This window comes from Diceros bicornis (genome assembly GCF_020826845.1).
Source record: "Diceros bicornis minor isolate mBicDic1 chromosome 3 unlocalized genomic scaffold, mDicBic1.mat.cur SUPER_3_unloc_2, whole genome shotgun sequence".
Taxonomy (NCBI): domain Eukaryota; kingdom Metazoa; phylum Chordata; class Mammalia; order Perissodactyla; family Rhinocerotidae; genus Diceros; species Diceros bicornis.
Genome location: NW_026690898.1, coordinates 1,030,789 through 1,102,877, shown reverse-complemented (window position 1 = coordinate 1,102,877; position 72,089 = coordinate 1,030,789). Strand labels below are relative to the sequence as shown.

The window sequence follows — 72,089 nt, the reverse complement described above, 5'->3', positions numbered from 1 at the left end:
AGTCACAGTCATGACACTCTCTCAGACTTCTTGTGTGTGAGCTTCACATTCTCAATCTTAAGCTGTGATTCTCTGAGAATGCACACTCTGAAGATTCTAATGATTAATAATATTAATATATTATTATTATACATTGCATACATCATACATTATACACTGTACATTATAATTATAAATTAATGTATAATTATTATACATTAATATATTATGATATATTACATTATTATAATAATATGATAATGATTAATAATAGTTATCATTATTGACTTTAATTTCTGCTAAGCAACATGACTGGCAAGCTCTGCGTGTATTATCTCAGTTACAGTCACCATTTTTAGGGTTTTATTCCCATTTTAAGCTAAAGATATGGAGGCTCAGAAATATTAAGTAACTTGACAAAGAAGGAAAAAAATTACTCCAAAGCTAAATTAAACACCTATTCAAACTATGTGTCAAAGAAAGAAAGACGTTATTGGACCTACAAACAGACTCAAAGTTGACCTCCCACAGGCCTGCAGTGAAAGAACCAGTAAAGAATGTGCATCAGGAAGAAGAAATGTGAACCCAGGAAAACAAAACAGGAGTCACGAGGAAAGGAAAAAACAGTCTGTCTAATTTAGTATTAGTTTTAAAACAAGACATTAAAAACACATTCGAACCAAAATTCCAGATGATTACCACATGGAAGAATAGAGGAGAGAAGATTTAGCTAAAAAATAACTCATTTTTTAGGGAAGATATAAATACTAAGATACTCTATTATTGTTTAACACATTGCTCTCAGAAACTGATAAATCTGTGGGACAAAAGTAAGTAATGATAAAGAGGATTTGAAGAGTGCAACATATTCAACCAAGCAAATAGACAAATCCCAACACACTGGCTGATTTTGAGACTTGTGATGCTGAAAACAGTCATTCTCCTGACAGCATGATACGGCAATGGGACATCAATTTTCATGAATCAAATTTCCAACGCATACAAATCTAAAAGAAGGGAAAATCCAGTATTTCATTATATGCAACTGTGATTCAACATGCAACAAATACCAGAAAAATAGAGACCCAGAAGTAGGTGTCTTTTTTGAGAAGACAGATGTAACAGCTCTTTAGTGAAATATTATGTTGGAATCTATTGGAATATTGAACAAAAAGGACAATCCATTTGGACTAGGTAGGTTTTCTCTGTGACTGTGAGGGCAGAACTCTAAAGAATCCCCTGACTGTGATACCGCTCTGTTGATCTTAAAATACAAATGCATAACACTCAGGAAAGGAAAATGAGAGAACAAAATGAGAAGGAAAGATCTCCTTTCTCTCCTCACCTGAAATCCAATCTCTCACCTCAGAAGGATCACTGTCTGTATCTTCTCTGTCATGCAAAGGAATCAAAGAAAAGAAAACTATTGGTATATATTAAAGTTTCAAGAGCTCAAAGGAAGAAGACATCAGGACGCCTGCAGAGGCATTAATGTAGTGTGAGCTCCATGTCATCTGCCCCGTCTTGTCTTTTCTTCATCGTGTTTGTCGGGACGTCCTTCTTGGCCCCTCACTCTCCCTGCCTCGCTAGCGAGTCTGTCTGCATCACTGCTACCGCCAGTCTCTCTCTTGCCGTCTTCACTTCCCCTTTCTGTTTCCTGATATCCTCCTCAGTCACCAGAAGTTGTTTGCAAAGGAGCTGTGGGATGTACAGACCAGCTCCTGGGATCGTCTCTGCTGAATCTGAAGACCAGGCAGGGATGGGCATGGGACTGGAGTTCAGACCACCTGTGACCACACCTGGCAGGGATGCACCTGTGCAACTAGGTGCAAGATTCAGCAGGGCTTTGGCAAGGTCCAAAGGGCTTAACAGGTTTCCTTTACTCTGCTGGCCTGGAGACCTTGCAGTCTCTTCTGCCAGCAGAGTTGTTGGGGCTGCTCCAAGGTTTCCTCCCATAGATGGCATCTGATGTCATTGCCAGGATAGGATGTGATTCTAGTAACTGGCCTCTTGAATATGTAACTGGACATCCTCAAAGGGATGGAGATGCTCAAACCAGGCTTTGGTTTGTATTGGTTTCCACAATCATGTTGCTTCCTCTGTGATGATTTGACCATCATACTTCTTTTCCTCTTACCCTATAAAAATAAATTGTGAATGTGAATCAGAGTGATAAAATGAAGCCTGCCTTCCCAGGACAATTATGTCAGATGCCTTGTGCTTCTACCCTCCCACCCTCCCTGTGGGGATTAATCTGACCTGTGTCCTGTGACATCATCAAAGAGATTTGGGTCAAGAACAGAGAGCTCAAGGTCAAAACTCAGGACTACGGCAGGTCATTTCTTCTCCCCCATGTTGTTAGACACTTATGAGTATGACTTTATTCTCTTTTTGTCCTTGTCACTCTCAACAACAAAATCCCTGGTGCTCCCTGTCAGGACACACGGTCCCCAGTCTTTTTCTAAATCCCAAATCGTACCATTCTTCTGTACTATATGATTATTCATTTGATTAACCCATTGACCAGTTGGTGTTCATAGCTCCATTAGAGCTTAAATCAGTAGTGAAATTATCATCCACCCCACTCCTAGTGACTCTTATTTCACAACTGTGAACATTAAATCTCAGTACAGAGAATGTAGGTCTAAAAAAACTCAACTTATAAATGGAGATTGTACTGTAAGTGGGAAATACACACTGGATTTATGAAACACAGGAAAAAAATGTAAACTCTCTCATTATTAAGTTTTGTATAGACTGCACCCACATTGATGATCTCTTGGTTATAGTGGGTTAAATATACTATTAAAATTAGTTTCACCTGTTTGCTTTCATTTTTTAAAATGTGGCTACTAGAAAAAAGTTAAATTCTATAATATAGAATGCTTAATGTTACTATTGGACAGTGCTGAGGAAGCCATCAGTGAAAATAAAGTCCAGAGAAAGTGGTTAGGGAAATTTTTTCCCTAGAAAAGGAGTCTACACTGGCCCACACTGCAAGATGCAATAAAAACTGTCATACACACACACACACACACACACACACACACACACACACACACACACACTGACAGAATGAAACAAACCTCTTCCTAGCATCCCACCACTTCTCACATGGCATGAGGTTGCACTCCTACTTAGTCCTAAGTGGACTAATCTCAAGAAAGAAGGCAAAAGTCAAGGTAATTTACCAGTTAGGAAGATCCAAAACCAGAGATTAAAGCTCAAGATATGTGGTGAATTTCCTGTCGTGGCTTCTGTTATTAATCCAATATGTTAGGGAGACTTTTCCAAGGAGGGTTGTTTTAAAACTCACTTTTTCTTTACTATGTAAAAACAGACAGGCTATGTAAAGAATAATTACTCTAGCCAATCAATGAAAAGGAGATGATAGAACACGAATACCCTTATTATAAGTCACTACTGGATTAGAGAGACAGGGAACAGCTGACATTGGGTTAATTTGGCCTAAATTAGGCTGATTCTGATTTCATGACCGTCATATTGATTGTATTATGCTAGAACCTATGAAACTTCCCAGCCCCTCTACTATTTAACCACCAAGGCCCACCACCCTGACCAGTCCTTGCTGACACATCCCCTGCCTCCATCCCTTCTGACAACACCTGGAGGTTTTTCCCCGAATCCCACTATGTCCCTGCGCTCTTCTACCTGCCTCAGGGCCAGGGAATCATTTTCTCCAAGCCTCAGGCTCTGCGTGTGCCCAGCTCTGGGGATGTCACTTCTCCCTCGAGTGAAGACAAGGATCAGAGCGCAGACCCTGTGAGCTGAAGCACTTCGACAAAGACTGGGGTTGCTGACAGAAAAGAACCTTTAGTGGGCATGGTTACCAGGGTCCAAGAAGCCCCAGTGATTCCTCCAGGGAATGTGATGCAGGACAGAGCAGGAATGTCTGCGCGTGGTTCGGCTGGGGAATGCCTGTAGGGTGACATAGGTGACATTGGTAATGCATTCGCCAATGTTGTTCACTCATTTATTCATCGTATGTCATGGAGTGCTTTCTACATACATCCAGGCAACAGTCTCACCCTCTGGGGCTCACAGGCAGTGTCAGAAGAATTTCTAAATTTTATTTCTAATATATAGGTACAGCACTGGCAATACACTGGGTGTTCCAAGCATTTTTCAAACATGAACTCCTTTAATACTCTCCATAAACCTACAAAGTAGGTATGCTCATCATTATTGCCAACTGAGTGATGAAGAAACTGAGGGACCAATCAGGTAAATAACTCGGTCAATACAAATATCTAGGAAGGGATTGAGCTGGAATTTGGACGTGAGGAGTTAGCTCCATAGTCTGTGCTCTTAACCATGACATTTACTCTCTAAAGACTTCACATCATGAAAAAATTTGATCAGTTCTCCATTTTCTTGGTGCATTGAGTAGCCACACTATTTTATCTGTGTCTAAAATATAGAATACCTGCGTAGAAACTACTGCACATACACACTCAAATTACATCTACCAATGTCCCCAGTCCCTGAAAATTAATACAGAGAACATTTCAGAATGTTTCTTGCCCAAGTTGGGAGGACTCTGAGGAAATCTTAGTGTTACTGTAAGAAGCTGAGGACAGGCTGGGAGTGGGTCTCAGTGGAAAGGTGTCCTCAGGAATCACCATTGAATGACAACATTGATGGGAGAGTCTCAGCAGTGACTGAATTCAGGATCTGGTGGTATTTTAACCTGGTGCTTATGTTCTGGCTGTGGGTTTATGGTGATGCAGCACAGGGAGAGGGGATGGTTCACTGTGTTCTTGGGGAAACCAGACCCATGAAAGAGAGGGAATGTTGGTTTCCTTAAACAATGGACTCGTGGTGGGAAAAATTCGGCCTGGAAGAGACAGTCGTGTTCCTGGTATAAACAGAAGGAGTTGCCTCTGCTTCAGCCAGAGCAGACAGCCCTTCCTCATGCACTCATTTTATCTCAATGGGAGGAAGGAGGAGGAAAAAAATTCAATGGGGTGTGGCTGCCTCTCAAATTTTAACAAGTTTATAACAATTCACTTTGGGCAACTGGGAAAGAATCTGCTCTCCATCCCTCTCTACTCTGCTCTGTGCACTGGTAGGTTGTCCTGTATGGATTGTATTATCAGCCCACTCTTGTGCTCTTTCTTCCAAATGAGTTTGAAAATGGTAGCCGTGGAAGGAGAGAAGAGGGCTAGAGAAGAGAGAGATGAAGAAACTCCCCCTTCCCTGCAGAGACTGCACATTTGGGCAGTGGTTCAATTCTTCTGTCACAGGCTAAGCCCCTTTCCAGGTTCCTGTAACTGCTCCATCCCCTTGGATCAAAGGGTATCTCCTTTAATCCAAGGAATGATAAGCGATCCCTCATATTGCTACTCCCAGGGTGTCCCACCATCCTCTGTTGGTTTCTCTTAGCCCTGCTGTGATGTTGTGATTTATAATAAAAAATGTATATTTGGTCTTCATCCTGTTTCTGGCACAAAGATCCTAAGACCCTTGGAATTTCCTGAGCAATAGGAGCCATGGGAGCATCTTTTGTTGTATTTGGTCTCTCCTCCTCAGTTCCTGAGCCATAAAGGTGAAATGGGTGACCTGTTATTCATAACAAGCCCCATTCCAGCATAAGTGGGTTTATGCTAATGAGGTGACTTTTGGAGAGCACCTAAGGGGGGCTGGTTGCCAGTGGAGCCAGCCAAGAGATTAGAGATTTGGAATTTTCAGTCCCACCCCCTGATATCCAGGGAGGGGAGAGGGGATGGAGATTGAGTTCAATCACCAATGGCAAATAATTTAATCAATCCAATCAATCAATGCTTATGCAAGGAAGCCTCTAGAAAAATACAAAAAGGTGGGTTCGGAGAGCTTCCAGGTTGGTGAAGACCTGGAAATTTGGGAAGAGTGGCACACCTGGAGAGGGCATGGAAGCTCCAAGCCCCGTCTCTGTACCTTGCCCTATGCATCTCTTCCATCTGGCTATTCCTGAGTTACATCCTTTCATAATAAACCAGTACTCTAGTAAGTAAAATGTTTCTCTGAGTTCCATGAGCCACCCTAGCAAATCAATGGGACTTGAGGAGGGGGTCATGGGAACCTCCAATCTATAGCCGGTCAGTCAGAAGCACAAGTGACAATCTAGGCTTTCGACTGGCTTCTGAAGTAGGAGGGGAGGCAGTCTTGTGGGACTGAGCCATTAACCTATGGGATCTGACGCTATCTCTGGGTAGATGGTGTCACAATTGAGATGCATTGTAGAACACACAGATGGTGTCAGAGAATTGCTTGAATGTGTGGGGAAACCCCCCCACCTCATGCTGTGGCATTGGATTCAGAACCTGTTCTACCTGCTCACACTTATATAAATAGTATCTTCATTAAACCCTCTTCATTTAATCCGTTTGACTGGGCAGCTGCTTCTCGACAAGTTGCCAACTAACATACACCCTGGCACTATACGGGCTCTACACATTCTAACCAGAAGCCAAATCTTTCTTATTCACTGTCACAGAAGAGGAAGCCACATTTCAAGAAAAGAAAGAAACGTCACCCTTTGCCAATATATGAGCTTGAAGCACAAAACACAAAAGCCACTTCCTCCTTTGCCTATCGTTTGAACACAATTATTTCTCAGCAAACTTCCCACGCCTTGAAGCAGAGATATTTGGTTAGGAGGATTGGCTGGAAATAAGGTGAAGGTGTTCTGCCCTGCAAAGAACAGGACACAAGTATCAAGTAGAGCCCAGTATTTCTGCCCCATCAGAACGGCAGCCTAGACTTGATGCCAAAGTGGTCCTGGTTAGTGGCTCATACAAACGTTCTTTCTCACCCGGCTCACTGGAAATCAACTGAATCTTGCCCTTAGGATATACTGTCACTTTTGTTTCAAACAAACCTCTCATGCCAAGTGTGCTTGGTACCGGAGATGCTTTAAAACATGGCCCCACAGGGTGATGGTTGCACAACATTTTGTGTGTTCTAAAAGCCACTGGATATTAATTTAAAATGGCTAAAATGGTGAATTTTATGTTATGTGACTTTTATTAAAAAATAAATAAATTACTGGTCCCACACGGGTTTAAACAGGGAACCTAGTTAATCAGTTTGGGTTTTGGCAAAATCATATCCGTTACCCAGGGATTTTGATGAACATTATTTTTCATAAAATCCAGACAACATTGGCTTTTTTTTTTTTATCTCTGTGGTGATCATGCAAAATGCTAGTGGGGAGAGCACGACATGATGTAATTCATACAAAAAGTATGGATGTTAATTGTGCAAATGTCCTAACTGAAGCTTTCTAAATTTTCTTTTTATTCTATGTGGAAATAAAATCACAGGATAGGCTGAAGATGTTTAGGAACTGCATGTAATGCTATTGAGAAAATATCAGAATGGACAAGGATAAGAAATTGTAATTGATAAGATTTGGTGCACCACATCTTGGAGCTGTGGTCTTCATTCAAGGGACAGACAGCTCATGGTGACTCACAGGGAAGGAGCTAAGAGAATAAATACTCTGACCTCTCTCTCCTCCATTTTTCTGATATCCTGTTGGTGTTTCCCACTGGCCAAAACCAACTGAAAGGCAGAGGTCAAGAAAGTCCATTGTCATACTCCAAAGGTGTCAGCATTCCAGCATCCAACTGGATGGATTTGGAGGGGTCAGTGGAAGACATCCAGCTCACTTTAATATCTATTTACTTGTTTATTGGGTCTCCCCCCACCATTAGAATGTAAGTTCCATGAAAGGAAAGACGATGTATGTCTTGTTTAGTATCACAGCCCCAGTTTCTAGACAATAGATACTTCATAAATATTCACAGGATGAATAAATGACATCGGGACTATTCCTTAACATCTCCAAGCCTCCTGGGTTTCTCCTCTGTTTGTCACAGGGTGTTTGGGCTGGACAAGAGGTAGAATTTAGATGCTTCTGGTAAACGATTGAGATACACCCTTATAACGCCTCCAAAACACCTACCTGCATGAGTCGATATGCATGGAGGTTTTGAGAAGATTCCACTGGAAGGAAAAGAGAGAGAAGACAGAAGGGTGGAGAATGTCCATGTGTCCAGCAGACCTAAGTGGCTATTTGGTGGCCCCTTAAGTGAAGGGATAGAATGAGAGATGGTGCCATGGTGTTTATGAGTCAGAAGTGATTCCATGCCCAAGGGCAGCTGCTTTCAAGCTCGGGAGACAATGGCAGCCCCAAGCTGGGGAGAGAACCTGCTTCTTCCAGCACAGGTCAGGATGACTCTCGGCACTCTGGGCTTGACCTGGTCACAAGCAAATATCACTGTGCTGAGCTGGGCAGAAACTTGGGGAAGGCATATGAGGGACTTTGACAAGGATGTCAGAGAAGAGGAAGATGGGGAGCAGAGACCAGATGCTACTTCAGCAAAACCCACAAACTCCCAAAGAGGGATTTTTATGAGAAATAGGGAAGAGGAAGGAAGACAGTCTGAGATCCCATGGTCAAAAGCTAGCCAGGCAAATTGAGCCAGCCCATATCTGTAGCACTGGCAGACGCAGCTTGAGAGTTTCAAAATGCACATAAAGTGGATACTTTTATTAAAGCTGGGAATTACCCATGAAGTAGGGTCACAGAAGTGGGACGTACCAAAGATTAAATGTCGATAATAAAGCGATGTAATGTTCAGGGAGTAATGGCAAGTACTATTGGGTGTTGTACATTACAGGATTTCAAATAGAAGGTATGCCCCCTCCCAAGATAAGAATTAGAAATGTCACTTTCTGACACTTTTCATATTTTTTAAAGATGGAAGTACTTTATTAGAGGTATATTTGGAAATATAAAAACCATTGCATTCTAGACTCAATAAAGCCAAATGGTAACAGTAAATAATCTTTAAGATCTTTAGTAAGAGGAAGGTTTTACTGGAAGGCCTAAGATGTTTGCAGCATCACTTGAAACAAGTTGTTTTAATGCAGTTCGAAATCTCATTACAATGAGCTTCAAGCAAGTATCTGAATTATTGATACAACTGACTTTTTCATATTTGGTGGTCACAAGGATGGGGCAAAATAGTCAATATTGTTGGTGGCTCTCCCTAGTCCCCTTTTTGGGCCAGCTGTCCCCTTCTCCAGAAAATTGGCCTCAGCCAAAGGGGAGTTCTTATACATCTTCCCACCACCATGGGGGCAGCACGCAGCCAATAATTAACTGACACAGGGACAAAACAGGCTGGTCCCTGTGCCTCAAAATGGGACCAACGCTGAGGTACAATTCATGCTCCAGAGCTCACAGTGAGGTCAGGCTGCAAGTAGGTTCCAGCTGAGACCACAGCCTTGCTCCGCTCCTTCTTCTTCCCGTACTTTCTCTCTTCTCAGAGCACTCCCTCAATAAATCATGGACACCAAAATCCCTGTCTCAGGCTCTGCTTTTAGGGAAGCTGACCTAAGTTGGTTATTGTCGTTTTAGAAATAGCAGTGTTCATAATGGAATTAGCACAGACTTATTGTTATTGGAAACTTAAACAAAAGGGTCTTGGGCCGGCCCTGTGGCTTAGTGGTTAAGTGCTCGTGCTCTGCTGCTGGCGGCCAGGGTTCGGATCCCAGGCGCGCACCGCTTTCTCCAGCCATACTGAGGCCACGCCCCACATACAGCAACTAGAAGGATGTGAAGCTATGACATACAACTATCTGTTGGTGCTGTGGGGGAAAAATAAATAAATAGATAAAATTAAGGTATATTAAGAAAAAAGGGTCTTTGGGTGACTCTGCAAGAGCATGACATTATCTGTAAAATCAAGGGGTGTCCTTCAGGGGGCAGAATAGAGAACAGTGTCCTGTTGCTGTGTGGTAGATTGACACACTCTTTCCTTGATGCATTCATTAAATAAACATTATTGATCCGTGAACCTAAGCTTCTGTTGGGTCATAAGCGTGTAGAGATAAATGACAAGGAACTCATAGGATAGCGGGGCACAAAAACACATGAGCATCTGATTATAATCCAACATGCTGAGTATCACAAATAAAAGATTGATAACTTTAGGCACAACAGAACAGAAATGTTAAGGCAGGGAGGCAACCAGATGACTTAGAACTGAGGATGGAAAGATTTTCTATGAGTAGAGCTTAAGTAAACTTCAAATTACTATATTTCTAATGATTTACTTTTGGACAGTTTGTGAAAGTTTGATAGATTTGTGCAGTTACTAATGTTTTTCTTCAACCAGACATTAAGGAAGACATATAAGCTTCCTCTCATTGATAACCTACCACTAATTTTAAAAGCATTTAACTAGAAGAGTGCTTAAAATTTAGCTCAAAGATGTTCATTACGGTATAGTTTATAGTACTAAAAAGTTGGAAATGATGCAAAAACAGGCTAAATACATTATGACACATGTATACCGTGCAGCTCTCGAGAAAAAACTGAAGTTCTAAGAGGTTCGATGAGTTGAAAAGATGTTCACAATATGACAAGTGGGAAAAATAAAGGTTTTAAAATAACATGGGCATACTTGTTCTGTGTCACCCTGAGGATAACTTTCTGTGTAGCCATGAGATATCTGGCACTATGTTATGGTTTTCTCTTTCCATGTAGATGGGTGTGACTAATACAGCATTATTAATACTCAAGTGTTTTTAAGCAAGGGGTGCCAAGGATGTTGTCCCACTTCCTGAAAAACCAGTATGAATCTGCCCCCCAAAAATCATGACCAGGGCCTGCCCCAGTGGCCTAGTGGTTAAGTTTGGCGTGCTCTGTTTCGGTGGCCTTGGTTTGGTTCCCAGGTGCAGACCTACACCACTTGTCTGTCAGTGGTCATGCTGTGGTGGCAGCTCACATACAAAACAAGGAAGATTGGCAGCAGTTGCTAGCTCAGGGAGAATCTTCCTCAGTAAAGCAAAAGATCACGATCAGGGCCAGCACTGGGGGGAGGGGAGGGAAGCACTCGTCTCAGGCACAAAATTTAAGTATGCATCAAAAAAAATCAAGATAAATACCATGTAAATGCAATTTTTAAAAATATCAAAATCAATGCAGGAAAAATCCATGATAAGCAAAATATCCAAATCCAAGATCTGACAGTGCTATGCTGGGGTCATAATGGAACCTGATACAAAAGGAAAAATGTGAGCCCCTACATATACTTTTTCAATGTACTTTTAATGGTTAATTTTTTTCTAGAAATTGATTTTGAAAAATTATTGATGAGTTTTCTTCCATTAAAATCAACAAAGTCAAATTTTAATAAATTCTGGTTTGGGGAAAAATAAAATATTTAAATTTAAAATAATATTTTATGTTTTAATATCCTTGCTTTTCAATTTTTTAATTCTTTTTCAATGATGTTTAATGGTTTAGGAAGGAAAAGTACATTTTAGGTGGTCAATAAATATTTCTTGAATGAATGGATCTGTCTTTTTTTGGACACCATAAATTATTTGGATTATAAGAGGACAGAGTTATTTCACTTTATATTTATGGGATTTGAGAACCATGCAGTTTTTATTCTAAGTGTCTTTTCTGTCTCTAGTGGAGGCATATGAGGCCATGGGGGTAAAGGAACGTACCAAGCATAGCTTGATGTTTATATTAAGAAAGATCCTTATTTTGGAGGTTACAGCTTTCACTTACCTTAGAAACATAGAGTTCCTTAACACGATTGTATTTTAAACCAACATGTAACACTGTAATAGAGATAGACAATGCCTTGTGCAAGTCTTCTGTCAGAAAGAACTTTATTCAAGCATTATAGATTTATAGACCTTGGTAGCTAAGAGGAAATATAGATGCAAATCCTCCTCTTTGTATATTCCAAATTGTTGCAATCAAATGCAAAATGTTGACAGTCCATTGGCTGCTGTATCAGTTAGCAATTGCCACAAATAACACTTCATAACAAACCACTCCTGAAACTCAGTGCCCTAAAATAATGATACTTGATTGTTGCTCCTGAGTTGATGGGTTGGGTGGGCAGGTCTGCTGATCTTGACTTGGCTCACTGATGTGACTGCAGTCAGCTACAAGTTGGTTAGGTGGCTGATTAAGGACAGCCTCAGCTGGTGTAACGGGATGACTTAACTCTCCTCCATATGTTTCTCACATCCCTCCAGCGGGTTAGACTGGGCACGTTCTTATGGCGGAGGCAGGGGTGCAAGAGCGAGCAAGACAAATCATGCAAAGGGCAAGAAGGGATGCACACCCAATTTTGAAACCTCTGAGTCATGCTTGCTAACATTCCATTGGCCAAATAAACTCTCAAGGCCAAGCCAGAGTCAGAGAAGGAAGGGTTACAAAGTTACAGGGAAGGGATGTGGAGGCATGGAAACCATTCTTGAAGGCATTGATGCAATTAACCTACCACAATTGGCAATGGGTAAAAATCATGCCTTCAATATCCCTTAGAATTGTCACCTCTATATTGAACCCTCTGGACAAGCCAAACATTGAAGACCAACCTATCATAAATGAACTCTTGTTTGTAAACAGATGTCAGCCCCTCTCCCAAATTGTGGCTGCCACAAATAACAAAGACTGAGCCTCCATCAATCAAGTTTAATGTTGTGATCAAATTGTTCAACACAGGATCATTACCGAGCGAACTGAATCCTAAATGATAAGTTGACTCAAAGTAAATAGTTAGTCTTTTCTCTGTATCCCCAAACTAAGAATTCCTAGGGTCAAAGAAAGAGAAGGAGAAGGACTAGTGGCCTGGAAGAGGAGCTCTCTGGTCAAGAGTTCAAAGCCCAGCTCAGCCCGCTACAGCTGTGTAATGATGGGAAAGTTACTTAACCTCTCTGAGCCTCAGTTTCCTCATCTTCAAAATGGAGAGGAACCATTCATTCATGCTTTCATTCAAAATATTTATGAATAATCCACTGACTATACTTCCCTGCACTTAGGGAGCTCAGAATCTAATTGGAGACACTCAAGAAGAAAAGAAATTATAATACAGAGCTAGAAAGCATGAAGCCTCAGAGGACACGCAGAGGTGACATCTAATCCTACTTGAAGAGATCTAAAGAGTGCTTCCTGGTGGAAGTGATGACTAAGCTGAGACTCAAAGAGAGGGCAAAAATTAGCCCAATTTTGAGGAAAGGTGTCCTAGGAAGAGAGAATGGCAGATGCAAAGTCCTAAAGCCAAGAATATGTTTTCCTTTCTAGTTTTAAAAACAAGCTCTGGTATAAGCATGGAAAACAGAAGAATATTCTAGAGCATTCACTCACGCACAACACAAATCCCCTGGGGATCTCATTAAACCACAGGTTCTGGTTCAGCAGAACTGGAGTGGGGCCTGAGATCCTGTTTTTCTAACAAAGGGATGCTGATGCTTCTGGTCCACGGACCACACTTTGAGGAGGCAGGCTGGAGAGTGGCCATGGAAGGGAGGACATGTACATTTTAAATTTTCCTTCTTCTCTCCTTGGCACTCAACACTTTATGGGAGACGAAGAGCAAGGCAGGATGATGATAACTTTGTGAGCAGTGCGAATCCTAGCCAAGTCACAAAACAGTTCCTGGAAGGAAAGGAGACGTTGGTTCCCCGAAAGTTTACAGGAAACCAAAATATTTCCAAAGGCTTTGTCATCAAGTCCTTCAACTCTCTGTGAACCGCTGGAATTCTGCTCCATCGACCGCTCCTGCTTACCAACATAACTCTTTTAAGTGTTTGTGCCAAAGTAGCCTATCCGTCAGTGAGCTTTGTTTATCCCCTGGGGCTCTCGTTACAGTTTCACTGGCCATTTCTTTAAAGGCAGGAGGAGTCTTTGTTAAAGGGTAAGCCAGTCGGTCAGAAGACAAGCCATTTCCTGAAGCCGTTTCCATACTCTGTGACAGGTGCTGGAGAGGCAGGCTTGCAGCCACACGCCACCAAAGAACTTAGGAGAAAACAAAATGGTAGCCAGATGTTCTTGGTCATGCCATTGCACTAGGATCTATTATTTCCTCAAAACTCTGGAAATTCAAAGGGCTGCAGAACATAGAAGATAAAATCTTAATCTGGAACAGAAAGTCTTGTTTCTCACCAGTGCATGGAACGTGGGAAGAACGCCCCACCCATCAGTGCTCTGAATCACCCAGAGAGTCCTGGGGCTGGTGAGATCTGCAATTCCACATTAAGCCATGAAGAGAAGATTTCAGCGTCAGCTCCTGCCGGCACCTGCTGTCCTCAAATGTTGCTTCATAGCGTATTTGAAAGCAAGAAAGAGCTTTAACCCTGTGAGAGAGAAGTCAGAACTGGAATCAGTACCAAGATTAGTACAAACATGATCCCAGGGGTCATATCTATAGGGTCATGGGTCTTATAAATACAGAGAGAGAGAAATATAGCAACACAGACTAGAAGGATAAACCTTAAAATGTTAACAGTGATTATCTCTAGCATGGCAGGCACTGCAGGCAAACTCAAAAGCCATTCTTAACCTCTTCACCACTGATAGCTCTCGTTCTAGAAGCTAGAAAGCCAAATACTTGTTTTGTCAAATTCTTTTGTAACTAGGAGTGGTCATGTGATGCAGTTCTGACCAATTAGGTGAAAGGGAAATCTGCTGAGGGGTTTCTGGGAAAAGCTTCTGTCTCCTGTTAAAGGGAGAGGCATGAAAGGAGAGGCTGCTGCTTCTGCCGCATCCCTCTTCTTTCTGCCTTGAACATGGTCGTGATGTCTGGAGCTATGGCACCCACCTTGCAACCATAAAAAACATTTTGATGAAAAGCCAACATGCTGCTAGTGGATTGGAAAACCGGGAAGAGCCTAAATCCTTTATAATACCACTGAGCAATAGAACCAATACCAGCAACACCTAACTCTGGGCTTCTATTCTTGCAAAAAAAATAATTCCCTATTTAATTAAGCCACTGGATCTTAGTTACTTGAGCTTGGAATATGTCAGTGAAAAAATAAGACATTCTAGTGTGAGATGGAAGACCATAAATAAATAAGGAAGTTATAGCATGTTAGGAAGTGGCAAGCGCTATGAAAAGAAAATCAGGATTAGGGGCAGGAGAAGCATGAATGTCAGGGTAGGAGAAAAGGAGGCAGTACGAAATAGAGTTGCCAGAGGAAATACTATTGATAACAAATGATTGGAACAAAGATTTGAAGGAGGTGAGGGAGTTGGCCATGTGGGTATCAGGACAAGAACATTCAAGGCAGAATGAGCATCCAGGTCAAGATTCCTAAAGAGCAAGTGAGCTTGGCGTGTCTGAAGAATCCTGAGCAGGCCAGCATGGGTGGAGCAGAGGGAAGTGAGATTAACAGAAGATGAGGTCAAGGAGGAAAAGAGGGTCAGATCGTACAGGGCCTTGTGGGCCATCAGGAGGACTTTGGCTTTTACTGAGTAAGGTGGGAGCCATAGAGGGTTGTAGGCAGAGAAGGGATGTGACCTGACTCAGGAGTTCACAGGCGCCCTCTGGCTGCTGCAAGGAGAACAGACCAAAGGTGGGGCAGGGAAAAGGCAAGAGGGGAAGCAGAAAGACCCTTTATGAGGCTATTTCCATAATCCTGGCTACAGACAATAGGACTTGGAACAGAATAGAAGCAACAAAGGAACAGACAGGCGATCAGATTCTGGATACATTCTGAGGAAGGGTCAACAGGATTTGCTGATGGATCAGAGATGGAGGGTAAGAAGAAAGGCAGAGTCAAGGATAACTCCATGGCCTTGTGCTGAGCAATAGAAGGATAGGGAACCCTCCATGGATATGAGAGGTGGGGGATCAGAAGCTCAGATTGGAACATGTTACATTTGTGACATCTGTTAGACATCTCAGCGGGGGCACTTGGTAGGTGGTTGGTTATATGAGTGTAGAATTCAGGAGAAGGAGCTGGACTGCACATTGTTTAATATTTTGGGGTCATTGCTAATAAATTGTGTTTATGGCTGTGAGACTGGATGAGATCTATGGTGTAGAGAAAAATGAGTACTTCCATGGAAAATGATGTATTGTCAGAGCACACATCTCCAGGCTGTCCAATTCTGATCTATGTGGGAGATATTTTACAATTCTGTAAATTTTAAATAACTGACAGAGATGCAAAATAATTCCATGGAAAAAACAGTTTTGCGTCCATTTGCACATTCATTTCAATATTCCTGAAATTATATATATGTATTATAATTCATAGGTATTATAATGCATATATATGTAATACATATATAACATATAGGTATATGAAATTTTATATGTATTTTATAATAATAATTATACGTATAATTATATATTATATAATTAAACATTATATTATATATATTATGTATATATAATTATCAATGAGGGAGCCAGGCAGATGTTATAACTGGGTCAAAAGAGAACAGCAAAGAACAGACATATACGTGTATTATGTGATATGTATTATGTATACATTGTATATATTATATGTGTATTATGTATTATGTATACATGATATACATTGGATAAATTGCATATATATTATGCAATATATAATATATATCATGTATACACTGTATGCATATTATATGTATATTATGTATTATGTATACGTTCTATACATTATATGTGTTTTATGTATTATGTATACGTTGTATACATTATGTGTATGATGTATTATGTATACATTATATACACTGTATATATTATATATTATATACATATATGTCTGTTCTTTGTGTTCTCTTTTGAGCCAGTTATAACATCTGCCTGGTTCTTTCACTGATTGATGAGTGGAATAAAATCCTTAATGTATGCTCATTTTATATCTGTATGAGTCACGATTTTATCTTTTTTTCTTGCTTGAGGAAAATTCACCCGGAGCTAACATCTGTTGCCAGTCTTCCTCTATTTTGTATGTGGGGCACTGCAGCAGCATGGTCACTGACGAGTGGTGTGGGTCTGCACCTGGGAGCCGAACCTGGGCCACCAAAGCGGAGCACACCAAACTTAACCACTAGGCAATGGGGCCAGCCCCCATGAGTTTATCTTTTTTAGATCACACAGCTCCTAAGAGGCAGAGCTGGGATTTAAACCTAGGCAGCCTGGCTCCTGAACCTCCACTCTTAAACCCTACCCTCCATCAAATGAACTAATGTACATGGACACACTTAACTCACAGTAGACGCTCAACATATGGTGGTGTTGGGATTGCTAAGAAGCAAGCATTCTGTTTGACCAGAACCTTCATAAAACACACAGTCTCTCACCGTTTTGGAAGTGAAGGCAAAGGATGTCAGTATGACCCCTGATGTCTGGGACTGGGATCCGGGTGTGGTCTTCCTGGTAATCCATCTTCTGTAATCTTCCCGTACCCGGAGATGGAGACACATCACGGGGAGATGAATCACTCCCAGATGCAGGGAAGTATGCTGGCACAGGCATGTCCCCTGGAAGGAGGGGCATCAGGGACAGCGAGGGCAGCAGCTACATACCTGGCGGTTGAGCAGACAGTGAATGAGGAAGATGAAGGCCCCCTGCAGGCTGTTGATGATGGTGAACAGGTAGGCCATGATACCAGCCAAGGGTCCAATCCGGAAAATGCCCAACACCCAGGAGCTCCCCAAGATGAAGAGCTGGGCAAATGCCTTGAATGTCAATAACCTGGAGGAGAAGGTTTGCAGAGGATAAGGTTCTGGGAGGTGGCTGTTGTCCTCATGGGACACACTCCCAGGAATGGTCTGAGGCTGCCACCATGTGACCCACCACCTAGATGGAAATAAACGTGGGGTGGAGTCTCCAAGCCTAGGTGTAGGGAAATCGAATCCTATAGGCATTTAAAAGGCTATTGGCCTACAGATACACATCGGCACAAAGATGTGTGGACACATGTATTTAATGCAATATTTTCATTAGTAATGAAAGGCTAGAAGTACCCATGTGTCCAAGAATTTAGAACACGTTAAATGAACAATGAAGCCATACAATGAAATACCATGAAGTCTTCTTTTTTTTTACTGAGGTAAAACTCACATAACATAAAGTTCACCATTTTAACCATTTAAAGTACGATTCGGTGGTATTTAGCACATTCACAGTGTTGTACAAACATCACCACTATCCAGTTCCCAGACACATTTATCACCCCAAAAAGAAACCCCATACCTATTAAGCAATCATCCCCCATTTCCTTCTCCCCCAATTAGAAACAACTCAAATGTCCATCAACAGATGACTGGATAAACAAAACGTGGTCCATCCATATAGCAGAATATTACTCAGCCATGAAAAGGAGTGAAGCACTGACACACGCTACAACATGGATGAACCTTGAAAACATGATGCTCAGTGAGAGAAGCCAGTCACAAAAGTCCACATAGCATATGATTCCATTTATATGAAATGTCCAGAATGGGCAAATGCATAGAGACAGAAATCAGATTATACAACTGTTTTTTAAAATGAGATGAGAGTGACAATATACTATAGTGGGTAAGGCTCTGGGTCAGACTGCCTGTGTTTAAATTCTGATCCATTCACTAACTTTGCGGCCTTTGTAGGTTACTTAACATCACTGTGCCTCAGTTTCCTCACTTTGAGATAAGGATGACAACACAATGCCTACCCTATAAGCTTGTTCTACCAATTAATGAGATAGCATTAGACCTAAAGGTGCTTAGAACAATGTCTGGCACAAAATAAACATTTTTGTTAGTTGTTTTTAACCTTAAGTACTGATATGAAATAAGCTACCTATTATGTGGAAAAAACCAAGCGCAGAATGATATGTACAGTATCCTGTCATTTATATAATATAAGATCGATGTGTAAGTATAGAATATTCTGGAAGGAAGCTCAATTCAGGTGATAATGGTTGCTTGAGGTGGGAGAGATCTGGGGACCTGAGGAGTCAGGGAAGAGAGAAGGAATTAGTTTTCAGGTGTTTCCTTTTTTAATGCTTAATTATTCTTGCCATGGCATACATTAACTTTATTCTAACTTTTTGCAGTAATTTTTAAAAAGTAATTTTTATAAAAAAATATTTAAGATGGATGAAGGATTGGACTCTGACGGGAAAACAAACAAGGGACCATCATTAGGTTACCGACAATAAAACCTAGACAATGTCTGGTTTGGGTGGGTTCTTAAAATGAACATTAGTTGAATGGTGAAATTAAGAAACACAGATGCTCTATAAGAATACGAAAAAGTCCCACCTCTGTATGATAGAATAATATATATGAAGGTAAAATAACGAGATAGTGTATTTCATCTATTAAATCAGCAAAACAACAAAAATGATAAACCCTAATGCTGGCAAGGCTGGAGGTAAACAAGCACTCTTGTGAATGGAAATAACTTTTCTGGAAAACGATTTGCAATATACACTAAAAGTGTTACAATCCAACCTACCCTTTGAGTCAGGCAATTTCATGCCTAGTGTTATGATTAAATAACCACAGATGTGGAAGAAAATTTACCTACAAGGATGTTCAAGACAATACTGTTTATAATAGCAAAAAAAAAACAAGTCAGAAATAACTTAAATGTCCATAAATGAGGGATGCTTTAAGTAAACTGTGCTGGCTCCTTACGCTGAACAGTTATAGAAAAAAAGGATAGTTGACAAATTTCTAATCAAACAAGAAAAATTTTATGACGTGTTATTAGAAGAGTATTATTTAATTTTCAAATATTTGGGGGATTTTCCAGACTTTTTTCTGTTATTGATTTCTAATTTAGTTCCCCTGTCAGAGAACATGCTTTGCATAATTTGAATCTTTTAAAAGCTTATCTGATTTGTTGTATGTCCCAGGATGTGGTCTTGGTAAATGTTTCATTTTGACTTTAAAAAGATATATGTGCTGCTGGTATTGGGTGGAGTGTTCTATAAATGTTATCACGTTTGTTGATAGGATATGAAAGACTTGAACAACATTTACTGATTTTCTGTCTCCTTGTTCTGTCAATTATTGGTAGGGGTGTGGAAATCTCCTATTATAATTTTTTGGATTTGTCTGTTTCTTCTTTTAGTTCCATTGATTTTTGCTCCTTGCATTTTGAAGCTCTTTTATTAGGTACATAAATGCTTAGGATTGTTATGTCTTCTTGATGAATGGACTCCTTTATCATTATAAAGTGGTCCTCTTTATCCCTGGTAATATTCTTTGCTCTGCAGTCTACTTTGTCCCATATTAATGTAGCCAGATCTTTTGACTAGTGCTAGCATGGTCTATTTCTATCCTTTTACTTTTAGCCTGTTTGTGTCTTTATATTTAAAGTGTTTGTTTTTGTAGGCAACATACACTTGGGTCTTGCTTTTTTATAGTTTGATGATCTCTGCCCTTTTTTTTTTATTGTGGCAAAATATACGCAACATAAAAATTGCCATTTTAACCATTATAAGGTTTAGAATTCATTGACATTAAGTACATTTACAATATTGTGAAACCATTGTGACTCTTCATTTCTGTAACTTTTTCATCATCCTAAACAGAAACTCTATACCCATTACACAATAATTCCCCATTCTCCCTTCTCCCCTGCCTTCTGTCTTATGAATTTGCCTATTCTAGGTACCTAAGATGAGTGGAATCATATAGTACTTGGCATTTTGTGTCTGGCTTATTTCACTTAGCATGTTTTCTAGTTTCATCCATGTTTAGCATATATCAGAGTTTCATTCATCTTTAAGGTTGACTAATATCCCATTGTATGTGTTTATCACATTTTGTTTGGACACTTGGGTTATTTTTACCTTTTGACTATTGTGAATAATGCTGCTGTGATCATTGGTGGACAAGTATCTGTGTGCCACATCAATGCTTTGGGTGTATACCTGTGAGTGATTCCTGCTTTCATTTCTTTGGGTGTATACCTATGAGTGGAATTGCTACATCATATGGTAATTCCATGTTTACTTTTTTGAGGAACTGCCACACTGTTTTCACAATCTCTGCCTTGTAATTGGGGCATTTAGAACATTTACGTTGAATGTGATTATTGATATGGTTAGATTTAAATCTGTCATCTTACTGTTTGTTTTCTGTCTCATCTGTTTTTTGTTTCCGTTCTCCATTTCTTCTTCTTTTGGTTTAAGTATTTTTTATGATCTCGTTTTATCTCTTTTTTTAGCCTTTTAACTATTAATTCATTCAACCATCAATTTCTTCACTTTGTGTCCTTGGCTCATGCAGTCTTCCATTCGTTAGCTTTCTGATGTTGGGAAAATGACTTAAACTCTCCTAAACTCTAAAGAACTGGAGCTTCTTGCATTACACCACACTGCTCCCTACCATCTCTATCCTCTGGTCATTTCTGTATGAGAGCTGAAATAAGGCAGAGTGTCACCTTGTTTGACCTCAACTGGAACGTGTGTGTTGATAGACTGAAATTTTTCACTGCTCTGCTCATGTTTGCGAATGACCATGAGAATGCTGCAAATACTGATTTGGGATTCCAAAAAACTTTTAGTGAGTAGGTGAATTCACAAATATGGAACTTGTAAATAATGAAGATCAGCTATATATGTACCACATAGGGTGGTTGTGTGGGTTAAATCAATTAATACAAGTTAAGTTCTTCAAACAGTGCCTTAACACAGACTCATTTGATATTTCAGAAATTTATTTGGTAAGTTAGTTTTTAGTAGTTTGTATGTGCAGGTATAAGTGAGGATATTTTTATGTCTAATTTTTGGTGACATTGCATAGTGTAGAATTGTGCTCTTTTCATGTGGTGAAATCCAGGTTTCCTACCCTGCTTTTTTCCTGTCACTCGTCTACTTCATTTAGTCGTTTTTGTTTTGCAAACATGCAGGCATGGCTTTAAGGGCAGGAAGGATTAATGATGAACAAAAGCGATGTTGCTCCCTGACCCTACATTCTGCTTTCTTCACTATGATGGTTTTTTTTTGGAGCTGGCTGCTACATTTTTTAGGCAGCTTTATTGAGATATGATTCACATACCATACAATTCACCCATTTAAAGTTTATAATTCAGTGGGTTTTTTTAATATATTCACAGATGTGTGTAACCATCACCACAGTAAATTTTAGAATATTTTCATCACCTCAAAAAGAAGCCTGAACCCTTCAGCTACCATCCCTTTATCCCCTGACCCTGTTTACCCCATCCCTAAGCAACCACTAAGCTACTTTTTTGTCTCTATAGATTTCCCTATTCTGACTTTCCTATGAATAGAATCATATAGTATATGGTCTTTTTTTTGGCTGGCTTCTTTCACTTAGCATTATATTTTCAAGGTACATTTATGTTGTAGCATATGTCAGTATCTCATTCTTCTTTATGACCAAATAATGTTTCATTGTGTGGATATACCATATGTTGTTTATCTGTTTGTGTGTCAATGGACATTTGGGTTGTTTCCACCTTTTGACTATTATGAGTGATGCTGTTACATTCATGTACAAGTTTCTGTGTGGACATGTTTCCATTTGTTGGATATATACCTAGGAGTAGAATTGCTGGGTTACATGGTAGCTCTATGTTTAATTATTTGAGAAACTGCCAGACTATTTTCCAAAGTGGCTGCAACATTTTACATTCCTGTAGCAGTGTTTGAGGGTTCCAGTTTCTCCACATTCTCACTAACACTTGTTATCTAACTTGTTAATTTTAGCCATTGTAGTGGGTATGAAGTGGTATCTTATTGTGGTTTTGATTTGCGTTTCCCTTATGACTAATGATACTGAGCATCTTTTCATGTGCTTATTGGCCATTTGTATATCTTCTTTGGAGAAATATCTGTTCAGATTCTTTGCCTATTTTTAAATTGGGTTGTCTTTTTATTACTGAATTGTAAGAAGTTTTTTTGGGGGAGGAGGTGGGGAAGATCAGCCCTGAGCTAACTTCTGTTGCCAATCCTTCTCTTCTTGCTGAGGAAGATTGGCCCTGGGCTAACATCCGTGCCCGTCTTCCTCTACTTTATATGGACGCAGCCACAGCATGACTTGATACGCGGTACTTTGGTCTGTGCCTTGGATCAGAACCCATGAACCCTGGGCCGCCAAAGTGGAGCGCGCGAACTTAGCCACTACACCACCAGGCTGGCCCCAAGAGCTTTTTAATATATGTTCCGAATACAAGGTCCTTATTAGATATATGATTTGCAGATATTTTTTCCCATTCTAGATTGTCTTTCCACTTTCTTGATAGTGTCTTTTGAAGCATAAAAGTTCTTAATTTTGATGATGAAGTTTAACTTATTTATTCATTTATTTAGTTGCTTCTGCTTTTGGTGTCAGATCTAAGAGTCCATTGCCAAATACAAGGTCATGAAGATTTATGCCTGTGTGTTCTTCTAAGTGTTTTATAGTTTTAGCTCTGAAATTGAAGTGTATGATCCATTTTGAGTAAACTTTTGCTTATGGGATAAGGTTAGGGTCTAACTTCATTCTTTTGCATATAGCAGCTATTCAATTGTCACAGCACCATTGGCACCCTTGTGAAAAATCAGTTGACCATAGGTGTATAGGTTTATTTCTGGTCTTTCAGTTCTGTTCCATTGATCTGTATGTTTGTCCTTGTACCAGTACCACACTGTCTTGACAACTGTTGCTTTGTAGTAACTTTTGCAATTGGGAAGTATGAGTCTTACGCTATTTATTCTTCTTTTTCAGAATTGTTTTGTTAATTGTAGCTTGTTGCCTTAGAATTCCGTATGAATTTAGAATCAACTTCAGAGTATAAGTTTTGCATTTCTTTGGTTAATTTATTCCTGGTTTTGGATACTATTGTGAATGGAATTGTTTTCTTAATTTTACTTTTGGGTTTTTCAATGCAAATGTATAGAAATTCAATTGGGTTTTGTATATTGATCTTGTATCCTGCAACCTTGCTGAACTCATTTATTACTTCTAAAAGTTTTTTGGTAGACTCCTTAGGATTTTCTATATACAGGATCACTTCATGCAAATAGAGATAGTTTTACCTCCTCCTTTCCGATATAGATGCCTGTTATTTCTTTTTCTTGCCTAATTGCCCTGGTTAGAACCTCTGCTACAATTTAGAATAGAAATGGCAAGAGTGGAAATCTTTGTCTTGTTCCTAATCTTAAAGGGAAACCATCCAGTATGTCACCATTAAGTATGATGTTAACTGGAGATTTTTTGTCGATGCCCTTTATATTGAGGAACTTCCCTTCTGTTCCTAGATTATTGAGTTTTTTTTTAAATCATGAAAGCGTGTTGGATTTTGTCAAATGCTTTTTCCTACATCTGCTGAGATGGTCTTGTAATTTTTTGTTTTTCATTCTATTTGTATGATGTATTACATTAATTATTTTTGGATGTTAAACCAACTTTGCATCCCTAGGATAAATCCCACTTGGTCATGGTGTATAATTCTTTTTATATATTGCTAGATTCAGTTTGCTAGTATTTTGTTGAGGACTTTTACATCCATGTTCGTAAGAGATATTAGTCTGTAGTTTTGTTTTCTTTCTTCTTTTTTTTTTTTTGGTGAGGAAGATTAGCCCTGAGCTAACATCCGTTGCCAATCTTCCTCTCCTTGCGGAGGAAGATTGGCCCTGGGGTAACATCCGTGCCCATCTTCCTCTATTTATTTTTTTTCATATGGGACACCGCCATAGCATGGCTTGACAAGCGGTACATCGGTCCATACCCGGGATCCAAACCTGTGAATCCTGGGCCGCCACAGTGGAGCGTGCAAACTTAATCTCTACGCCACCAGGCTGGCCCCTGTAGTTTTGCTTTCTTGTGACATCTTTGTCTGATTTTGGTATCGGGGTAATATTAGTCCCATAAAATGTGTTGGAAAGTGTTTCTTCCTCTTTTTTTTTTTTTTTTGGAAGAATTGGTGTTAATTCTTCCTTGAGTGTTTGGTAGATTTCAGCGGTGAAACCATTTAGGCCTGGGCTTTTCTTTGTGCATAGTTTGTGGATTACTGATTCAATCTCTTCACTTATTATAGGTTTATTCAGATTATCTTGAGTCATTTTTGTAGTTTGTGTTTTCCTAGTAATTTGTGTATTTCATCTAAGTTATCTAATTTGTGTACTATTATTCATAGTATTTGTTTATAATCCTTTTTGTTTCTGTAAGGTTGGTAATCTTGTCCTCTCTTTTTCTTTTTTTTCTTCCAGTTTTGTCTTTTTTTTTTTATTGATGTTTTAATAGTTTTTAACATTGTGAAATTTTGGGTTGTACGTTTTTGTTTGTCCATCACCATATATATGTCTCCCTTCACCCTTTGTGCCCACCCCCCACCCCCATTGCCCCTGGTAACCACAATACAGTTTTCTCTGTCCATGTGTTGGTTTATATTCCACATATGAGTGAGATCATACAGTGTTTGTCTTTCTCTTTCTGGCTTACTTCATTTAACATAATACCCTCCAGGCCCATCCATGTTGTTGCAAATGGGACGATTTTGTCTTTTTTATGGCTGAGTAGTATTCCATTGTATATATATACCACATTTTCTTGATCCAGTCATCAGTCGAGGGACACTTAGGTTGCTTCCACTTCTTGGCTATGGTGAATAATGCTGCAATGAACATAGGGGTGCATAAGGCCGTTGGGATTGTTGATTTCAGGTTCGTTGGATAGATTCCCAGTAGTGGGATAGCTGGATCATAGGGCATCTCTATTTTTAATTCTTTGAGGAATCTCCATACCGTTCTCCATAGAGGCTGCACCAGTTGGCATTCCCACCAGCTGTGTATGAGGGTTCCTGTTTCTCCACATCCTCTCCAGTGTTTGTTGTTTTTTGGCTTGGTGATTATAGCCATCCTAACGGGCGTGAGGTGATATCTTAGTGTTGTTTTCTCTCTTTTGTTTTTGATTCAAGTAATTTGAATCTTCTCTTTCTTGGTCAGACTGGACAGAGGTTTGTCAATTGTGTTGATCTCTTCAAAGAACCAGCGTTTTCTGATTTCCCTTTAGATTTCTTCTTCGACTCATTGGTTATTCATGAATGTGTTGTTTAATTCCCACGTATTTATGAATTTGCCAAATTTATTCCTACTATTGATTTCTAATTTTATTTTATTATGGTTGGAGAACATACTTTGTATTATTTTTATGCTTTTAAATTTATTGGGGTTTGTTCTATAGCCCAACATTTGATCTGTTCTGGAGAATGTTCCCTATGTACTTGAGAATGTATCTTCTGTTATTCGATGGAGTGCTCTGTAGAAGTCTGTTAGATCTGGTCGGTTTGTAGTGTTGTTCAAGTCGTCTATTTCCGTGTTGATCTTCTGTCTAATTGTTCTATACATTATTGAAAGTGGGGTATTGAAGTCTCCAACTATTGTTGAATTGTCTGTTTTCATTTCTATTAAAAGGTTCATGTATTTCAATGCTCCGTTAATAGATGCATATATGTTTTTAATTGTTATGTGTTGAACTATTGACCATTTCATCATTATAAAATGTCACTCTCTCTAGTATTCTTGTTTTAAAGTCTATTTTGTCTGATGTTAGTGCAGCCACTCCAGCTTTCTTGTGGTTGCTGTTTGCATGATATTCTTCCCCATCCATTTACTTTCAGTGTTTTTGTCTCTGTGAATCTCGTGTGTCTCCTGTAGACAACATATAGTTGGATCATGTTTTTTTTAAATCCAATCTAACAATCTTTCCCTTTTGATTGTTCAATCTATTCACATTTAATGTTACTGATAGAGTTGGATTTACATCTGCCATTTTAGTTTTTGTTTTCTATATGTATTTTCTAATGTAGCATTTTAATTTCATTAGTGATCTTTTCTTTAGTTTTTTTTTTTTGAATTTTTTTAAGTAATTGCTCTAGGGTTTACTATATACGTCTTATCAGCTTTAGATTTGTACTAGCTTAATTTTGGTAATATGTAGAACCTTTACTGCTATGTAGCTTGATTCCCATTTTCCCTTTTTTTACATTGCTTTGTTATAATTATCATTTTACCATCTGCAGTCATTTCCTTAGCTCATTGCAACTTTGCTTCCATCCACCTCCTTTTGGGCTGTTACTAGGAAATATATTACACTTATATTAAATTGTGCGTTTGAAGCCGTGATACGTTGTGTGATATTATTTTATACAATTGGTTTTTAAATCAGTTAAGAATAGAAAGGATAAAAAATATGTATAATTACCTTTACTGGGGTCACTTGTTTTCAGCCTGAAGAACTTTCTTTAGTATTTCTTGTAAATCAGGTCTACTAGCAATGAATTCTCTCAATTTTTGTTTATCTGGCAAAGTCTTTATTTTTTCTTCATTTTTGAACAGTACCTTTCCTGAATATAGAATTCTTAGTTAACAGTTTTTTCCTTTAGCACTTTATATGTGCTATCCCACTGCCTTCTGGCCTCCATTGTTTTGTCCCAAACTAGCGTGGGACAAAAGGAGAATTTACTGGCTCATAGAATTAAAGAATAGGTTTACCAACCAAACTGCAGGAAGAGGGATTTAGCTGTACTCAAAAACCACTGGAACCAGGGACTTAAATCTGCTTCTCTCATTGCGGACTGGCAGCAAGTCCCATTCTCTTTCAGCTTTCAGCTATCTGGGAGGGACTGCCTTGCCTTCCTATGGTTCTCAGTTCAAAAATGCTGGGCAAGGACTCTCAATGGCCTAATGTGCCCAGCTGTTCAATCACCTACCTTGTGTGTGGTCTTACAAGAACACAGCACCTCCTAGGGGAACCAAATACTTGACGAGGAGGGCCTGTTTCCAGAAGTGAGGGACTTCACAATAGACATAATACTCTGGAATAGTTCTGGCTGTCCTTAAGTAAAACATGGGCTAACCATTTCTCTTAATTTCCACACCAGCAGTTTAAACAGTTTAAAGAAGTTTAAAGTGGCATCAGACCACAGAGGAAGGGGCAGTAAATATTTGCACACCAGGTAGCATGGAGAAATACTTTCATAAAGGCCTGTTGAGGTGAGCCTTGAAGACTGAGCGTGATTTGTCAAGCCAAGAGGGGATTCCATGGAGAAACACTTCCAAGCTTGAACAAATGGACATAAATCTCTCTTCTTCCAGATCTCTTTGTATATGCTTAAAAAAAGGATTTGAAGCCATCAGAAAATAAAGGATAAAAGCATCCTGTTAGTGTAAGGACAGAGCATTAAATGATCTTTACTTGGACTGAAACACAGCAGTATGAATAAGCAAGTAACTTAACCCCTTTACAGCTCGGCTTTCTCATCTGTTACATGAAGATGATAATATGTAACACTCTCAGAAGGTTCACATGACAATTAAATGAGATAATCCCTTAGCCAAAGCTTTAGTACGTGGTAAGCGCTCAAATAAATGCTGGAGAGAGATATCAGCAATTATTTTATACTCATAAATGTAGCTGGAAAGTTGAATTAGATGCTAAATGCTGGCTAGATCCCATTTTATAACTAAAGGGAGTTACGCAAACCAAACCAGCCATCATTCGTGTAAAATACCTAAAAATATTCCTTTTCATGGTCCAAGTACGTACTGTGGCACAAAACCGGGAGAAACCAGGACATAGAAATAATGAGTGTGTTCAGATGCTTTGATTCTACTCTGAAGTGAGATGGGTGAGAAAAAGGAGGTGATCAAACCGGCAAGGAAGACCTACCTCCCCGGGCGCCTGTGGAGCACGGGGATCCCGCCCCAGTGGAACCCGAGGGCTGGGGAAGCAAGACGCCGGCGCAGCCCGGGATTCCCCGCGACTCACATGAGGTCGACCTCGGGCTTCAGGGCTGGCACCACTGAAAGCTAACGCCGCAAGCGAGGCCAGCCGCAGCCCCCACCACCCGGTCAGTAGAACCCCGAATCCGACAACCAGCCCAGTCCCGAGCCTCCTTCCCGGCTTCCCCTGCGGCGGCGGCGCCGTGACATCACTTCCCATCGACGGCGCGCACGTGGGAGGAAGTCCCGGTGCCCCGGCTGCCGCTCCCGCCCGTCTGTCTGGTTACATTCGTCGGGGGCCGCGCCGCTGCTATGGGAGTCCCGGCTTTCTCTCGCTGGCTCAGCCGCAGGTACCCGTCCATCATTGACTGCGTGGAAGAGAAGGTGAGGAGGTGCGTGGCGGCAAGCCCGGAGCCCCAGCGCGTCTCGGCCGCGGCCCTCGGGACCCGCTGCCTGTCCCCGGGGTGCTGCGCCGGGGCCCGCGCTGCTCTGTCGGCCCCGCGGGCGGCCGCGGCCCGACACGCGGTTGGTCGCCAACACTCGTTTTCGGGGCCCTGGGAGAGCAGCCTCGGCGGGGCGAGGGCCGAGCGGGGTCTGTGCTCGCTGGAGGGCTGCTCCTCCCTGCCCGCTGTTTCCGGCCCGGAAGGCCCCGCCCGCGGCTGTTTCCTCTCGGCGCAGCGCGTTTCGGGTTTGAGAAAAGGCTCAAAAGTGTTGGGCTGCGCACGCCTGGCCCGCTGAGTTAGCTGGGGAGCGAGGCTCACGTGTTGAGCCCAGCCTCTCACAGCCTTGTAAAGTCACCCCCCGCGGCGAGCTTTTTGTTGTTTACTGCCCGTGCTCGAAAGGTTTTCTCCTGGTGTGAAAGGACTGTTGTTGCTGTTTTAGATCCTACGGTGAAAGCAGCATCTTAGAAACGTCTAGGACGAGATAGAAGTCTCATAAGTGCCCCCTTCTCTAGGTGCCCCAATTGCTGGACAGAAGGCTTGTTGAAATTTTCAGAGTTCCTGGATGCACTTAAATACTTTGTTGTTTGTTTGTTAATGTGTATGTCGACTTCTGGCCATTATTGAGTTTTCTCTTTATCGTTCCCGTGATCCCGTCCGAGTTCGATTTTGTGCTTGGAATTTCTGGATTGGGAAGGTTCAGCGGCGCTTCATGCCCCTCGCCCCTTCGTTTCTGAAGGAAGTGCCCGTCAGTCACAGTGAACTGCATTCTTTTGCTGAGGTTGGTGAGATCTTGATTTTTACTTAGCTCCTATCCAGGAGGAACCGAAAGCCTTGTTTTGACGGCAGTTTCAGTATTCCTTGTGTTTTTCCCAAAGAGAAACTGTTAAACTGAATGCTGGTTTCCTTTGTTTTTAAAACTTCCATCAAACTTGACTTGCATCTCATCCCATTTCTACTCTGTAGAGATAACCATTTTTAACTGTTTTGGTTCTGTCTCTAGATATCATGATTATGCCTGATTTATTGGTTTTGGATCTATCTATTGAATTCTAGCTATGATAGAAGAGGATTTCGTCACTCATGCGGCATCCCCTGCCCCATTCCTAATAGTAAATCACTGTCTTTATTTCTTCTCTTGGTAAGCTTTATAACTTTGAGTAGTGTGTCTTTTTTATTACGTCTTCTATTTAAAGTATCCCTTGACTTCTCACTTTCTAAGGTTAGGTATTAGCTTTTCTACCTCTGCTGCTCTTACTCTTCACCCGAAGCTTGCCAGCTGTCCTTTTGCCTTGTTGGCATCCCAAATTAAATTGTCAGGGCTTTGGCTATATATGGGATTGTTTTAAAAGCTGAAAAATCAAATAGTATTGTAAATTCTTGTCACTTTCCAGATTTAAGTTATGCTGTGATACTGTTTCTTTTCTTGTGCTACTTTTGTTTTTTTCTTGGTGTTCTGTTTCTGTTTTCCTCTTTATACGGTTCCACATCCAAACTCGCTGTTTTATTAGGTATTCTATCAAGTCCTCTTTCTTCTTGGAGACTCCTTCTTGAGGTCTTTATTTCTGTTGCTGTCACACCTGGTTCTTTAAGGCTTGCTGGAAAGCTGCTTCCTGAGATTTTTAAAAATTCCTTTCTTCAGTTGAGGGTACTATTTTCTGATCATCTTTCTTGGCCTAAATCCTTCCTTGGTTTTTATTCTCAATTGAATTCTTAAGAAATGCTGTGCGGGGTGTGAGTTTTCTGAATCTGTTCTACCCTTGTACACATGAGTGGTCATTAGCTAGGCATCAAGTTTGAGCTTGCAAATTAGTTTCCCTCAAATCTTTGAAAGTGCTGTTCTTTTGACTTATGTCATCCAGTATTTTTGATGAGTTTTTTTTTTTTGTGAGGAAGACCGGCCCTGAGCTAACATCTGCCAATCCTCCCCTTTTTGCTAAGGAAGACTGGCCCTGGGCTAACATGCGTGCCCATCTTCCTCCACTTTATATGGGACGCTGCCACAGCATGGCTTGCCAAGCGGTGCGTCGGTGCCCGCCCGGGGTCCAAACCGGCGAACCCCGGGCCGCCGCAGCGGAGTGCTAGCACTTAACTGGTTGCACCACCGGGCCGGCCCTTTGATGAGAAGTTGAATGTTAATGTGATTTATTTATTTAACCGATACTTATGTAGTATTTAACACATACCAGGCACTGTTCTAGGCACTTTATAGATTAATTTATTAAATTCTCATAACAACCACATGACTACTACTACTTACTATTATTACTATTACAGATGAGAAAACTGAAGCACAGTGGGGTTAAGTAATGTACTCAGGGTGACTTGGCTGAATACATGGCAGAGCCATTGTCAAAATCAGGAAGGCCATGCTCTTAATTTTTATGTTCTGCTTTCGTTCTTTTGTAGTTGATCTATTTTTTTTTCTGAACTTTTTCAAGATCTTTATCCTTGGTAGTGTAAGTGTTCATGATTATGTACTTAGCTATAGATTTTTTTAAAATTTCAGTTTATTTTGATTGGTGCTTGGCTGACTCTGAGGCTGAGGACTTGTGTTCTTCAGTTCTAGGGAATGCTCCTTGATTGTTTCTTGACCTCCTTTTTCACTGCCCTCTCTGAACTCTGGATCCTGGTCCTCCTAGAGTGATTTCTTTTTCTTTCATCTCTCTGTTCTCCGCCTCCTCTCCTCCTCCTCTTGCAGCTTTATTGAGGTATTATTGACCTACAACAAACTGCATATATTTAAAGTGTACAGTTTAATACATTTTGAGATATGTGTACATCCATGAAACCATCACCATAATCAAGATAATGAGCGTCACCTCTAAAACATTCCTTCTGGCCCTTTGTTATTCCTCCCTACAACTGTGTGCTGCCTGTCGTTAGTCAACCACTGATTTATTTCTGACTCTGTAGATAAGTTTTCATTTTCTACAATTTTATATACATGGAATTATATAATATGTACTCTTTGTTTTACCTGGCTCAGTTACTTTCATTCAGAATAATTATTTTGAAATTCGCCCATGTTCTTCCATATATCAATAGTTCATTTCTTGTTATTTTTGAGTAGTATTCTGTGTTGTGCATGTATCACATTTTGTTTGTTCCTTCACCTCATTGAGGAACATTTGGATTGTTTCCAGTTTTGGGCTATTAAACAAAAAAACTTCTGTGAACATTTGTGTACAGGTCTTTGTGTGGACATGTGCTTTCATTTCTTTAGAGAAAATACTCAGGAGTGAAATGGTTGAATTGTGTGGTAGGTGTGTGATTAGTTAAAAACTTGCCAAGCTGTTTTCCAAAGTGGTTGTACGATTTTACATTGCCACCAGCATGTGTGCAGGTTCTAGGTGCTCCACTCCCTCTCCAGCACTTAGTCTGGTTAGTCTTTTTTAGTTTTAGCCGTTCTAGTCTAGTGTTATCTCGTTGTCGTTTTAATTTTCATTTGCCTGATGACAGATGGTGTTGACCATCTTTTCAGGTGCTTATTTGCGTGCTGTATATCTTCTCGAGCAAGGTGTCTATTCAGATCTTTTGCTCATTTTTAAGTTGGGTTGTTTGTCTTATTGAATTGTAGAGTTTCTTACGTGTTGATATATCTTTGCAGGTATTTTCTCCTACTCTGTGGCTTACCTTTTTACTTCTTACCAGTGCAAAGAACAGAAGTTTTTAATTTTAATGAAGTCTGTTTTATATATATTTTTATATATTTCCACACTTTGTATTGTATTTAACAATCTTTGCCAAAGCCAAGGTCACTAAGATTCTCTCTTGTGTTTTCTTAGAGATGTTTTATAGTTTTAATTCATCCCATGGTTTCTGTTTTTAGTTTTTTAATATGATGAATTACATTGATTTTGAAATGTTAAACTCGCCTTGCATTCCTTGGGTAAATCCCACTTGGTCATGGTATATTATTTTTATATACTGTTGGATTCAATTTGCTAAAGATTTCTTCATTTACATTTTTACATTTATGTTCAAAAAGGATATTTGTCTGTAGTGTTCTTGAAATGTCTTTGTCTAGTTTTAGTTTTTGAGTAACCTTGGCCTCAGATTGAGCTGCGCGGTATATACCCTCCCCAGTTTTCTGGAAGGGTGTGTCTAGAATTGGTGTTATTTCTTGCTTAAATATTTGGTAGAATTCACCAGTGAAGCTTTCTGGGCCTGAAGTTTTGGGGGAAGGTTTTTGTCTACAAATTCAATTTCTTTAGTAGATATAGAGCCATTCAGATTATCTATTTCTTTTTGAATGAGCTGTTGTAATTTTTAACTTTCACAGGTTTTGTCCATTTCATCTGAGTAGTCAAATGTGTTGACAAAAGTTGTTCATAGTATTCCTTATTATCCTTTTACTATTGATAGAAAATGTGGTGATGTCACCTCTCTTATTTCTGATACTAATTTTGTCTTTTCTCTTTTGTTCCATTAATAGTCTGGCTAGACTGATCTCAAAGAACTAGCTTTTGGTTTCATTGATTTTTCTCTGTTGTTTTTCTGTTTTCTTTTTTATCAACTTCTGCTCTTATTTGTTTCTTATGATCACTTGGTGTTTAGCTTGCGTTTCTTGTCCTTATTTCTTAAGGTGGAAACTTAGGTCATTGCTTTGGTACATTGCATTTTCTCTAATAAAGGTGTTGAGTGCCATAAACAGCCTTCTAGATACTGTTTCAACTCTATGCCACAAATAATGACATGTTGTGTTTTCATTTTCATTCAGTAACAAATATTTCCTGATATCCTCTTTGACTTCTTCTTTGGCCCATTGCTTATTTAGAAGAGTATTATTTAATTTTCAAATATTTGGGAGATTTTCCAGACTTTTTTTCTGTTATTGATTTCTAATTTAGTTCCCCTGTCAGAGAACATGCTTTGCATAATTTGAATCTTTTAAAAGCTTATCTGATTTGTTGTATGTCTCAGGATGTGGTCTTGGTAAATGTTTCATTTTGACTTTAAAAAGATATATGTGCTGCTGGTATTGGGTGGAGTGTTCTATAAATGTTATCACGTTTGTTGATAGGATATGAAAGACTTGAACAACATTTACTGATTTTCTGTCTCCTTGTTCTGTCAATTATTGGTAGGGGTGTGGAAATCTCCTATTGTAATTTTTTGGATTTGTCTGTTTCTTCTTTTAGTTCCATTGTTTTTTGCTCCTTGCATTTTGAAGCTCTTTTATTAGGTACATAAATGCTTAGGATTGTTATGTCTTCTTGATGAATGGACTCCTTTATCATTATAAAGTGGTCCTCTTTATCCCTGGTAATATTCTTTGCTCTGCAGTCTACTTTGTCCCATATTAATGTAGCCAGATCTTTTGACTAGTGCTAGCATGGTCTATTTCCATACTTTTACTTTTAGCCTGTTTGTGTCTTTATATTTAAAGTGTTTGTTTTTGTAGGCAACATACACTTGGGTCTTGCTTTTTTATAGTTTGATGATCTCTGCCCTTTTTTTTTTAATTGTGGCAAAATATACGCAACATAAAAATTGCCATTTTAACCATTATAAGGTTTAGAATTCATTGACATTAAGTACATTTACAATATTGTGAAACCATTGTGACTCTTCATTTCTGTAACTTTTTCATCATCCTAAACAGAAACTCTATACCCATTACACAATAATTCCCCGTTCTCCCTTCTCCCCTGCCTTCTGTCTTATCAATTTGCCTATTCTAGGTACCTAAGATGAGTGGAATCATATAGTACTTGGCATTTTGTGTCTGGCTTATTTCACTTAGCATGTTTTCTAGTTTCATCCATGTTTAGCATATATCAGAGTTTCATTCATCTTTAAGGTTGACTAATATCCCATTGTATGTGTTTATCACATTTTGTTTGGACACTTGGGTTATTTTTACCTTTTGACTATTGTGAATAATGCTGCTGTGATCATTGGTGGACAAGTATCTGTGTGCCACATCAATGCTTTGGGTGTATACCTGTGAGTGATTCCTGCTTTCATTTCTTTGGGTGTATACCTATGAGTGGAATTGCTACATCATATGGTAATTCCATGTTTACCTTTTTGAGGAACTGCCACACTGTTTTCACAATCTCTGCCTTGTAATTGGGGCATTTAGAACATTTACGTTGAATGTGATTATTGATATGGTTAGATTTAAATCTGTCATCTTACTGTTTGTTTTCTGTCTCATCTGTTTTTTGTTTCCGTTCTCCATTTCTTCTTCTTTTGGTTTAAGTATTTTTTATGATCTCGTTTTATCTCTTTTTTTAGCCTTTTAACTATTAATTCATTCAACCATCAATTTCTTCACTTTGTGTCCTTGGCTCATGCAGTCTTCCATTCGTTAGCTTTCTGATGTTGGGAAAATGACTTAAACTCTCCTAAACTCTAAAGAACTGGAGCTTCTTGCATTACACCACACTGCTCCCTACCATCTCTATCCTCTGGTCATTTCTGTATGAGAGCTGAAATAAGGCAGAGTGTCACCTTGTTTGACCTCAACTGGAACGTGTGTGTTGATAGACTGAAATTTTTCACTGCTCTGCTCATGTTTGCGAATGACCATGAGAATGCTGCAAATACTGATTTGGGATTCCAAAAAACTTTTAGTGAGTAGGTGAATTCACAAATATGGAACTTGTAAATAATGAAGATCAGCTATATATGTACCACATAGGGTGGTTGTGTGGGTTAAATCAATTAATACAAGTTAAGTTCTTCAAACAAAGCCTTACACAGACTCATTTCATGTTTCAGAAATTTATTTGGTAAGTTAGTTTTTAGTAGTTTGTATGTGCAGGTATAAGTGAGGATATTTTTATGTCTAATTTTTGGTGACATTGCATAGTGTAGAATTGTGCTCTTTTCATGTGGTGAAATCCAGGTTTCCTACCCTGCTTTTTTCCTGCCACTTGTCTACTTCATTTAGTTCTTTTTTTTTTTTTTTTTTTTTTTGCCAACATGCAGGCATGGCTTTAAGGGCAGGAAGGATTAATAATGAACAAAAGCGATGTTGCTCCCTGACCCTACATTCTGATTTCTTCACTATGATGTTTTTTTTTGGAGCTGGCTACTACGTTTTTTAGGCAGCTTTATTGAGATATGATTCCATATCTCAATTTTTTTTTGAGATATGATCTCATATCTCTTTATTGAGATATGATCCCATACCATACAATTCACCCATTTAAAGTTTATAGTTCAGTGGGGTTTTTTATATATTCGCAGATGTGTGTAACTATCACCACAGTAAATTTTAGAATATTTTCATCACCTCAAAAAGAAGCCTGAACACTTCAGCTACCATCCCTTTATCCCCTGACCCTGTTTACCCCATCCCTAAGCAACCACTAAGCTACTTTTTGTCTCTATAGATTTCCCTATTCTGACTTTCCTATGAATAGAATCATATAGTGTATGGTTTTTTTTTGCTGGCTTCTTTCACTTAGCATTATATTTTCAAGGTACATTTATGTTGTAATATATAATACAAAATATACCATTTTAACTATTTTTAAGTGTATAATTGAACAGCATTAAATATATTCAGGTTGCTTCATTTTTAAAATAAAGAGAAGACTATTTTTGATTAGATTTTTTACTTACTTTCTCTGTTCCCTCTCATAGAAATGTGTCTTTGAAAACTCTTTAAAGACACATTCAAAAGCATGCATGTACTTCATTCTTTCTACTCTCCACTTTTCCTAACATAGCTTGTAAGTATACGAGGCTTAAGTCTCATAGGTAATAATGTCCATGGCACATGATTTGTTTGTACAAGTAATGTTTCAAATGGTTATTCTTAAAAGGAACTACAAATCAAATATATTAAACTTGTTGATACTTTAAACTTCTTGATACTTTTAAGTTACTCCTAGTTTCTGCATATTTTGGGTTCACTTGATTATATCCAGTCTCTAAAGAGGTTTCTATCTGTTTTAAGAATATGGTACCTCTTTAAAAGACATAGTGAGTGAAAAGAGCAGGTAAGAAATATACTGTATGCTCACAGAGAAGGGTCTAGAGGCATACACATCAAAATACTGGTTGGCTATCCGTCAGAGATTGGCAAACTCCAGCCCTGTAGATTTGGCCTATGAGCTAAGAATGGTTTTTACTTTTTTTTTTTTTTTTTACTTTTAAAGGAAGATTAGCCGTGAGCTAACATCTGTGCCAGTCTTCCTCTATGTTATATGTGGGTTGCCGCCACAGCACGGCTGACTAGTGGGTGTAGGTCTACGCCTAGGATCCGAACCTGCGAACCCTGGCCGCTAAAGCGGAGCATGCCAAACTTAAGCACTATGTAGGAGGCCGGCCCTGGTTTTTATGTTTTTAAAAGGTTGTAAAAACGAAATAAAACATGAAAGAATATGCAACTGAGACCCTGTGTGTCCCGCACAGGCTAAAATATATATATTTACTATCTGGCCCTTTGCAAAAAACATTTGCCGATCCCTGGTCTAGGTATGATTGGGATTATGGGTAATTTTTATTTTTAAAATGGTTTGGTGAGTTCTTTTTTTATTTAGTACTTGTAATATTAAAATGGATCTTGCTTTAAAATAAGCTATAATGTTCGTTTGGCTGGAAAAAAATTACAGGGTTTAGAGTAGACTTGTTTAATCTTTACTCCTTTTGTTGCAGCACCATGAACTTGCAGATAGTCTTCCTTGTGCAGAAGGAGAGTTTATCTTCCTTCGTCTTAATGTTTTTCGTGAGGTATGGAGCAATAATCACTAGAATCAGCCCTCTAAAACAGAGTGCCGTTTCATAGCTTTAATGGCAGCATTCCTTTTTGGTTGTAGTATTTGGAAAGAGAGCTCACCATGGCCAGCCTACCGTTCACATTTGATGTTGAGAGGAGCGTTGATGACTGGGTCTTCATGTGCTTCTTTGTGGGAAATGACTTCCTTCCTCACCTGTTGTCGTTAGAGATTCGATATGTGTGTTTGTGTGGGTTTTTAAACTACTGTTGTAGCCTTCTTGCTTACACTGCGTACTGGTCCTAATACATAATGTTTGTTTCCTGGTGGCAGGGAAGGTGCAATTGACCGTTTGGTTAACGTATACAAAAATGCGGTTCACAAAACTGGAGTGAGTTCATTCTTGAATAATTTCAAAACAGAAGTATTTGCTTTTATAAGAAGATTATTTTACATGTATTTTATCACTTACAGGGTTACCTTAAAGAAAGTGGTTATGTCAATCTGCAAAGAGTACAGATGATCATGTTAGCAGTTGGTGAAGTTGAGGATAGCATTTTTAAAAAGAGAAAGGAGGATGAGGTAAAGTGTTTCTATTGCAGTAGCTAAATTGCTCCTGTCTCTAATAGGCTGTGATGATCCTGTGATTGTACTTTTAACCTCTTTGAGGGCGTTGTTATATTATTATAGTGTGTCAAACGCCAATGTAATCATGAGTGGCCAGTGCTTTGATTATTTTATAAAGGCTGTGATGCTTGCTGTGTGGAACTGTGTATTGCACACTGTGTGAATTGCACTGTAATTTTTTTCTCTCTTCATAATCCTGATTAAGATAAAAATCCAAACACGTGTCTGATCAACGGGATGTGAAATGAGGGTTCCAAGACTGGAAGGATGCTGGGGATGAACTAGTGGATGCCATGTTTTATAGGAAATGTTGATGCTGTGGAAGTCAGGTGAAGACCTAGGCACTCTGTACTCTGGTAGTGGAGTGTAGGGGCCTCTGGGTTAGATAGCATCAGTCTAGGCAGAGGGTTGCAGCTCTGAGTAAGCAATTAAACATAAAAGAAAGAAATAAAACAATAAAGCACTTGGAAATTGATGACATATGATGGAGTGAGTGCTTAGGTGAGAAGTCCCGTCTGGCTTAGGCAGTTGGGAGTGTGGTTGGGCCGTTCATGAGACAGCAAGCAGTGGGGGTAGAGCAGGTTGAGGTGAGGACAAGGTAGAAATTGAGGTTAATTTTGGAGATACTGAGTTGGAGGGGTCACAGGACACCTGAGAGGAGAAAAGTCCGTGAAGCAGTTAGATGGATATGTGTAAAGCTCAGGGCAGAAGTCTTTTGGAAGGAGATTTGAGAACATTAGCAGAATACTTCACGTCATGAGTGTGAAGTTGAAATCCCTGGAGCTTTGTATGGAGTTCAAGTGCCTCCAACAGAAACCTTAAGAAGCATAGATGTTAAGGAGAAAGGGGAGTCAGTTCTAGAGAGGTGGGAGGAAATCCCTGAAGAGATGAGAAGCCACTGGTGCTGCCAGAGGCGTCAGAGTGAGATAGGCCCCTAGTCCATGGCCAGGGGCTCAGAGGTCCTGAAGAGTTAGTGGGGTGGAGGGGCAGTAGCCTGGAGGCAGAGTAGGTTGCAGGGTGGTTGTGAGAGAGTGGCAAGGGAGGCAAGCAGTGGGTAAAATGAGCAGATAGTAGCTTTTTAGAAAGAGAGTGAAGGAAATCCTTTTAGAAACTGATTTTATAAAAAGTCATATGGCTATTTTGAGCAAATAGCAACATAATAATATTGCTACATTGCTTCATTATCTCCTAACAGATTAAAACATGTCATTGCATCTGACAATATTTTATATTTTCTTCAGCTTTGTATGCTATAGCTAGTGATCTCTTTTTTAGAATCTTGGGTACCATTTTATATAACAGTGTGAGTAGACTGTAAGTGTTCTTTTTAAAGCCTTTGGTACTTGGGAATGTTCTGTGATGGCAAGAATTTTTCACATGTAAAATTTAAATAGCATAACTGACTTTGTCTAGGATATCAAATGTCTATCAGGACAGCCATTTTTAACTAAGCCTTCAACAATTATGGTGGCTCAACCTGACCTGCTGCTATTTAGGCTTAAGAAAAAACTACACAGACGGTGTAGTACTTGGTGTAAAAGCCTCACGTTAGAACAGTCCTTTTATGTGGTTTTAGGTTACTCTGTACTATTAAGTATTGGTGATATTTGCCATTAGAGTGGGATGTATGGGATTTGATAGATACCAGAGTGCTTCAGATTTGAGTAATAAAGTTTCCAACTGGCCTGGCAGAGAGGGCATTTTAAAGCTTTGGATCGTTTTTGGTATCCCTGCCATCATATGATGTTTGTCAGCATAGTTGGACATCAGGGAAATTTATGAACCCTCAGAAATTCAATATAATAGTATCTAGGTGTGTGTATTTTCCCAGGAAGTGTGTCTCCGGCTTTTGACAGACTTCCAAAGGAGTTCATAGCACACAAAAATTAAAGATCAGTAAAGTCCAACCAGGTGTACCTATTTTGCTTATGTGTAACTACCACCCTTAGAAATAGATATTTAACTGACCAGCAGAATACATGGTAAAAGAGGAATACATCAATATTTATTATTAAAATTGAGCAGTTAGGTCAGAAATATGATGCTTTTTATTTTATGAGCTTTGATGTTTGCCTTTTGTCTTGCAAATCTTCTTCATTTATTCAGCATATATTTATTAAGTGTTTACCATGTGCCAAATAGTATTCTGAGTGTTACTGATACAACAACAAACAAAAGAAAAAAGCAGACAAAAATTCCTGACCTCATGGAGCTGATATTCTTCCGCGGGAGACGGACACTAAACACAAAAACTAAGTAAAGTGTGTAATGTGTTAGAGAGTGATAAGTGCTGTGAAGAAAAAAGCAGATGAGGAAGTATCTGGGAAGGTGGACATGAGGACATTGCAGTTCTAGAAAAGATGACTAGAGAAGGCCTCACTGACAGATGACTTTGAAGGATATGAGGGAGTAATCATGCAGGTGTTTGCAGGAAGAGCATTTCAGACAGAAGGAATAGCCAGTGCAAAGGCTCTAGGGCAGGAGCTTACCCAGGATGTTCAGGGAACAGCAAGGAGCCAGTGTGGCAGGCAGAGAGGAAGCAAAGGGAAAGTAGTAGGGGTAGGAGAGGAGGTCAGAAAGATGGTGGAGGGCCAGATCTGGTAGGACCCTATAGGTCATTATAAGAACTTGAGCTTTCACTCTGCATCAGTGGAGGGTTTTGAGTATAAAAGTGACAAGATCTGACACATATTATAAAAGGATCACTCTAGCTGCCCTGTTGAGACTAACTGTATGGAGGCAAAGATAGAAACAGTGAGCCCAATTAGGCTCTTTTGCGATAATCCAAGGGAGCCAACATGATGGCAGTGGAGATTGATAAGAGGTAATTGGATTCTGAACATGTTTTGAAGGTAAAACTAGTGGATTTGGCTGGTGAATTAAATGCTAGGGGTGAGAGAAGGAAAGCTATTAAGAACGACTCCAAAGCATTTTGTCTGAGCAATTGAAAAATGGTCTGAGCTACTGTGATAAAGAAGACTGGGAGGCACAGAGCTAGGGGTGGGGATGCCATTTGGGGCATGTTAAGTTTGTACACCCAAGTGGAGATGTTGAGTGGGGAGAGGTCCTGACTGGGGAGTCATCAGCACGTAGATGGTGTTTAAAGCCGTGAGACTGGATGATCACTCCCATGAGAGTGAGAGGTCCAAGTACTGGGCGAAGAGGAACGCCAGTATTAAGGTGTTGGGAAGTTGAGGAGTGAAGGCATTCAGCAAGAGTGAAAGAGGAGAACCAGGTGAGTGTAGTGTCCTGGAAGCCAAGTGAAGAGCACGGATCAACAAGGAAGAGTCACGGTCAGATACGGACTGAAAACTGAGTAATGGATCTCACAGTCTGTGGGTCATTGGTGACCTAGATAAGTTTAAAGATGGGGCAAAAGCTTGATTAAAGAAATTGGTGGTTTTGCTGTCTTAGGAGGTTTTAAGGTCGTCAGTCACCATGTGTCCAGCATTCAGCCCCTCTCCTGGCACAAAGCACAAATTTCAGCTCTCAATAGGGTGTTATATTGCAGGTGGCAGTACTGACTTGGAAGTGATGGAAGTGCAGCTGCTGGTAGAATGACAGTCAGTACAGCACCTGCTGGCCCCTGTTTCAGTCCACAGCAGCAGCCCTGGCCACCGTAGCTGTCGTCTCAGTGCCTTGATGCTCACAGAAACTTGGGCGTGGGAGGAATGCTTTCTGGGGTAAAGGAGGCCTTTGAGTGGCCCAAAGTAAGTGGGGAGTTTCTTATTTGTGTCTTCTCCCTATTGGTGGGCTACTTGCTCCAGGGTAAAACAGAGGGTCTTTGTTATGACTCTTGCATTGTTTCCTGAAATGATATCAAACACTATCTGAAAAAAATTAAGAGGAATAATTAAATTGTATCTAAACTCAATTTAGAATGCTGTCTATCTAAAGTTCTGATAAGCAGCACTTTGAACATATAGTCCATTGCCTAGTTTAATTAGTTGCGTTTCTGGGGTCTTCCTTTAAAACTTTGTCTCCCAAATCATTCCTGGTAATGTTTAACTCTTACATTTTTGTGTAATTATTTGACAGAATATGTGGATGTTATACTTTTAGGACAGTTTTAGAAGACGACAGCAAGAAAAGAGAAAGAGAATGAAGGTGAGTTTTAATTCATTTCATCAGATTGGCAATAACATACATTTACAATTTGGGAGTAAGATAGATTTTTATTCCTTACTCAGTAGTTTGTTAGGGACGTAATGTCTACCCAGCTGCCTCTTACCTGAGAAAGAATGCTGGTGTCAGTTTTAAAGTCCTTTCTAAGCTCTAGAGTCTGAGGGGATACACTTGCTGGGCCAGAGGGGCCGGGTAGCACTTAGCTATTTGAATTTTTTATGGTAATTGGGTATTGTTTTTGTAATAAAAATAGTTAGCTCTTTGTATCTTCTTGAAAGTTACTACACTCTGTCTATATCCTTGTCAGGTTACTCTTCCTAGAACACAATACTCGAAACTTTGTTGTTTCTCTGCTCAGAAATTACCAGTGACTCCTTAGTTCCCGCAGAATCCAGTTCTATCTTAGTCTGGCGTGCAGAGCATACTATGATCTGGTCAAGTTCTCACCCTGCTTTCCCCAGTTGTCTTCTAAATATACCAAGTCCCTCCTGACTCCGAGCATTGCCTTTGTTTGGTCCCTCTAAGTGGGTTTCTGACTTCACGGCTCCCTCCCATCTTACATTTTCCACGAGGCCTCCCTATTGCTTCTGCTTGTAATCCAGGTTGAGCAGTCCTTCCTTTTAACTCTAGTGCTTCTCGCTTGTGATATTTGTTTTCTTAGTTAATTGCATAACACTTTATAGTCACTTAACTTCTTAAGTTTTTGTTTTTCTTGTCTTCCTTACTGGATTTTAAACAAATGGAGTTTGGGGACTACCTTTTATTATTATATTTTATTAGAATCGAGCAATTTCAGGAACCTATAAGGGAGAAAAGTAGAGTTATTGATTGTTGCAGGTGGGTTCAAAACCACTTAGATAGGGAAGGGCATGTTTGATGTCTACCTTATATATTATTATTTTCTTTCAGTCAGTGTCTGTTTAAAAAATATCTTTTATCAGTCAGCCATGACTGTCACTTACTGTAGCTATAATCATAGCTCTAACTAATTGGAAACAAAGAGTTAAATTCCATCAAGGTGAAGGATAAATAGAAGTTGTATTTCCTAAGTATAAATCAAACTTTTGGCTTATTTTTTTACCTTAATAGTTATCTTTATTTGCCTAAATTGTGTCTTGCATGCGTTTTGAAATTGTTGAAATTCAATTTTGAAATTGAAAGGGAATAACCGAATGAGATTTGAATAGCTTCTGTGCATCAGAAAAGTGTATTATATGTACTTTTATAGCAGAGTTATTAAATATTACAGACTATTGTTTACAGGGTGAGTTACCATCAAATCAAACTGTAGACAACCCTGTAATGTTAACGGAAATCCATTTCATCTTTAAAGAGCTTACAGCAGGGACTCTTTTCCATTGCCTTCATTTCTTCCTGTCATCTAACTGTGTTGTGATTTAATTTTAATTTCTACATTCATTTCCATTTATGTTAGAGAGATCAACCAGCTTTCACTCCTGGTGGAATATTAAACCCACATGCCTTGGGTTCAAGAAATTCACCAGGTTCTCAAGTAGCCAGTAATCCGAGACAAGCAGCCTATGAAATGAGGATGCAGAATAATTCTGTAAGTAACTTATTTTTATGTAGCATTGAAGAGTGGTGACTTTCAGATGCCTCTTACAGTTGTGTGTGAATTTTATCACTTGGCCTGGCGTTGTTTTGTTTTATAGTTTTTCTCAATTTCTTTTGCCTTGAGATATTTTTAACTCTGTTAAATCCTTATTAATATGAAAATATCTAAATGATGTGAAAGAAAAGAACATACATGTAAATGTGGATAGCTAAGTGGCTGCAGTGTTTCTCTAATGCAGTCGGGCCACAGTGCTTCCTGCGTCCCCAAAGGTACTGGGTGGTGATGGTGCCAGAAGCATGACAGGACCTCCAAATGTCTCATAGCTAGAGCAAGAGAAGAGGGTGGTTTTGCTGCCGTCTTTCCCCTTTCCTCCCAGGGATCAGTTATGGGCATTTTGCAGAATAGTATTCCTCAGTTTGTCAAATACAGGTACTCCTCACTGCCTAAACTCTCACTCTCCAACTCAGACGTGGAATATATCTGAATACATATTTTAAGGTAGCTCTCATTATCCAAATTTTTTTTAGAGCTCTTTTTTCGTTGCTGGGAAAGATTTGCCCTGAGCTAACATCTGTTGCCAGTCTTCCTCTTTTTTTCCCCCTCCTCAAAGCCCTAGTACGTAGTTGTATATTCTTGTTATAAGTCCTTCTAGTTCTATGTGAGCCGCCACCTCAGCATGGCTACTGTCAGACAAGTGGTGTGGTTCTGCGTCCAGGAACTGAACCTGGGCTGCCAAAGCGGAGCGCGCCAAACTTTTTTGTGAGGGAGATCAGCCCTGAACTAACATCCATGCTAATCCTCCTCTTTTTGCTGAGGAAGTCCGGCTCTGAGCTAACATCTATTGCCAATCCTCCTCCTTTTTTTTTTTTCCCCCAAAGCCCCGGTAGATAGTTGTATGTCATAGTTGCACATCCTTCTAGTGGCTGCATGTGGGACGCGGCTTCAGCACAGCCGGACAAGCGGTGCGTCAGTGCGCGCCTGGGATCCGAACCCGGGCCGCTAGTAGCAGAGCACACGCACTTAACCGCTAAGCCACGGGGCCAGCCTTGAGCGCACCGACCTTTAACCGCTAGGCCATCAGGGCTGGCTCGGTTGCTCCCTATTTATAAACTCAGGAACTGAATGGATTTGCCTCATGGTATTCCTCCTTATTTGAACGTTGTAATCCAGACTGCAGAAGCAAATTGTCTCAGCCAGCAAGGCTGTGCTCTGTTCAGTAGCTTCCTGTAATGGCAGCAGACCATGAGCTCAGAGCACCCGGCAGGGCAGCAGCAGGGGTAAGGGAACAGACCGTGAACTAATGTACACAGACAAAAGGTAGTCAAAGCTGTTGCTTGTTTCAGGCCAGTAGGCACGAGAGAAAGAGAGAGTGTTGTAGAGGGAGGAAAGATATTATATAAGGTACAGTATCCTATGTAAACTTTTGCTGTGATATATCCAAGGAAATTACATAAGTTGGGATATTTAAATTTCATTATTCTAATAGTTATCCTATTGATGCTCAAATCCTTTATCACAAGGCAACCCTATATGTGAAATTTTTGCCATATCATGAGACTGGTTGAATTTATATTCCCATAAATTTACACTTAGAAGTTTTAGGACCTTAGATTTGGAATTTGGAAACAGATTTTGCATCTTCTGAGAGAAGCGGCTGGGGTTTCTGTTGTGTTTTTTGGTCTGTTTTTCCTTTCTTGTCTTATTCCTTACACCATTAACAGAGTGGGATATGGAGAGTCAGTGAAAGGTTTTGCAGTGAGATGCTTGTGTAGAATGGAAAAAGCTGATGTCCATCATTTAAGATTATAGTGACTACCGTCCTCACAGAATGAACTGAGAGTGACTAGTATTGCTAACACCACGTTGATGATAAAATGCTTTTTTCTTAATCTCAGGGAGGCAGGTAGGTTTAAACTTTGCCAGCTCTTATTGCTTTGAGAAAGATTCCAATATTCAGGCTCCACAGGATTAGACTATATTGATTAATAATGTCTGCCTTGGGAATGGGAATGGGGAGATTGGTGATTAGGTTGCTTATTTGATCCTGTCTTAATTCTCCTTGACACAGTTATTTCTACTGGAATCTTTGCATAGAGGAGTTTTGATCTAGAATGTGTTGAATTGAAGGAAATCATGAAGCCAAATTACCAGTTTATTTAAAGGAAGCCTTTACAGTTATGGATTTTTGCTGTGTTATTTTTTCTGAGCTGTTTGGGTGTGCTGGGCTCCAGTACTTGACTGGTATCTACTGATGGTCAACATGGTTAATGTTTTATTAGATAGCTTCTGTTTCCTCATAAAAATGTTTTTAAATTTTGCATTCTGAAGTGTAGTTTCATTATATTTGTGACCATTCTCAGTTTAGTAAACTTTGATTGCAAAAACAGCTTTTTAAAAAGAAATTTGAATGAATTGGTATGACTCTGGTATGTTTAGGAAAGAATATTTCTGAATACTTTTGTTAGTAGAGATAGAGCAGAAAAGAGCAGCAGATATTTAGCGTTAAAGAGCAAACACCTTCTTTTCTTCTTTTTTTCCCTTGAAGGTATATTATTTTTGTTGTCTAAAGATAATTTATATCTTGTTTGTGAATTTGGGAAAGATTGCTTTGTTTACAACTTCTCTGTACTTAGATGATTGATAGGAATATCAGTCTCCTAATTTAATCCAAATGGATTAGTGTTGTTTAAAAACTAATAGGGATGACTTACTGAATGGTTAACCACCATGCACCAGGCAGGCAGCTTTGATGTTTTACATATATTGTTTCATTTAATCCTTGCTATAACCTGTAAAGAGATAGAACAGTATCATCCCTGTTTGAAGTTGAGGTTGACAGAGGTTAAATAAATTGCCCAAGGCCATACAGCTGTTAAAGGTTGGACTTGGTATTTCAGACTCAGATGTGTCTGACTGAAAATACCCATCTCATTTTCCAAGTACAACAGTGCCTTCCTGGATTTATTTTTATTCTTTGTGGGGTTTTTTTGGGGGGTTTTTTTTGGTGAGGAAGATTGGCCCTAAGCTATCATCTGTTGCCAATCTTCCTCTTTTTGCTTGAGGAAGATTTGCCCTAAGCTAACATCTGTGCCCATCTTCTTCTATTTTGTATATAGGTGGCTGCCAACGAGTGTTTTAGGTCTGTTCCCCGGGAACTGAACCCGGGCCGCTGAAGCAGAGGGCCCCAAACTTAACCACTAGGCCACAGGGCTGGCCCCTGTTTTCTTTTTTCGTTTCTTTTTTTTTTTTTTGATAGTATTAGCCATACAGTATCATGAATAAAATTGATATTATACATTTATTAAAGGAAAGTGTTGTGAACTCTATGTGAAATATAGTTTTGCTTTGTTGTAACTTTTCTTGGCCTTTGTTGTGAACTACCTTCATACTGAGGTTTTAGTTACAGTATCATTAAAATAGGCTCCTGAGTTCTTGATTTAAAAATAATTTACTTGAAATATCTAATATACTGTGAATAACAGAAGAAAAACTTTACCATGAAAACATTTTCTGCCACTTAGGTTTTTGGTCATTTAACATTAAAGTTGCAGAACATTTTAATTTGTGTGTGTGTGTGTGTGTGTGTGTGTGAGAGAGAAAGATTGGCTCTGAGCTAACGTCTGTTGTCAATCTTTCTCTTTTTGCTGAGGAAGTTTGGCCCTAAGCTAACATCCATGCCCATCCTCCTCTATTTTGTATGTAGGATGCCACCACAGCATGACTTGCTGAGTGATGTGTAGGTGTGCGCCCGGGATCTGAACCTGTGAACCCTGGGCCGCTGAAGCGGAGTGTGTGAACTTAAACACTATGCCACCAAGCTGCCCCTAAGTTTTTAGTTAAATATGAAAATACTTTAGGGTGCTACTATGTTCATTGAGTTAGGTACAAAGGGAAGATAATGGTAAATTTAAAGTGGTATCCAAGTCTTTGAAATAATAATAAAAGCTGCATTTTTCTAAGATGACTAATAGATTTTATTTGTACAATGAATTTTAAAACAACAGGTATAAAATAGTTTAACAGATATCTGGCGGAGTCTCATTAAACTGTTGCTTTCTAGAATGGTTGTACTAGGTTGAACCACTTACATCTAACTTTATTCTCACCAGCATTGAGTATTTTATGTATTAATTTATATACATATATATATATTTTTCCCCTTACAGCTTTGTTAGTTAATTGGTGGAAAGTGATCACAAATTCAGAACACGAGGGAACCACCAAAGGAAGAAAATGTTCAAGTCCTATAATTAAAAAAAAAAAAATCTATGAAATTAAGTTTTTCTTATTTCTTCTGAAGCAGTTTTTACCTTAATGTTCAAATTCTTTTGAGTTTAAGCATAGGAGGCTTGGTACTATATTATTCTTTTTTGGAGAGGTAGAGTATGCCAAGATCAGTCTTTATACTTTCTAAATATGTTTACCATATCTATTTAATAGCTTAAAAAAAAATGTATTACTGTGGAGCATGGTGGTAACAGTAATTGGATGTAACTTCTTATGTGAAATGAATAATTAAATCCTTCCTCTGTAATGTCATAATTGTCTACAGAGTCCTTCAGTATCTCCTAATACGAGTTTCACTTCTGATGGCTCCCCATCTCCGATAGGAGGAATTAAGCGAAAAGCAGAAGACAGTGACAGTGAACCTGAACCAGAGGATAACGTCAGGTGAAGCCATATTTTGGTAGCACTTTGTTAGCAAATTGCTGAAATAGATGCCATCTAATGAATGCTGTTTAGCTTAGAGCAGCAGTGCCTTCAGATGCTTGCCTGTGATGTTTTCATCCACCAGTAATTAATGTGGAGGGTTAGGATAGTCAGTAAATTCCAGTGAGATGTGTAAGCTATAGCTGTTAAACCTAAGTGTCTAGGTTAGTATGCATGCTGGTTTTCGTCCTGCAAGCCGCTTTTCCCTCTGAGACGAGGCACTAGATGGGCTAGACATGAGGTGTTCAGCTCTATGTGATCTGAATGTTACTGTTATGAGATTAAATTTTCAAGCTGCTTAACCCAGAAAGTTCAGTTACATTTGGTTACTTGATATAGTTTGTTTTAATCATCTCAATTGAAAAGTTTCTTCTTTAAAATGAAATGTGCAAAAGCCTTTCAGTTAAGAGATAAATGTATTTTTAAAAACCACGAACTTGCATATGCACAACTATATTTCATGACAGAGAAGTTTCCCATTAGCTATATACTTAAAATTTATGATAGGAAAATTGGATTCTTTAATTTATACAGAAGTTTGAGATCATTATATAATAAGATTAACAGCTTCTTGTGTGATTAAATCTGGATTTGAATCCTGGGCTCAAGTGCAAAGGGCCAACAACCTCAATAATTGTAACTCATTTAGAATTTTGCAAAATGGTTTATTTCAAAGTTAAACAGTAGTGGTTCACAGCTCATGCTTCTTTTATAGGACGTGGATGATGTGTTTGTATTTATGATTAGAAACTTCAGAAGTGTGATGTCTGGTTCTGTATTTGCCCAACATCTTTTGATGTCAGATTCAGAGATCTGTGGTGACTTGTGATTGAGCGTTTACCTGATCTGAGTTTTTATCCTCTGCTTCTGCAACTCTTGGAGTATATTTTTTGTTTTACCATGTAGCCATCATGATCAATATCAGCTTAATAGTTAACTTGATTTTTTTAGTACTTTATTGTTTAATTTTGGTGCTGAAGATAATCAAAGTAGAATTGCTTCTATCAAGAAATGCTTGGAGTTCTCAGCATTTATTTCATTAATAGTTTCTGTAAAATAGTGATATTCAACATTATGGATAGAAGATATTTCTCCTAATTGATGTTCTGTAAATCTTTTGCGTGGGGGCAAAGTTAAAATTGGTATGGTGTAGGGGCCGGCACGGTGGCACAGCAGTTAAGTGTGTGCACTCTGCTTCGGCGGCCTGGGGTTCGCAGGTTCAACCGCTTGTCAACCCATGCTGTGGCGGCATCCCCTGTAAAGTAAAGGAAGATGGGCATGGATGTTAGCCTAGGGCCAATCTTCCACAGCAAAAAGGGGGAGGATTGGCATTGGATGTTAGCTCAGGGCTGATCGTCCTCAAAAAAAAAGTAAATAAAAAAAATTGATATGGTGTATTCTGAAACATGACTGCAATTAATTAGTAAGATCTGGCACATGGTAGAAAAGAGCCCTTAATGGAGAATCATCCTGACGTTCTTGATCGTTCTTGATTTTTTTTTAGTATTCTTTGGCATCTTTAAATCTTTCAGAGATTGAGAAATGAGTACTTAAAAAAATAAAAAAATATACGTTGAGTGAAAATGTGGTTTTTCACATTGTATTTTCAGTGATTAATGAAAATTTAGTGAATTGATGACCTCCTTCTAAGTTTTACCAGAACGTGTGTGTGTGTGTCCGTGTCCTTCACTTATGCCAACAACGCTTTGCTGAATGAGGGAGAAGGCCCAAGGATAGGGAGAGTAGGTATATACCTAATTTCTGCCTGGCTTCTAGATTATTCTTTTTTAAAAAAGTAATTTAGTTGACTTTCTTTGTGTAATTTAGATATACTTTAACAAACTGAGGAACTTGAACTATATAAAATATCTTCAGTATTTGCATCTTAAAATGTAGTTTTAGAATTGTTCTACAATCAAAAAAACGTGTAAAACAGTATGAAAATCTGAGCAAACCAGTGTTGTGTATCTACTTTAATAAATGGTTATTCTCTTTTTTTTTTTTACTGTAGTTTTGTAATGATCTTTCTAGAATCAGTGTTTGAGTTTTTAACGTTTAACTATCTTTAAGTTGATAATAAATCCTGTGAAAGTGGACTTTTTAGAAATAATTAAATGAAGCTATGTTAATATTCCTGTTTAACTCATTTACATTTTACCTGGATATTAAGTATAAATTGATTGGGATGATAAGTTGGTAGCTAGTTACTGAAAGTGTATTAATTCAGCATGAACTGGCTTTGCCTGATTTTTAGGCTTTGGGAAGCTGGGTGGAAGCAGCGGTACTACAAGAACAAATTTGACGTTGATGCAGCTGATGACAAATTCCGTTGTAAAGTTGTACAATCTTACGTTGAAGGGCTCTGCTGGGTTCTTCGATATTATTACCAGGTACAAAATGAATATTTTCCTCTAAATCTCTAGTTAATCATTTTAAGAAAATAGTTATTTCTATAATAGTGTGTGTTGTTGAGCTATATTCTGAAATTGAACCCAGACTCATATTTTCAAGCTTCCTATAAAGAAATTCATTACTTATTAAATAAGATTTGTTTGTAAAGCCTTTGAAGCTCCTTAGGTGTTAATATATAAACGAAGCTAATTTTTGTTATGCTAAAGAATTTCAGCATTAAATACTGTGGTTGAGAGTACTTGGTCTTTAAAATTATTAAAGTTTATTGTTTTGTTTAGTTGGAATAAAAAATAACAGAGTAACTAATACACAGTCGCTAAATGACTGAACAAAGGACAAAAGCCTGGAAAATAACTGGTAAGAATTTGAAAGGAATTTGAAGGATACCATTTCCTCCATATAGTGTAGTGATGTTACATGAAGTGCATTCTCATTGGAGTAATCTGTATCTGACTTAAAGCTTTTGAAAAATGAGATGTCAGGTTGGTGAGAGATTAGGCGGACATATAGGGGATTGTAGCACTGATAATACCTGGTTTCATGCTTGGGGAGTGAAGCAAATTTGATGTGACTTGGGAATAGGTGAAGTTTGTTGGAAAGTAGAAAGTAATTTAATACACTAAGTATCAATTGTAAAATATTCTCATTTCGTGCTTTACTCTGACCCTCAACATTTTTCTCCCCAAAGCTCCCAGTACCTAGTTGTATATCCTAGTTGTAAATCCTTCTGGTTCTTCTGTGTGGGACACCGCCTCAGCATGGCTTGATGAGCGATGAGTAGGTCCGAGCCCAGGATTCAAACCGGCGAACCCTGGGCCGCTGAAGTGGAAAGTGTGAACTTGACTGCTGTGCCACTGGGCCGGCTCTGACCCTCAGGATTTTAATTCACTAGGCGCAGAGTCAAAACTCATTTCAGGAAGGTTTCTCTTTTCTTTGAGTATAACTTACTGTTTTTTCTTTTTGATTGGTTTACTTAAATATTTTTAAAGTAAAGAGAAAGTTGTCACATGAAAATATAATAGGGAATTGTAAAATGAAACTGGCTCTTTTACTCTCAGTCACTCTTCTAGTGATGTCCCTTACCCACCTGTACACTCAGTGAGTGTCAGCTGCAGTTGTTCTTCATTTTATGGGATGATAGCAGCTCCCGAGTTGGAAAGAAATGTCACCAAACACATTTTAAGGATAAAAATCTTCACCAAATTGTGTTTGTTAGTATAAAGTTTGGTATTAACTACTGATTATTAAAGATGCTTTGCAGTATTTTTTAAATCAAGGAGCCGTTGATACGAAGTAAAAGTTTAGATTTAATCCAAACATCTTTTAGGACTCATGGAAAACAATTAATATATGGAATGTATACCAAAAGTCATATGTTTTATCAGTAGAATATTATAGGTTGATAGTTTAATTTTTTTGTCTTTACCGTGTCCATCATTAACATAGATTTGTTTTTGTTGTTGTTTTCTGTTTGTTTTTACTGGTTTTAGGGCTGCTTCCTGGAGGTGGTATTATCCATTTCATTATGCACCATTTGCTTCAGACTTTGAAGGTATTGCAGACATGCCTTCTGATTTTGAGAAGGGTACTAAACCGGTAAGCTTGAGTATTTAGAGGCATAACATTTGTAGAATTTTGGCTTAGATAAAAATTCTGTCTTATCTTAAACTTTTTTTCTTTCTTGCAGTTTAAACGACTGGAACAACTTATGGGAGTTTTTCCAGCTGCAAGTGGTAACTTCCTACCTCCATCGTGGCGGAAGCTCATGAGTGATCCTGTGAGTGTCTTAGTTTTTGAGTGTGTTGATAACTGGATTTTTGTCTTACATTTTGCTAGCACTAGTCACAATTGCTTTTGCATCTTATAGTTACAATAGTGAAATCCAGAAACAAAGTAAAAGTATTTGGATTCCTCTGTATATTTTTTGCTACTTTTTTTTCCCTGCTTTCCTTGGCCATCAGTACCCTACCCAGTAAATAAAATTGATGTGTGTTTGGGAGAAATTCTTATAACAGTCATTTTGTTCTCAGCATACCTGTAAGTCCTTATTTTTATTGGTTCCAGCCATGTGTGGTGGGTACCAGAGCATGAAGGCTGGTTTACCTGCAGTCACCGCTGCGTGTGTTTTGTGTCCTAGCTAGAAAGAGTGACACCCAGCTGAGAAGTAGGAATTATTAGAGTTAATAAACTGTTCACTGTCTTGGGCCCACAGTCGTCAGTTCTAAAATTCTTTTATAATAAGGCCTTTTTATTTTCATCTTTTAAAATAAAATTGTGAATTTTGTTTTTACTAGGCCCGGGATTAGTGACCTGATATCTTAATAACATTTTTTAAAAGGAATGAAACTTCATTTTCTTATCAGGCCTGATAACTCGAATGAAAGTTGTATCAAATTCTTTATAACAGAAATATGTGACTTTTGTTTTGAATCTTTGCTTTTCTCCCTGATACAGGATTCTAGTATAATTGACTTGTACCCTGAAGATTTTGCTATTGATTTAAATGGGAAGAAATATGCCTGGCAAGGTAAAATTTAGACATTATTCCTTTTTGTTAAAATAATTTTCTTCTTTTGGTAAACTGTAAGAAGACATGATTTATGGGATGAAAGAATTTCTGTAAAAGATAAGTATTTTAAAGATTATATGTGAAATTTTGATATTTGTTCATCTAACCTGGGATTAGCAATGATTAACAGTAATTTTAATAGTAGCATTTTGATAAACAGTAAATTGAGTTGAAATAGATTAATGATTATATCTTTTGTCTCCTTTGTGATTAATTAATGGGATGTGGGACATGCTCCTTCCATCAGTAGCTCATTGACACCTTGTGAGGTTGCTGAGAGTTGTAGAAACATGAAGTGTCCATGTGGAGATTCACTTATACTCCATGGAAACTTTTGAAAAAAGTATTAGAAATTTAGTTTAAATACTTGGCATTAATCATTACTTAAAGTTTATTTATTATTTACATATCTATTTTCTCATTCCTTCTGTTCACAGTTTTTGTAAGAATGACAATATAAAATTAGCACTAAATTTAAGGTACTGTTGATCACTCACCAAATGTGTGATGATGACTGAATGTAAAACACAGTGGAGAAGTCTCTCACACAGTGAGCCAACGATTATTTCACACCTAAGCCCCTTTCAGCAAATTATTTTAACCTTTTCTTCCACCATATATTTTTCTAGGATAATCAGCAGTTTGGTAAAATCATGTTTTCACTCTTTTTCCTTTATTATTCCCTGTGATGCAGATGACCAGTAAAATGACTCAAAGAGAATTGTGGCGCAAAGGGGGATAAATAATAATTTATAAATTGAAAATCATTATTTTATGAGATTTTAGGGTTGACTTTTGGTTATGTAGTAACAGAAATTTCATATTACTTTAATGGAATGATAATGAGAATTGCAGCCTATTGATCGGGGTTGTGTAAGTGTTGTGGTTTGTGGTCATATTTTGTTATATGTCAGTGGATTGGGGCCTTAGGTTGTTTTTGAACGTGTTTTGTGGAGGATGTTTTGATTAAACTGGAAGGAGAAGAGACATAGGAGAATGGGAGGCAGTAAAGTAATAGTATAAATAAGTAAATATGTTTATGTAAGTGTTTGTTAAATAAATCCTCGCCTAGATTTTTTAAATAAATGAGTAATTGAGTAAATGTATAAGCGTGCAGCTGACTTGCTGAGTGTGTCAGTGTGGTGTGAATCATCCAGAGGAAAAGGAAGGCATGCACAACAGTTACAGTGTCTCCACATCGTTGCCGAGATTTGTTATTTTCTGTTTTTTGATAGTAGCCATCCTAATGGGTGTGCAGTGGTGATCACTGTGTTTTTGCTTTCCGTTTTCCTAATGATTAGTGATGTTGAACCTTTTTTTCATGTGCTTATTGGCTATTTCTGTCTCTCCTTTGGAGAAATATCTGTTCAAGTCCCTAGCCCATTTTTGAATTGGGTTTTTGTTGTATTGTAGGAATACTTTATATATTCTGGACACTAATCTCTTATCAGATATGTGATTTGCATGTATTTTCTCCCATTGTGTGGGTTGTCTTTTCACTTTGTTGATAGTGTCCTTTGATGCACAAAAGTTTTTTTTTTTTTTTTTTTTTGTGAGGAGATCAGCCCTGAGCTAACATCCGCCAATCCTCCTGTTTTTTTGCTGAGGAAGACGGCCCTGGGCTAACATCGGTGCCCATCTTCCTCCACTTTATATGGGACGCCACCACAGCATGGCTTACCAAGCAGTACTTCGGTGCGCGCCCGGGATCCGAACCAGCGAACCCCAGGCCGCCGCAGCAGAGCGCGCGCACTTAACCGCTTGCGCCACCGGGCCGGCCTCGATGCACAGAAGTTTTTAATTTTGATGAAGTCTAATTTTTGTTGGGCTGTTTGGTGGAGGTTGCCTGTGCTTTTGATGTCATATCCAAGAAATCATTGCCAAATCCAATGTCATGAAGCTTCCTCCCTGTTTTCTTCTAAGAGTTTTCTAGTTTTAGCTTACATTTAGGTCTTTGATCCATCTTGAGTTCATTTTTGTATATGGTATAAAGTAAGGGTCTAATTTCATTCTTTTGTGTGTGGATGTCCATTTTCCCAGCACCATTTGTTGAAAAGACTGCCCTCACCCCATTGAATGGTCTTGGCACCCTTGTTGAAAGTCATTTGACCATGTATGTGAGGGTTTATTTTTGGGCTCTCTATTCACTTGGTCAATATGTCTGTTCTTGTGCCAGTCAGTACCGAACTGTTTTAATGACTGTATCTTTGTAGTAAGTTTTGAAATCAGGAGGTGGGTGTCCTCCAACTTTATTTTTATTTTTTAAGATTGTTTTGGCTATTTGGGGTCTCTTGAGATTCCAGATGAATTTTAGGATGGGTTTAAACTCAGACCTTTAATATTTCTGTATTTTTGTATGTTATATAAATATTTTTATTTATTAGACTGTAGCAAGAAGACATCTTTCTTGAGGTAAAATTTAGTACTATTCGGAGATAGTCATTTCTGCATATGTCTTTAAAACTTATCGGAAGTCATGATAATAAGTTCTTGTCTAAGTTGAGTACATCTTATTTTTTTTTTTAATTTTTCTTTTTAATTTATTTATTTTTCCCCCAAAGCCCCAGTAGATAGTTGTATGTCATAGTTTCACATCCTTCTAGTGGCTGTATGTGGGACGCGGCCTCAGCATGGCCGGAGAAGCAGTGCATCGGTGCGCGCCCGGGATCCGAACCCCGGGCCGCCAGTAGCGGAGCGCGCGCACTTAACCGCTAAGCCACGGGGCCGGCCCAAGTTGAGTGCATCTTAAAATGATAGAAGATAAAATATATCTGCGTACTTTTTCAACATTTATTGAACATATGTTCTTGCAATGTTGTGTTTTCATAATATTTGCTTAGTATGTATTAAAGGAATATAGCATAGTCATTTCAAACACTGTATTTTCTACATAAACAGAGAATTTAGGTAATTTGATCAAAGTCACACAGTGGCAGCACTGAGATCTGAACCTGGAGAGTATGACCCCTGTGTTTACCTAAGTATTACCACTACTTGGGCTACCTCTGTGTTGTTGAGAGGATTAAATGAGCTAATGCGTGTAACATAGTAAATCAGTGGGAAAAAAGTAGGAAAAAGTAGCTGCTGTTATCATTTTTACTATCAGCTCACTCTCAGGCACCACCATTATCACATCTGGGTGTAAGACATTCCTTCCTACCCTGGCCAGGAAGACTGATTTGTTGCTTAATAACCTTATTGCTGTCATTAGCACTGCAGGTTGCTTACTGTTTGGAGTTAGATTCTGGAGTTGATATTGAAGGAAAGTCTTTCTGATGATTTGTTTAAATCCTAAATCTAGTAGGTAGAAAACAAAAGCTAGATAATGTAGTTTTGCATGATACAGATTTTGTTAAGTGTATGACTAAATAGAACTTAACCACTGCCTAGGTTTTTTCTACATAAGTGTTTACCGGTAATTGATAAATAGCCTTACTCAGATGATGGATGTTAATAATCCTTGAAATCACTTTTTGGACCTTCAGAATTCACACTAGAACCTAGTTTCTTTTGAACTTTAAAAAATCTATATATTCCCCTACTAGGTAGTAAAATTGAACATGTTTCCTAATTTTGAAAATATGGTAGCTAAATAATTTAAAGACATCTTTGGAAACCTTTCATTTCTCATCATTTTAAGGGGAACAGTCACAAATACAGCAGTTTTGAGTGGCAGTGGTTTCAAAATTATTTAGCTCTAGTCAGCATTTCTCGTTATTTATCTTAAAATTTTTATTTAGCCAAAATATTATTTATAATATATATAATAATATACAGCAGAATATATATATGCTTCAATAACTTTGCATGTTTTTGTAGTAATAGATAATTGTATTCCAGTGTGATTCTTTGAAAATTATGCGTGTAGGTCCAAGTAATGACCTTAATTCCAGCACACTCCAGAGGACAGTTTTCAGCCTAAAAAATGAACAGCCACTATTCTACATGCCCTCCTGGGGACAAAGTTATTTAAACAAGTCTAAAAATTTTTTGTATATAAATTAATTATTAGGTTTTTTTTAAAATAATTTTATTTCTTTATTTATTTTTCCCCAAAGCCCCAGTAGATAGTTGTATGTCATAGTTGCACAGCCTTTTAGTTGCTGTATGTGGGATGCGGCCTCAGCATGGCCGGAGAAGCAGTGCGTCGGTGCACGCCCGGGATCCGAACCCGGGCCGCCAGCAGCAGAGCGCATGCACTTAACCACTAAGCCACGGGGCCGGCCCTAATTATTAGGTTTTAAAACGTAAACAGAATACTATGCAATTTTAGAGCTGAAAGAGACGTTCCACATATTCCAGTTGAACAGACCTTCTGAGTATTTTGGTTGAATGATCTCTTTTTACAAAAGAAGAAACCAAGTCCTAGAAAGATAAAGGGATATGCTCAAGCCCTTAGGAGATTACTGGCTTGCCCGAAGGCATCCTAGTAAATAAGTAAGGTGAGAACATAGACCGGCGTCCAGGTGGCCACTTGTTCATTTAATTTAAAAATTTTGTCATCACAGAGTAAAGATTCAGCAAACGTGGTTTTCCATATGAACCCTTTTAAAGATGGAAAAGAAATAGAATTTTTTCTTCTACCACCACGGGGAAGTATTTCTATCTGAAATTTGGCTAAATAGAGTTCAGTTCCAAAATGTTTTTATCTCAGCACGTAAATTCTACTAGAAATGTTTATATGGACCAACGGTAGTTGAAATTTAGGTGATCCTAATAGCTGTGCCGCTTGGTGTGCATTTGTCTCCCCAGGTGTTGCTCTGTTGCCGTTCGTGGATGAGCGAAGTCTGTGAGCTGCCCTAGAAGAGGTATACCCAGACCTCACTCCAGAAGAGAGTAAGAATCATACTTCCACTTGGTCGACATTGAGTCTGTGTAATAGAGACTTTACATTTCCTTGTAAAATTAGACCTTTTTTTTCATTTGTCAAATTTCCCATAAAGGGGGCATAAATCATTGATTTTACTTCTTTATGACAAAAGTTAACTTTGCTTCTTAAAATTTATTATTCATAAGTTGCATAGTAATTAAATAAAATTTTTTAACTTACAAGTGTTTGTTAAATTTATTAAAAAGCAATACTTCAAGAATATCTTCTGACTTTTTGATTCTTTTTTTTTTTTTTGGTGAGGAAGATTAACCTTGAGCTAACATCTGTTGCCAGTCCTCCTTTTTTTGCTGAGCACGATTGGCCCTGGGCTAACATGCGTGCCCATTTTCCTCTACTTTATACGTGGGACACCTGCCACAGCATGGCTTGATAAGTGGTGCATAGGTCTGCGCCCAGGATCCGAAACTGTGAAACCCTGGGCCACCAAAGTGGAGTGTGCTAATTTAACCACTGCAGCACCCAGCAGGCCCAAGACTTTGATTCTTGTATCATATGCATACACAAAAGTATTTTTGCATGTTGGGAGGGTATTATTAATTTCCTCCATCTCCCTTCTTCCCTTCATCCCCACCAAATAAAAATAACTTTGCTTGAAAGGTTAGGTTGAAACAAAAGCATTTGCCCTCATATTGCTAACTTGAAATGTTATTTTACACAAAAAGTGGCATTTTGTCGTTAATACTGACTGTTAAAAGTATTGGGAAATTGTAAAGCTGGGCTTTGTTGGAAACTTTATTTAATACTAGTATAATAAACCTATAGAAATAATTATGAACCTTCCATAGAATAATCTTTGTTATTAGATGATGCAATTTATTTGTATTTCCTCAGAGACTGTCTATATGTTTCTTTTTTTTTTTTGTGAGGAGATCAGCCCTGTGCTAACATCCGCCAATCCTCCTCTTTTTTTGCTGAGGAAGACGGCCCTGGGCTAACATCTGTGCCCATCTTCCTCCACTTTATATGGGACGCCGCCACAGCATGGCTTGCCAAGCAGTGGGTCGGTGCGCGCCCGGGGTTCCGAACCAGCGAACCCCGGGCCGCTGCAGCGGAGCGCGCGCACTTAACCGCTTGCGCCACCGGGCCGGCCCCTATATGTTTCTTATAGTAAGAAATTAAGTTCTGTATAAATAAGAAAACTTTGTCCCTTATCTTGCAAGACTATATTCAGGTATCTTTTAGGGATAATTTTTTCTGATAGTCATTGATCTTCAAAACTTTATTGTCAAAGCTTTGTTTCTTCTACAGAGATGCATCACACGTTTAGGTCTATTATTTTTTGTAAACTTTATAATTAAGTTTTTAAAATTTAGGTGCTTCCTATTTTACTCTCATAAAAGTTGCTTTTTTAGGTATAATTGTTAGATCTTTATTCTTTTCTTACTTTCCCCCAGCTGGAAGAAATAGTCTTGGAGGCAATGTCTTATTTGTGAGGAAACATCACCCACTGCACGACTTCATTTTAGAGCTGTATCAGACAGGTTCCACAGAGGTATGGTCTTTTTTTGCCATCATGAAGTGTTTTCAGTTAGTATAATTATTTGGTTAATTAATTGAGAATGCATTTAAAAATTTTTGGTAAAGTAGAAAAAAAAATTTACCATTTTAACTGTTTTTAAGTATATAAAATTCTGTGGCATTAAGTCCATTCACGATGTTGTGCAACCATCACCACTATCCATTTCCAGAACTTTTTCATCTTCCCAGATAGAAACTGTATACCCATTAAACAATATTAAACAATACTTCTCCATTCTCTGCTCCTCCCAGCCTCTAGTAATCCCTCTTCTATTTGCTGTCCCTATGAATTTGCCTCTTCTTGGTACCTCATATAAGTAGAATCATGCAATATTTGTCCTCTTGTGTCTGGCTTATTTCACTTAGCATAATGTATTCAGGGTACATCCATGTTGTAGCATGTGTCAGAATTTCATTCCTTTTATGGCTGAATAATACTCCATTTTGTGTACATACGCCATTTTGTTTATCCATTCATCTGTTGATGAGAACTTGGGTTGTTTCCACTTTCTGGCTATTAAGAATAATGCTACTGTAAACATCGGTGTCCAAGTATATGTTTGAGTCCCTGATTTCCATTCTTTTGGATATATAATCAGGAATGCGTTTTTCCACAGCCAGTGGGTGTACCACCTGAACTATGTCATGGGATTCAAGGAAAGTTTTCTTTGGATGAGGAAGCCATTCTTCCAGATCAGTAAGCATTCATTTGTGTCTAATTGGGTCAACTAGGAGGAAGTTTAGTTAGCATCTTTTTCCTTGTTGCCTAAATGTTTTATTTTCTAGTAATAGTGAGGAAACAAAATAACAACAACAGAAATCTGCTGGGCTAAAAAAGACTTGGCGTCAAAGCCCAGCTCTTCAGCGTAGTAGCTCTGTCAGAGCTGTGACATGTCTGAGCTGTGACATGTCTGACAGAGCTACTGTGTTAAAGAGCTGGGCTTTGATGCCAAGTGCAGGGAGCCCTGGAGGTCCCTAGGGAGATCCACAAGGTCAAAACTATTTCCATAATAATACTAAGATGTTATGATCTTATTTCCTTTTGTTGCTCTCTTTCTTTCTTGGTTGTACAGTGGAGTTTTCCAGAGGCTAAATGTAATGTGATATCTCAAGGGACTGAATCAGAAGCAGATAAGAGAATCCATCTCTTAAGATAGATATCAAGCCAGATATTAAAAAAATTTTCAAAAATGTAAAACAGTGACACTTCTCATTTATTTTTGTTTTACTTTGTAAAATAGTTTTTCATAAAAAAACGTTATGTTGACTAAATATCTGTGTATGTTGTGTAATCTATTACTGTTATCTTTAAATTAGTATTTTTAAAAGATTTTCAGATTTCTTAATTAATTTCTTAATTTTCAATTAAAATTAACCTTAATTTTTAATAGGTAAATACTGATTGACATAACCAACATAAACAAAAGCTCTTTGAGGTCCTCAGTTTTTAAGAGTGTAAGGGGGTTCTGAGATCAGAGTTTGAGAACTGCTGCTCAAGGGTGTATATCGAGGAATAGAATTTTGCTAATGAAAGATGTATCTTCATCTTTTCTGGATAATGTCGGGTGGTTTTCCAAAGTGATTACACTATTTTATAATTTCAGTGACTGTGAGAGATCTTGTTGCTGTACATTCTTGCAAACCCTTGAAATTGTCACTGCCTTAGTTTTTGTCAATCTAGTGGATGCCTATTGGCACCTTGTGGTTTACAGTTGTGTTTCTCTGATTCCTAATGAAATTGAATGCCGTGTGGTATATTTATTAACCGTTTGATTTTCCTCATTTATGAAGTACCTATTCTCTTTTTCTATTCACTTGTCTGTTCCCCCAACCCCTCCTCATGGTTTGTTGGTATTCTTTACAAATTCTGGTATAAGCCCTTTGCCCATAATAGTTTTCTGTTAATGAGCTTACAAACAAGGAAGATGGGGTCCTTTTTTAAAGATATAAATGATCATATTTTGTTGGTGCATTTTAATGATTTCTCTTTCCTAAAGCAACATCTTACTTCCACTTAGCAAAAAGGTTACAATTTACGAATAGATAATTCTTCTCTTCTTTCTCTTTAGAATAGTGTGTTCTTCTGTTCCCATGTTACGGGATCTGACACAGAATGCTGCAATCAGGTCAGTTTTCCAAAATACGTGACATTCGCCCAAAACACAGCTCTGAGCTTGCAGATAAGTTTAAGAAGACCTCCGATTCACGAGGAAATGGCAGCTATTATTCCACCAGTGCTTTGAGATTGGAGAGTCCCTGTATTGCAGACCTCAGAGCAGAGCCTCTTGACTTTAAATTATGTGTATTGTTAAGGTTACTGATGTAACAAGCTTGTTTCTCAGCTTTCTGGTTTCCCCTGACAACTTCCAATTCTTCCGGGATTAGGCAAGTGGGAGGTAGGAAGTAGGAGTTTCTAGGGATAGTTTGCTATATAGGAGCAAACAGACCTCTACAGCCCAGAGGCCCACACAGCGTCACTGTATTATAACAGGTTGTTTTAATTATGTTATAGTTGTGGCCCTGCAGAGTTTAAAAAGCAGACTGTTATATACTTGATCTTGGTTAAGTTGAGATAGAATGAATTTGTGGAAATTTTTATCAATAATTATTATAAACTTAAAGGGGTAATTTCTGCTATCTGAATAACTTATTTATAGTTCATTTCTTCAATGGTAATAGCATTTTCTATTGAGCAAAAATCATGTAAAATGTAATATGACTTTAGAATAAAAATCAACAAACTTACCTACTCATTTGTGTAATTATTGTGTATAATTACTAATCTTGATGGCAGGGTTTATGTTGTCATTTTCTTCAATCTTTAGGCAAGACTAAGGCAAACACATTCTAGTAATTCAAGTGTTTCATAGAAGCCTGCTTGGGAAGGCTATTCCTGAATCCTCCTTTCCCGCTCATTGTTGCTTTCACTCTCAAGAAATAGTTTAGATTCTACTTAGATTTCTCATTGTGAAGTATAGGCATATTTATTTTCCTGTCTTTAATGGATTTAGATAGCAACTGCGATTCTAGAAAGTCTTTTATTTCAAGAAAACTGTGGGGAATTTGGAAAATCTTCCTAGATGAGTTGCTTTGATTTATCTTCACACACAGTTTTGTTTATCTTGACACACAATTTGTCCTGACTCTTTGTGTTTGGGCTCTTTTGTTGAGGGTGGAGTTCAGAATTGTAAGCTGTGCTCCTGCACCCGCCACGAACAGTCTGGCTCTGACAGATCCGGTGTGGACACTGCCGATTAATGCTTGGGGTCTGTGGCTGGCAGTGGTGCTGCGGCCCAGTGAATCCCACTGGTTCCCTCTTTGGATTGTCACTTGTTTGCTTGTGCTCCTCAATTTTTCTGCATGTTTTCGAGGGCCTTCCTCCCCAGCCCTTTGGAAATGGTTAATTCTACTTAACTTTCTAATTAGTTAGAGAGACTTGCCCAAGGGAAGAGTTACAAAATTGACAGATCCTGCAGTTTTTGTTTGTATGATGTTATTGTTGTTGGTTTTTTCCTGAGCCTGAAGGGACCTTGGGTATTATTTGGCGTCCACTGTGTTCACAAGATTGTTAAATTTATAAAACAAATCCCAGGTCTAGGTGCATATTTAGGTATATATTGAAAATAACTTCATAATAAAATTGATCTGAGTTAATTTCCGAGATTTGTGAAAGACCAAAGTTAACTTTGACTTTATGAGGGATTTTCAGTGTTTTCTCTGAGGGGTAATGTTGAGGCTGAGATCCAGTTTACTGCAGTTTTGTGTGTGTGTGTTTAGAGGCTTGTACATCCCAGTGTTGTGTTTGCTTTATAAACGAAAATCTGAGAATGCAGCCTCCAGTGCCAATTGCCAGTTATTTCTCTCTATTTTGACTCCTGGCACTTTTTTCCCTTCTCTGTTTGCATATGGTATTCCATTCCATATTTGAGAAGTTGTTTCCTCAGGTTGAATTTAGGTGGGTTCTTCCCATTACATTAAATCTTATCTGTAGTGTTGAGAAAGTATATTATAGACGTTATTGAAGTGTCTTAAGTTCACAGAAGGATCCTTAGAGCATACAGTAGGCTGTAACCTAGGAGATCTTTTTTTCTGTAATTCTGATTCCATAAATCATTCAATGTGTTAGTAACTCCACTTTGAATAGAACTGAGCTATCTCCCTTACTTTTCCTCATCCTGCTCTTCACCATTGTCATTTGCTTAGACATAATATTTTTAGAATAATTCTTTGTTAACTTTTAATATGTAAAACCTGCATATGATTTTAAAATGACAGAAAAGTTATCTTCCCAGTGCAGCAAGCAGAATTTTCTGTTCCTCTGGAGGAGTACACACACGCGCACACACATACACCCCTTTGTTCTACCTCAAACTCAGTACTCCAGACTGACGTCTTTGTCCTGTGCCCGTCCCCAGTTCTCCTTGCCAGTCTCTCCTTTGTGTCCCTGGGCCTCCTGTTTCCCCAGTTGCCCAGACTTGGGAGCCCAGTATATGCTTTGGCTTCTTGCTCTGCGTTACTCCCTTTGTCTACACCACTGTTGTGGAGTATTTTTCTCTTTCACATTATGTTTCGTGTGTGGCTCTTCCCAGTGAGCCTGTGTTGTCTCTCTTCTCCTGAATGACTGTGGTGACCTCGCAGCGGCTTTATTTGAGTCCACCTTCCCCCTGAGTCTATTGGCTTGTCTTTCTCAAACACAACTGGCCCTCGGAAATCTTTGGTTGCTCTGTAGTGCTGGTGCAATTACACTCGTTTGCTTTTTCAAGGAAGGCCTTTTATAATTTGGCAGAGCCCTAGCTCTGTGTCTGAATCCCCACAGTTCTTCAAGGACACTTGTTCCTTGCTACCCAGGTGGGTCCCTTCGGTATCCCATTGACCTCTATGCCTTCCTCCCATGTTTGGAATGTTCTTCCCCTTTGTAGCCTTCATTGCTTTTCTTATCTTCCAAAAGGTAATCTATAATTTGTGTCATCTTTATATTAGTTATTTTCATCAGTAGCGTTGTTAGGTTTTCTTTTTCTCTCATAGCACCTAGCATAGTTTTAAATCCATGTAAAAGCTCATTTGTTCATAGTGTTGGAACCAGTGTTTGCTAAAGTCTTCTAAGAGCCTAAACTTATTTCTTCAGAGGAGTGTTTTCAAACTTTCTGTATTCACCTTTGGATGAATCAGGCAAAGGAGAGAATGTTTCATCTCTTCAAGGAGATTTTTAAAAATGTCATGTGTGTGAAGATAGATTTTTCATATGACCGTTACTGCAGTGTGTGTGAGGCTCGTGGTTGCCGAGCAGATGACTGAGAACCAGACGCCTGCAGGAGGCGGAGCACATGCAGCCAGGAGCAGACTCCATGGTGGACAGCACTGGGGGAGGTGACCCTTCCCTGCGTGTGACACTTCACAGCACGCTGAGCTGTTAACCTCTTCTGATGAAATGTCGGAAAATGCATCTTAAGTCCTATAAAACTCTTTAAGTGTTTTAAAATATCAAGTCTATGAATTGTGGAATTTTCCCTGCCAGAACAGCTTGCCTTGGTGTTGCTGATGTAGCTTTACTCGTGGAGTGTATCTGGGAAAGGTAGAGTAAAAGTGAAACTTGATATTCGGGATTCTCTGCTTTCTGTGTGAAGTGTGCTAGTATTCTCAAACAATAATGGTACTTAAAATAGCATTTCTAAGGCTAATTCTTAAAGTGAATTGAATCAGAAAAAGGTGTCGTACATTCTGTTCCTTTTCTATTGAGACTTGCTCCAGTATTTTCTTACTAATAGTGTTTAAAGTGCTACTTGTGATACAAATAAAAGCACTGTTCAGTTTCCTTATTTTCAACCATGCTTAGGTTTTAAATTTTTATTTATTTTGTCCTGGGTGTGTTTATGAAGACAGACTCCTTTTAGGTTGAGCCAGCAACTGATCAAAGAAGAATCAGTAAATATATATGCACTGTTCAGTACTGCCTCGGATAAATGTAAGATGCGTAAGGGATACTAAAACGTATGCAGTATGTTTCCCATAAAAATAATTCATAATAAGAGATGCGTTCAGTGTTCAACTACAGTGGCCACACGAGGTTCATGATGGACAGGAATGTGGTTGGATGATGTCTGGTAGGTAGTCGCCTGAGGATTCAGTAAGGTATCATGAAAAATTCTGGGAATAAGTGGAGTGAGGCTGGGTTATGAAGGACCTGGATAGATTGTCATAGGCAGTTTGACTTGATGTAAACTTGGTTTAGACCATTTGTTGGTTATTGAATTTGAACAGCACAGGGAAATTTTAAGAAAATTCTGAATGCAAAATATATTAGAATTGCAGCGAGAACTAAGGTAGAGATTAGCTAGAGCGCACAAGAATGGAGACAAGCAATCCCAAATATAATTAAAGGCTCTGAATAGAATAGAATAGAATGTATACCAACATAGTTAGATAGAAATAGGAATCCACAGATTTTTGCTAATTCAGAGGAGAACCTCAGACTGGGAAGAATGTTTAGAGTAATGATGAGGACTACAAGTGCTTCTAAAGACTATCACATAACACTGTATATTTAACAGTGTACATGAGAATAAAAACAACACAAAAATTCTCATCAGAAAAAATAATTTTAAGTTTTAAAACATTTAGAAAGCATTATGTATTCAGAATGCTGATGCCATTCCTATGAGTGGATAGGATTTAAGATGAGGCACCTTTCTTGACATCAGTGAATTGGCCTCCTAACACTGTAACTAATCTAGAGAAATTTATTTAATTTCTGTTTATATGGAGACAGGAGTTTTCTTTCTCTGAATTTCAATAGGATGACATTTTCAACCACTACTCGGGCTGCTTTTTCATGTATAAAATGTGTGTGAGAGGTGGGGCTGAATGAGAGTTTAGATAACCTCTACTACTCGATAACACCCCAGAAATTAATGATTCCATCTATATGATAGTGTACATTTGAGTGGTAATTCAGGGAGCTCACCTGCTTGCACTTTAAATGCCAAACCGTTTCCTCCTGACTCTCTGATATATATATATATATATATATATATTTGTGTGTGTGTGAGGAAGATCAGCCCTGAGCTAACATCCGTGCTAATCCTCCTCTTTTTGCTGAGGAAGACCGGTTCTGAGCTAACATCTACGGCCAATCCTCCTCCTTTTTTTCCCCCCAAAGCCCCAGTAGATAGTTGTACATCATAGTTGCACATCCCTCTAGTTGCTGTATGTGGGATGTGGCCTCAGCATGGCCTGAGAAGCGGTGCATCGGTGCGCGCCCAGATCTGAACCCGGCCGCCTGTAGCAGAGCCCGCGCACTTAACCGCTAAGCCACAGGCCGGCCCCTGACAGTCTGATATTGATGATAGGAGGAAAAGCCCAAGAAGATGAGTAAGTTGCTTCGTGTTGTGAATGCAATGATTTAGGGATGCAGCAAAATTTAGTTGCATGAGAACAGCTTTCACAGCTGTCAGAAGTAGGCAAATCTGATACTTACCTAATTCACTGACCAAGAACTAATCACAACCGCTTTGAGTCTCGGTTTCCTCACCTCTTAAGTGGGGACACAGGAATAAACCCTACTTCAAATGCGGATACTGAGTGTCAAATGGAATATTATATACTAGTGTTTAGCAGGGAGTCTGGACATAGGAAACGGCAAGTGAGAACTGCTGGCACCACTGCTGTTCATATTATGGATGTCAATATTAATAATTATAATGATGATTGTCTTAAATAGTTTTCTGTTGTTGTCTCTTGATTTCCCATGGAGAGAGGTGTACACACATTTCCCCATCAGCAGGAGTTCAGCACCCCACTCAGTGTGTAGGTGTGCCATATCCATGGGGGTTGAGCCCTGCAGACACAGCCACAATCATAGCTGGGGTCCCATAGCCAAAAGGATACAGAAGCCTCTTCTTGAGTCTTTTTGTGCTGGTGTAGTTGGCCACTTTGAGGTTCCTAACGGTGAGGAGGAGCTGCTGTCCTTCCAGGAGCATCCAGGCGAAGGAGGCCAAGTAGAGCTAGTGCAACACCCTCGTGATGATGGAGCACAGCACCTGGAGGGGAGGGGAGAGTCACTGGAGTGCCTGATGGGCACAAAGAGCACACCACCTGCTACTCCTCAGGGCTGTCTCGGGCTGTCTCGGGACACATTTAGTGGGAGAAGTTTGCTTAGCCTTCTTTTTTTTTTTTTTTTTTTATAATTTTATTTATTTATTTTTCCCCCAAAGCCCCATTAGATAGTTGTATGTCATAGCTGCACATCCTTCTAGTTGTTGTATGTGGGACGCAGCCTCAGCATGGCCGGAGAAGCGGTGCGTTGGTGCACACCCGGGATCCGAACCCGGGCCGCCAGTAGCGGAGCGCGTGCACTTAACCGCTAAGCCACGGGGCCGGCCCTGCTTAGCCTTCTTTGAATGTCCTTCTTTTGTTTAGATTTGTTGGCAAATAAATCTAGGATGTAATTTTATTCCCACTGTAGCATCACAGTTGAACTACTGAAGAGAGATATAAACTTAGAAACAGTAAATTTACAAATAAATTTCACAATTTATATTTGTAACTATAAAATATTGACACAGGACAAGGAAAGTATTCAATGTGTTAGAGGTTTAAGAACTAAAATAATCCCCGTTGTCTGCCTCCTTAGGTGGGCTGGCATTGAGTCTGAAGTCTTCTTCTAGAAAGACGTGATTCCTGCCCCAACTACAAAGGTTTACAAAAACCAACTCTTCTGGAAAACTTGTGGCCAGCTAATCCCCCTGTGTGTCTCATTCCTATCACACTTGATCATTGTTTGAAATGTTTCATTTATTATTTTCCATGCTCTCATTCCCACATGACTCCATGTTTCCTCAGCCCAGACCCAACCACTTTGTGCCTCACTTCCCTCAAAACTGTTCCCCTGGCCCTGTGAATTTCCTGCCACATCTTTACTGAACTCTCCTCCAGCTCCTTGATTTTCCTCAAATCTGATTCTCCTTTGGAGATGCTACTTCCCCTGCATCTATCTTAAGTAGATATCTCTTCCATGTAGACTGTGCGCCTTAGGGTCTAAAAGTGAGTCAGTTCTCTTTTTACTCATTAACACAATTTCCTGTCTATTATTCCTGCACAGAAAATCCTGCCATCCAGCTCCAGCTGTGTCATCCTTCACCCTTTCTTATCCTTGGCACTTCCTAATTACTGAGTGACTCCTGTTCTGCTTTTACAATTTGAGTGCCTGCCCAGTTTCTGCCATTGTCCTGGATAAATTCAGTATCCAATGCCTTGGCTTCTAAATTTCTTGACCTCTTACCTACAATGATCTACATTTCACTTTGAACGCCTAATTCCACAGCCACACCATACTCCTTGCCATTAAATTCAGACATTCTTCTTTCTAAACTTGTCCTTCCAGGTTTTTAAACGTGCAGTGACACCAAACATCCTTGTTCTTAAACTTTGCCAAGACATCGGGCTTGATCCTTGTGCTTTCTCCACACTAGTCTATTCCTTCTTTTGTTCATCTCCTTCCCTGTCTATCCTAGACCTCAACTTATACTGCTTCAGCCAGTCTTGGCAATTATATTCAACTCCCTTGCTTTTTTTTTTTTTAACTTTTTGTTTATTGCAGTAACATTGGTTTATAACATTGTAAAAATTTCAGGTGTACATCATTGTACTTCTGTTTCTGCATAGATTACATCATGTTCACCACCAAAATACTAATTACAACCCATCACCACACACATGTACCGAATTATCCCTTTCACCCTCCTCCCTCCCCCCCTTCCCCTCTGGTAACCACCAATCCAATCTCTGTCCCTATGTGTTTGTTTATTGTTGTTGTTATCTACTACCTAATGAAGGAAATCCTACGGTATTTGACCTTCTCCCTCTGACTTATTTCACTTTGCATTATACCCTCAATGTCCATCCACGTTGTCACAAATGGCTGGATTTGATCGTTTCTTATGGCTGAGTAGTATTCCATTGTGTATATATACCACATCTTCTTTATCCATTCGTCCCTTGATGGGCACTACAATGAGATATCACCTCACGCCCGTCAGAATGGCTATAATAAACAAGACAGGAAACAACATGTGTTGGAGAGGATGTGGAGAGAAGAGAACTCTCATACACTGCTGGTGGGAGTGCAAACTGGTGCAGCCACTATGGAAAACAGTATAGAGATTCCTCAAAAAATCAAGGATAGAACTACCATATGATCCAGCTATTCCACTGTTGGGTATTTATCCAAAGAACTTGAAAACACCAATTTGTAAAGGTACATGCACCCCTGTGCTCATTGCAACTCCCTTGCTTTTTAATTCTTTTATGAAACTCAATTGGTAAAACTCTATTACCAGATAAGCCTAACTTTCTGCCTCCTTTATTCCGATTAAGATACTGCCTAAGAACTAAAATAATGTATAGTTTTTTATGGTCTCTGACTAAAATGTGTTAACGCTGTGTAGAAATTCTTCTACATTTCCTTTTTCTTTTCTGTTTTTTGTTTGTTTGTTTATTGTGGTAACATTGGTTTATAACATTGTATAAATTTCAGGTGTACCTCATTATACTTCTATTTCTGCGTGGATTCCATCATGTTCACATGTTCACCACCCAAATACTAATTATAATCCATCACCACAGACATGTGCCTAATTATCCCTTTTGCCCTCCTCCCTGCGCCTTTCCCCTCTGGTAACCACCAATACAATCCCTGTCTCTATGTGTTTGTTTGTTGTTGTTATTGTCTACTACTTAATCTGTGAGATCATACGGTATTTGACCTTCTGCTTCTGACTTATTTCACTTTGCATAATACACTTAATGTCCATCCATGCTGTCATAAATGGCTGGATTTCTTCATTTCTTATGGCTGAGTAGTATTCCAGTGTGTATACATACCACATCTTCTTTATCCATTCGTCCCTTGATGGGCACTTAGGTTGCTTCCAAGTCTTAGCTGTTGTGAATAACGTTGCAGTGAACACAGGGGTGCATGTATCTTTACGCATTGGTGTTTTCACGTTCTTTGGATAAACCCAGCAGTGAAATAGCTGGATCATATGGTAGTTCTATCCTTAATATTTTGAGGAATCTCCATACTGTTTTCCATAGTGGCTGCACCAGTTTGCACTCCCACCAGCAGTGTATGACAGTTCCCTTCTCTCCACATCTTCTCCAACACTTGTTGTTTCCTGTCTTGTTGATTATAGCCATTCTGACAGGCGTGAGGTGATATCTCATTGTAGTTTTGATTTGCATTTCCCTGATAGTTAATGATGTTGAACATCTTTTCATGTGCCTGTTAGCCATCTGTATATCTTCTTTGGAGAAATGTCTGTTCAGGTCTTTTGCCAATTTTTTAAGTGGGTTTTTAGTTTTTTTGTTGTTGAGATGCATGAGTTCTTTGTATATTTTGGAGATTAACCTCTTATCAGATGGATGGTTTGCTAATATCTTCTCCCAGTAGTTAGATTGTCTTTTTGTTTTGTTGGTGGTTCACTTTGCAGTGCAAAAGATTTTTAGTTTGATGTAGTCCCATTTCCCCAGTACCCTCCAAAGTGAAAACCTCGTTTTTGTTCTCTATCCTGCCTCTTAGTCTTGCTTGGGTCCCCCTGTCTGTTGTTAGTCGTGGTTCTTCTCTTGGGCACCTTCTGAAATGCATTTAGATATTATCAAGTCTCTTTCATTTTACTAAAACCAAATACCTCGCTGGTCTCAAGTTCTGCTCCAGGTTCATCCCCGTCTCCTCCTCCCTCTTCAAGAGTGCTGCCTTCTCCTTTTCCTCTTCCCTCCACAACCCATTCGGTCCTCAGCCCTCCCCCAGCACCACCCGGCTTCTGCCTGACTACTGCTCTTCCGCAGCTTCCACCAGATCCACCAATGGCCACTTTTGGGTTTGACCATAGAAACTGTTCACGCTTTATTGTCTTGAGCCATTGCAACATTTGACACTTAAAACTCTTCCCTCCCTGGCTGTGCTCTATCTTCTTTTTTTGCTTTGTTTTGCCTGTCCTTCAGAATTTCATCCTCAATACCCTTCTCATTCTGCGTCATTATTCCCAAGAGTTTTCATCCTCTCCCTGGTTTCCATTACCTC

At 39.0% G+C, this 72,089-nt stretch overlaps 1 protein-coding gene across 1 annotated transcript; it reads left to right on the top strand.

The window, feature by feature from the left end:
• Positions 1 to 43,456: 43,456 nt before the first annotated feature.
• Positions 43,457 to 62,646, top strand: LOC131402045 (5'-3' exoribonuclease 2-like). Its single transcript, XM_058537025.1, is given in 11 exon segments — positions 43,457 to 43,471; positions 43,773 to 43,904; positions 48,466 to 48,584; positions 50,878 to 51,014; positions 52,525 to 52,631; positions 52,723 to 52,812; positions 53,490 to 53,562; positions 58,357 to 58,440; positions 59,890 to 59,987; positions 60,631 to 60,710; positions 62,083 to 62,646. Coding segments are annotated over 11 exon segments (1,014 nt in total). The 3' UTR covers positions 62,162 to 62,646.
• Positions 62,647 to 72,089: the final 9,443 nt, after the last annotated feature.